Source organism: Panthera tigris, chromosome D2, assembly GCF_018350195.1.
Source record: "Panthera tigris isolate Pti1 chromosome D2, P.tigris_Pti1_mat1.1, whole genome shotgun sequence".
In the NCBI taxonomy this organism is placed as follows: domain Eukaryota; kingdom Metazoa; phylum Chordata; class Mammalia; order Carnivora; family Felidae; genus Panthera; species Panthera tigris.
This window is the reverse complement of record NC_056670.1, coordinates 37,538,187-37,610,275: the sequence shown is the minus strand read 5'-3', so window position 1 is coordinate 37,610,275 and position 72,089 is coordinate 37,538,187. Positions and strand designations below refer to the sequence as shown.

The 72,089-nt window shown below is 47.0% G+C and overlaps 1 long non-coding RNA gene across 1 annotated transcript; it reads left to right on the top strand.

The window, feature by feature from the left end:
- The first annotated feature begins 12,828 nt into the window (after positions 1-12,828).
- Positions 12,829-23,957, top strand: LOC122231834. Its single transcript, XR_006209087.1, has 4 exons — positions 12,829-12,999; positions 20,439-20,595; positions 22,259-22,410; positions 23,621-23,957. It is a non-coding gene; the product is annotated as an uncharacterized LOC122231834 (long non-coding RNA).
- Positions 23,958-72,089: the final 48,132 nt, after the last annotated feature.

Below are 72,089 nucleotides of genomic sequence, written 5' to 3'. Positions count from 1 at the left end.
CACAGCGACTCCTGAAGTCAAAAAGCCCAGAGCTGCTACCTGATCTGGAGAGAGTGACAAAATATATATCTGGGACTAAAACACGACACAGTCTCAGAAAATCTGAGAAACCTGGTTCTGGCGAGGGACTCCCTCTAGGGCATGTGGGCGCTGGGAAAGCACGGGCATCTAAGTCCACTCTGCAGGCTGGCCTCACCATCCCCCCACAGGTGGTTTGGGCAGAGTCTGCCCTGAGCTTGAACTTCCCCCCAAAACACCACCGAGGGGCGGACAGCATGTGGGCATGCTTTGTGCCATAAGCCCTGGTGTCACAGCTCAAGGGGCGTCCCACTCAGGGGGGACATGAGTCATGGTCATTTTATAATAGATGCCAATGTTTGTAGGCGATTCACCTCCTTCATAAATACCACTCGCTCCCATTCTGACACGTTCTCCTGCGAGTGAGCAAAAGGGTTCGCGGCATTTTACAGCCACTCGTACAAAAATTCCACAGGACCCAGGGACAAAGTCAAGAGTCTCCAGGGCCCAGGTACATTCTAAATGTGTCCATGGACTGGAGGGCACACATCTATCATAGGAGACGACCACCACTCTGCTCTAGGCCCCAGGCCATTTGCCAGAGGGACTTCCCATTTTGCCAGAGAAGGCAAAAATACAGCGTTTTTTTAACATGCAACTGCCTTTTAAATTGTTGGCTGGCTCAGAGTATTTTTTAATGCTGTGAGACAGACAAAATCTAGTTGGGGTCGGGTTTGCCCCCTGAGTTGTTTTGATGGCCTCTGTCAGGACCGAGGGAGCACCTGGTCCCCGTGAAGCCCCAGCCCCTGCAGGGAGCTGGGCTGCTGGTTTGGTGCTGTGAATGCGGGCACTGGTGCATGGGGAAGAATGGAAGGCTTAGGAGAGTGGGGCGTAGGGTTCTTTAAGATGCTAGGTAAATGTCACCTCCTCCTAGAAGCCTCCCTGCAGTCCCCACACCCACATCGTCTTTAACCAGGGGTCGTTGAGCACGCCTAGGACAGTATGAATGAACAAATGACAATGAGTGAATGAAGAAACTCGAAGCGGAGCATCTGCTGAAGGCGAGAGCTCCGCTCACCCTCTGCACGCCGGATCCTGGTTGCGGTGGGCACTGCGCACGCCGGTGCGGTGAGGCAGGTGGGACCAGGCCTGGTGGCGGCCGAGCCACTTCCCACCCCTTTGTACAGAACGACCTCCCTGGGAGGTGAAGGTAAAGAGCACAGTTCTACCCACTTGACAAGCCCCCATCCCACGTGGGCCCTGGCAGGGCCCAGGGGCCGGCATGACAAAGCCGTGCAGCAGCCTCTTCTCGCCGTCCTGGAGCAGCGACGCAGGGATGGCACATGGCCCGCCATCCAACCGAATGCTAATGTCCCCTCACCTCCACTCAGCCTCGCGGACAAATGTCACCCCCCGGTGTCAAGTGTCCTACAAGCTCTGTGCCTCAGCTCTCTCGTCTGCCGACTGGGGATGATAGAGACAGATCAACTGAGGCCAGGAGTGCCCAGCACATCATCTGATTCTGCTGACCTGGTGTTTGCAGCCTCCCAGTGCTACCGGGCCACTCTCTTCCACCCCTCCTCACATTCCGGGGCACCCCGTCTCAGGTGGCCTCTGTGTGCTCCCTGTGGGTCAGTCGGTCTTGCCCCCACCCGCAATTCCGTGGCTGTTCCCACAGTCGCCCCTCACCCTACTCGCATCTCCATGTTGTTCACCATCGCAGGCCACCACAGGACGCAGCAGCACCCCACAAAGATTCACTATTGGGCCAGACTCCCCGGATTCCACACTTAGGACAAGATTTCTCGCTTTCTGATTGAGTAGGCCTGAGTAGAGCTGAGGAGTGTGCATCCCCAACAGGCTCCCCGGTGATCCCGATGTGGCTGGCCTAAGTTAGGGCTCGTGGGACAGACGGGCCCAAAAACTGTGCAGTAATCAGACAAGGATGCAAACTCAGGATGGATGACAATGAAGGAAACCAAATGGCTGAGACAGAGAGTGACAGGGAGAGCACTTACTGCCCACAGGCCAATCAGCAAGGGTGACGGAAGAAGAATGAGCCATGCCACGGGGCGACGAAGCATTTCAGGAGGAGGGAACAGCATATACAAAGGCCTGGGGTAGGAAGAGCGGGGGCCTTCAATGGCAGGGGAGATCGGGGACTGGAACACAGTAAGTGAGGAGGAGACTGGGGTCAGCACAGGAAGGTAGCTGGGCACAAGGCTGTCTGGCTGGACGTCACTTCCCAGCTTCCCTTGTACATGAGTAGGTTCTGGAATGTGGGTGAAAGAGACGTGTGCCACGTTCAGTCTGGCACTGACTGTCTGGGCCTCAGCTACTTCATTATCAGGAGAGTCAGACAGGGGGGATCTGGAGCGCCGCGTGCCTCTAGCACTCCTCCTGTAGTCCTTGCAGAAGCTCCACACCCACCTTGGACCACAGCAGGGGAGCATGAGCTGCGGAGGAAGAAACAAAAGCTGAGGGAGCCTGGGCTGCTGACTCCAGCCCTGGGCTGCCCCACAGCAGACTCCTCGGTGTGAAAGAAAACCAAGCTTCTATCTTGGCGGGGACGCTTTGTGCATCTGAGTTGTATCCCTCCAGCCACAGTATCACTCCAGCCCTCGGCCCCCCGCCCACTTCATCTTGCTGTTTTTGCCTTCACCTTCCATCTAGTAAATGTTTGAGATTACTGTGACTTTGAGAGTTCTCTCAATGACTGGTATTGCACATGGCAGAAAACCTAGGTGACCGATATGTTGGCAAACTTTTGGTACTTCAGGAGGGCTTTACGCCCAGGGGGCTGAGAGCAATGATGTGGGGCCACGAGGCTACACCACGGGCAGAGTCATCTTTCCCCATTTCATCAGTGCAGGGCTTCTCAATCTCAGCCTTTGTCATCTGGGGTGATTAGTCCCTGCTGTGGGGGCCACCCTGAGCATCGTAGAATGCTTAGCAGGCTCCCTGGCCGTTACCCACTAACTGCCAGTAGTACCTCCCTGTTTGTAACAATCAAATATGTCTCCAGACATTGCCACATGTCCCGTGGGGGGCCAAAATGCCCCAGGGTTGAGGCCTGCTGCTCTGGAGTAGCAGTTCTCTCCCTTGGTTGCACAATGAAATCACTTGGGGAGCTTTAAAAACTATACACTCATGCCTGGGACTCCCCCCTCCCCCTGCCCCCGAGACACTGACTTAATTGGTCAAGGGTGGAGCCTGGGCATGGGGATTTGTAACCCCTCCCCAGGGTGTTCCAATCGACAGCCAGGGCAGAGAACCACACTCTGGCTCTCACTGGGATGCCAGCAGTCAGGGTGATGGGAGAGAAGGCAGAAATGGGGCAGTGGGGGTGGGGGGGGGGGCGGGACTGTGATGTGCTGCACTGGAAAAGAGAGTCAGTTCTGCAAACTAGGGATGCAATGTGCCTGTGAGAGCCGGGACAGGGACAGGCGATAACCCACACCCAGGACGTTAGCCTACGTTAGGACACAAAGTGTTCTAAGATTGTGTACAACGACTGGTCTCTGCCTTGCTTCAGTTAACCCATGTCGCAGATGAACCAGAGTCAAGCCAACAGGACAGGGGTTCTGGTTAAAGTAACCAGCCTGGCCCTGCTGAGACCATTTCTCCACCTTTGAAACAAGGGGCGAAGCAAGATTGAGGTGACATCCTAGGTCTTCCTGGGCTTGTCCTTCTGAAGCTCTTAGTAAGTGAAGGCACTTTGACTAGTCCCTTGACTAGTCCCCGAAACGAGTCCAGCGTGGCCCACTCTTGAGCTGCCAGAAGCCCTCCCCCATTTGGTCTCTAGTCTCTACAAGACTTATGAGCAGGTGACACAGTAATCAAGATGGGAATGGTATGGAAGACAGTGTTCCCAGCCAGAGTTGACCAGGAGTCCATGGTTTGGCCGGTATCTGCCCAGCGCACGGACCACAGATCCTAGAACCCACAGGCTAAGTGTGGCCCGGAGGCAAGTAAAGAAATTGGGTTGTGCCCCTGTTCTCATGGAATCACAGCGTCCTAGAGCCAGACAGATGACCCGATCCTATAAATGCAGGAGCACGGAGCATCCGATGCTGAGCCGCCTGCATCCAGATCACCTGGGAGCTTATTAAAGAGAGTCCCTGGCCTCACCCCCAGAAATTTTGAACCTATAGGCCTGGAGTGATGCCCAGGAATCTGATTTTCAAACTCTCCGGGTGCTTCTGATACAAGGTTTAGGAAGAACCAAACCCTAATACACCTTTCCCAAAGAAAACAAATTGGGGCCTCAACACACCCAGGGTGTTGGCAGCCTGTGCTCGGGCCCCTCTTGGCCTGCACAGACCTCCGTACAGCACAGCATCTTCTTTTCCCTGCATATAACAGCCCCTCTCTGTTGGTAAGGACTATGTCATCATCACTTGGCTCTGAGAGCACAAGCGACTTGCCCAGCAAAGTAGATGCAGAGTCGGGACCAGAAGCCGGTCCTCCTTTCTCCCAGGTCAGCCCATCGCAGTGCAACCAGCGGCGTTAGAGCACCTGCTCGGCGCCCAGGCCCGAGGCCGCCCGGCCGGCTCCCAAGCGCGGGAGGCTGTTTATGCAGGCTGACAGCTCTGATCCGCCAAAGGCGCCTGCTTCCAGCTCAGCCTCTAATAATAGCTCTTCCTCGGAATCCCTCCCGTCTTGGTGGGAGCGGAATATTTAGACATATCAAAGATTCTTTCCCCTTCTTTCATCGAGCCAACAGTGATATGAAAGGAGTACAATGAAAAGACGGGTCTCTATGACAAGCTTCAGAGAGCAGCCAATTCCCTGACATCCCTCAAGACTCCAATTGACTCCGCGCTTCTCAGATGGGAGTCAGTGCGGTTACATAATAATAACACCTTCCATCTCTATGGCGCTATTGTGGGCCTTTTGCCAAAGTGCTTTCACAGGCATTGGCTTTTGAGCCCACAAAGTATCCGGGAGGTGGGCAGGGCAGGGATCCTTCTCCGATTACAAATAAGAAAATTGCTGTGTGGAGGGGTTAAATGACTTGCCTAAGGTCATACAGCAAGTTAGTCGCTAAGCATGGAGTCCCTGGGGGTCTGGAGAGCACAGAATTCTAAATGGCCTTCCCTGAAAGGCAACAGAAGGGCCTTCGCTGGCGGGTGGGCCCCGCCTGCCCCCACCTCTTCTGTCGCCCACATTCCCTCCCTACCTGCACTCTAGTTCCACGAGATTCCTCTCAGTGCCTCCAAACCCACCATTCTTTTAACACTTCTGTGTCTGTGCACATTCTGCCCCCTCCACCCCTTCCCACTTCCTCTCCCCCATCCTTAGAACCAGCTCCTTCTTGTCCTCCTGCGTCTACCTCCAGCACCCCTGCCTCCTCCAGGGAGCCTCCTCTGATGCCCACCTGGCAGAGCCGGGTGACTCTTCCCTGTGCATACACCCTCTGTCCCGTGTTGTGCTGCATTATAATTAGCAACCTTAGCATCTCTGGCACCAAACTGTGAGCCCCCGTATTAGTCCACTCGGGCTGACTTCACAAAGTACCACAACCAGAGTGGCTTCACTAAGAGGAATTTATTTTCTCACAGTTCTGAAGGCTAGAAGTCCAAGATCAAGGTTCAGTCAGGGCTGGTTTCTGGTGAGAGCTTTCTTCCCAGCTTGCAGGTGTCCACATTCCTGCTTCTCACGTGGCCTCTCCTCTGTGTGCTCTCAGGGAGGGAGAGGTCTCTGGTGTCTGTGCCTCTTTTTATAAAGACACCAGTCCTAACGTCCTATAGGATTAGGGCCCCGGGTTTATAGCCTCATTTAACCTTAATTACCATCTTAAAGGCCCCATCCAAATACAGTCACTTTGGGGGTTAGGGCTTCCACATATGAATTTGGGGAGACACAATTCAGCCCATTACACCCCTCAAGGACAGCAAGCAGGTCTGGCTCTCTTTCAAGGAGACAGTATGTAGCCAGGCCTGTCCCACAGCAGGGTTGGACAAATGTCCCATGCAAGAATCCCTTTTACAAGTCCCAGGCACTTCACCCTCCACCTGCTCATCCGCCAAGGACAGGAAGCTCACCATTCATTCTTAGATAAGGAGATACCAAGTTCAGAGTCCTAACACCTATCTACAAAGCCCAGAGGTTCCTGCTGAAGTTATCAAAAGAATCCATCCCTCATTCCCATTATTTGAAAATAATATCATGCTTCCCCTCAGTCTTGGCTTTCTAGGCTCCTCACCCCTAGCCACCCAGCTGCTTAGAAAGTATTTACCCCAGTCATCCTCCCTTCCCTCTCCCAGATCAGTGTGCAGGGCTCAGAAAGAACCAGACAGATTCACCACCACACTGGAGCCCCTTCCTCCTCACTGCCGAGAATAGACGGCAGCCCCTCTTTGACTCTCAAAGGTTAAGGCGAGGCCTTGGAGATGACCTGTTCCCTTGTTCAGTGACTGCCTGGTGCACAGAGGCCGCCTCCTCCAGGAAGTGCTCCTGATTCCCTCTTCAATGCTCCCAGGACACCAGCACTCCCTTCTCGTGTGTATAGCACATGCCCTACTCTAGTGTACGTTTTTCCGATCACCTCCTCCGCCACAGAAGGGTAGAATGTATGTCACTTTCATCTCTCTGCCTCCAGCACCCGACCCAGGTGAGAGGTGTCTGTGACCATGCCCCGGGAACCACACGGCTGCACACAGGACCTCACCACTTACCCGCTGCTGAATTTTAACAAACACTCCAAGAGATAATGGTTAATTTCACAGAGCCGTGAGTGGAGGCTGTTAAAATGTTAATATTATTTAAATTGTTTTACATTTTCGACAGTTTGAGCTGCAAATATAAATGTTTTCCGTGCTTTCCACAGAGCTGAGCTCACAAAAATGATTGATGAGGCGCCCAATGTGGAATTTCCCACTTGAAATTAAGAAGTGCAACATGAAGACGATGAGAAAAATACTCCCCACCATGTGCGGTACCCCGGTGGATCTGCCGACCAAACTCCCTGGCTTACGGCCTGGACCAGGTCATTTGTCCCTCTGGTCCACAGTGGCCACGTGGCCCTAGGCTCTGGCTTCACCTCTCTGGACCTAATGTTCTCATCTGGAGATGGGGATATCTACCAACAAGCCTTTCTAAACGTTCCACGGTAAACTTGCATTTAGGGGCTCTGGGTATTTCCTGTGCCACGTGTCGCCTAGGCTCACTGCAGTGGTTGAGAAGGTACCATTTTATACCCATTTCACACAACATATGCACCATCACATACCCAGAATTGGGGCGCCTGGCTGACATTAAAGTAAGATTTTTCTTTACTTTACTTTACTTTACTTTACTTTACTTTACTTTACTTTACTTTACTTTACTTCACTTTACTTTACTTGCTGACATATTAAGTAAGATTCAAAGTGCCTGCCTCGCAGTAGTGATAACTACTAAAGGGTCGTTTGCTCCCCTCCCCACGCCCCACCTCCCTTCTACTGCACTCCAGTATTCCAAACCCTCTGGGTGAGACAGCTCCCTCCCCAGGCCTCTGCTTCACCACCCTGGTAAATCTCAGTGTCTGCTAACTGGTGAGAGCCCAGCCTCAGCCGGCCAGCCTTGCGGCAGGGTGGCGAAAGGCACGCTTTGTGTCTCCCTCTTTTCCTCTCCCGTGGATCCAGGCCTCAGGCCTCCTGACTGCAGGGCCCAGGCCCGTCAGCCCCAACTCCCAGTGTCAGAGAGGCTTCCAGCCTGGCCCCGGCCTTGTGCCCAGGGGGGGATACCTAAGCTCCCTGCTCAGTCCCTAACTATCCTCTTTGGGGCCCACCACGGGGCCAGTGCTGCACAAGCATTATCCCCAGGGCCTGTCTCCACAAGTTCTCAGCAAAGCAGGTACTATTACCCCTGTGTTGCATGTGAACAGAATGAGGCTTGGAGAGGCCAAGCCCAAGGACACACAGCTTGTGAGCAGTAGGATCAGGTTTTAAATCTAGGTGTTCAAACTTCAAAAACCACACTGCTTCCTCCTGTAAGGATGCTGCCTGGATCTGAGCCCCTGATCCATGCCATACCTTCCGGGCCTCGTCTTAGCCTTAATAGGCATCATTCGATCATTCATCACATCATTCATTCCTGTATGCAGGGCCTGTTCCAGAACAGGCCCCGTGCTAAACCCTGGAAGAACAGGGGTCAAGTGGACACACTCACTGCCTCCCTGGAGCTGACGGCCAGTAGAGGGTGACAAGCAGGGAAGCAATTGGGGACAGTGTGGTTTGTGCCATAATGGAGGGAAGCACATCAAAGGGTCCCCTAAGCCCAGCCTGGCATACGAGGGAAGGCTCCCTGGAAGAACTCACATCTAAGTTGGGGTCTGAGTGATCAGCTGGAGTTAGCCAGGTGAGGTATGAGATGGTGTCCCTGCTGAGAGCAAAGCGGGAGCAGACGCACCAGCTCGAGCAAGGAGGCACCAGGCAGGGGTGAGGGGCAAGAGGGGCCTGGAGAGGGGAGGATCCCTGGAAGGCAGGCCAGATGAGGGCATGTGGGCCTTACCCCAAGTTAAGCAGAGGAGTGAGCAAGCAGATGCGGGCTCCTGAACAGTCCCTTTGGCTACAGTGGGGACAGGAAACAGGACACCGGCAAGACATTCAGGAGCTAGAGCAGTCCCCTGTGAGCAGGCTGTGACAGGAAAGGGGGATGGATTAGGGATTGCAGAACAGTTCGCAGGGAGAGCTAAGAGACTGGACACTGAGGGGGTGGGACATGCCAGAAGGAGCCAGGTTCTGGCTGGAGTAACTGGTTAGAGGGAGCGACTGACTGGAGTAACTGGTTAGAGGGAGTGGACACCTGTCCTGTGACCCCTTCTGTCCTGGAGCCCCCAGACCTGCCCTGGCCAGGGCCATCCTCCCCTGGGAACTGTGACCACCAAGTGCACTGGGACCCTCAGGCTCCACCTCCACCTCCCTGCTGAGCACCTCTCCTCCCCCCGCCCATCCCAGAATGGAGAAGGGATGAGGAGACTCCTGGTCTCACACACCTGAGCTCAGTGTGGCTCTAGCACCTTCAGGGTGACTGTCGGCCAGTGACCAAACTTTCCTTGAACGCCAGGTTCTGCATCTATCAAATGGCAATGATAACTACCTGTCGTAGTTACAGGGTTCAATGAGATAAGACACGTAAGGTGTTTAGGTCTGCCAGGAACACACCAGGCATTCAATAAGTGGTAGTCTTGTGATTATTAGGACTCAGCCAACCCTGCAGCTCTTTCTCAGACCCTTGTTCAGGGGAAGGAGGCAGCCCCTGGGCACAGGGCATGGCCAATGCTGTCCCCTCTCCTGCCCTCTGCTTCCCGAGTGCCGGCGAACAGGGGCCGAGGCCCCCTCTCTGGGAGTAGGTCAGGAAGGCAGGCGGAGGGGGGTGGCCGTGATGGATGGCTTTCGGCAGTTCTACGATGCGTCAAATGTTTAATGGAAGTCAGCGGAGTGAGCCAGCCCTTCCCGCACCATGGGGCGCGGGTTTGGGGGCCCTCTTCTCCCGCCTTGCTGATGTTCCCTGACGTTCTGGGAGTGTGGAAGGCACTTAGGTGCTTTGGCGAGAAGGAAGAGAATACCAAATGAAGCTGAGACCTCCTTTCCTCATCTCTGACAAGGACACGTTCTTTCAGGGAAGGAGAGGGAAGTGAGCCAAGCACCTTCAAAGGCAAGAAGGCAGAAAGGAGTTCCAGCTCCCAACGCCCCCCCACCCCCCCGGGCTCACCTCTTCCTGGCTGTGTGACCTGGGCAAGATGCAAAACCACTCTAGGCCTCAGCTTCTTGGTCTCTAAAATAGGAGAAATACAAATAATCCCTATTTTGTAGGGCTGTTGTAAGATTTCATAGGGAAATACACACATGCAAAGAGTTAGAACAGTGCCTGGCACACAGTAGGTGCTCAATCAGAGCTGGCTGTAAGAACAGGGGAAAGAAACAGGTATGAGGCCCTCTGGGCTGCTGTCCTGCCCTACTGCTGACTTGCTGTGGGACCCAGAGGAAGTCCCCTGCCCTGTCTGGGCTCGGGTCTCCTCACTCTGGACCTAGGGCATTGGTCTCCATGATGCCCCCGGCGCCCTTCCAGGGTTTTGAGGCTCCTCTTTGCACACAGTCAGGGTCTTGCCCATGACCAAGACAGACTCACACACCTGAGCTCGATGTGGCTTTCCCAGAGAGCCCTCTCAATTCTGGTCTCCTCAAAGCCAAATTCATCCTGAGATGAGCAATGATGACAAGAGGGGCTGGCTTCCATCACCTCCCCCTCTTCTCTCCTCCTTTTCCCCAGCCTGGCAGCTCCCCATAGCCTGGCTTCCTCGACCCTCCCTTTCTGCTCATCCTTACCTCCAAGACTTTTCTTTGCTCCCCTTGCTCCTCTGCTCCCCAAATCCTTCCCACCCCTCAAGCCCAGTTCAATCCACACCTCCTCCAGCCAGCCCTCCAGCTCCACCTTCCTGGTCTGGGTGACCAGGACAGGCCATCAGCATTACATATTTTAGAAAGAGCGTGATACAGTAGAATCGATTGGGCAGAACAGGACGAGGCAAAATGGGTGGAGCTGTGGGCCAGAGATGCCATGTGAGAACCAGAGTTGTGTGTCATAGCCGACAAGCCGTGACTGGAGGCGGGGAACTCCATTACCACAGTATGATGATATAGCCATCCCGTATGGGGTGCAGTACAGCTGCCAGGCGCCACCTTAGTCCTTATGACCCATTTTGCAGATGAGGAAAAATGAGGCTCTGCGTGAGTCACAGGTGGATGAGAAAGTCAGTGAGTGGCAGTACCAGGATTCCCATGAGTACTGGCCATCAAGTGCAGGGACCACACCATTAACCCAGTCACAGGCTTCTCGGGCTCCCTCTCCAGACAGGTCTGTGGCCAGAACCCACAAAGGGGTAAGGCTGGCGCTCAGAAACACAGCTGGTCCCAGAAGTGGAACCCTGAGCTCTTGCAGGGGAGGCTTAGTCAAGTCACCCCCAGCCTGGGTCCTCGAGAGCCCGGTTTTATTAGGGAAGTACCCTCCGCTGGGCCTTAACAACAGCGGGATGTGACAAATTACGCTGCAGTGATGAACTTAGTAGGCGCTCAAAAAGAGGTTTCCAAATGGGTGACAGGCAAGGCTTGGGCTGCCGGGAAACCCCTCTGGGCACACCCCAGGCCACGACAAGTCCACAGAGCATCGCCCTGGCTGGAAGGTGGTTTGCTGAGAACCTGCAGACCATCCCACCTCCTCTGTGAAGAACATCAGTGCGCCGGGTGTGGGTTCGCCCCCCTGAGCTGCTGACAGCCTGGATTTCTAACAGCCAACTTCAATTCTCTTTCCTCCTTCTCCAGCTCCTCTCTCCACCCGCGCCCCCCCCCCCCCACTCCCAGTAAATAGCCCCGAGCTGGCTGTCCTGATAAACTGGGGCTTTGGGGACTTTCTTCAAGTGCCTTGTAAATGGAAGCGTCTCAGACCGACAGCTCTCAGTGTTCAATGAGATTATATTTCTTATTTAAATAGCTGATTGGAGGATTGGTTTCAAAGTAAGGCGCCGTATGCCCATGGCCTCCTCTGGGCTCCTGGGGAGAAGCAATATAGTGTGGCATTGTGCAACGCAGGAAGCTCTCCTTCCAGCTCCCGCTCGCATTCAGATGCCTCCAGGATGGGGGGGAGCCAGCTGGGGTGGGGGACACGAGCCGCCCCCCCACCTGGTTTGGGGAGCCGGAGATTATGCCTTTCATTCAAGAGCGCCTTCTCCAGGGCTCCCCACCACGCTCTGCGCCAGTTGTCTCCCCTCTCAAAGCGGCGAGGAGATAAAAGGCAATGTGTTCGCTTCATCCCACCTCCGGGGAGAGCTCAAATCAGTCTTTTGTCAGTGGAGGATAAGCGCCACCATTTTAGGAAGGGTCGTTGTTCAGCGTGCTCTGTTGGAAGGTTTTGTGCCTCTTCCCCCATTTGTGCCATGGTTTCCCTGGCCCCGTGCTGGGCCCTGGGCAGTCTGATGCAGGCTTTCCAATTCGGAAAGCCCAGCCCTGAGAGTAGTGGCATCGTTGTGGGTAGCAGGGGACCCCGGCCCTTTGGGCAGGATGAAGTTTGCCTAGGACCAAATTCTGCCTCAATTGTGCCATGTAGATCCTGCGAGGGCCCGAGCTCTTTGCCTAGAGCAAAATTGCAATTAATTGTGTGTCAAAATAACATATTAGTAACAGCAGCACTGGACCATGTGCAATTCCTCTCCTTTTAAGCTTTTGTCTGCCCGGGACTGGAGGGGCTTGTCAGGGCATCTTTGAGACAGGCTGGTGGCCCCCATCAAAAGCAGCCCCAGAAACTCGGTGACTGTCCCAGAGCCCCGGACAAGATAAAAGGCCAGTGGTAGCCTTGCAGGATGCCTGGCTCTGTTCACAGGGCCAGGCGGGGCCAGCGATCTCCAGTACCGGCAGCTGCGGCACAGGGGCAGGTGGTTTGGTATGCCAGGCACATCCAGCGCCTCGTGCATCCAGGGACCGCAATCAGGTAGCTGATGGGGATGCAAGTCACATCGCCTGGACCACTGCCGCAGTGAACTGATTCATGCTGCTACTTTGAGGCAGGGAGAAGGGACAGCAGAGCCCGGAGACGAACCAGCCTGGCTTTATTATACAGCTGCTGTTTTCAAGCTGGAATATTCCAGCCTCTCCTGCTCCCTCTCTTTCTGCAGAGCCGGCATTGGCTGCCTACCTGCAAAGACAGTGCTCATTCTGGCCCCTGGCTCTGACTGAACAATGGCATTATGCAATGCATAAAGAGTACCCGGGCAACGGAGACAGGCATGGCTTAATTCGCTCAGTGCCCAGTGGCTTTTGAACGCCCCTGCATTCAGCCTTTATCCTGAGCAGCCCTGGGCCTCCCCAACCCTTTATTCCCCATCCCTCCCCATCCCAATCTTCCCTACACAGGTCTGCAATGGAGCTGATGGCCATGAAATGAGGGACACAAAGGCAAGGGGAGACAAGAGCATTCTGTAACTGGGAAAGACTCTGGCGATGGGTAAGGAGACCTGGCCATCAACTCACAGGGTGGCCTTAGCAAGTCCCTTCCCAGCTCTGAGTTCCAGGTCTTGTCTGCAAATGAGAGATGAGAGCATAGTTCCAGAAGGTTTTTTTCCAGCTCTGAAATTCTATAATCTGTATACACACAGCTCAGTGACTTTGTTCTGGCCTCACTTATTGAGAGTGTAGGTCCTCCAGTGTCTCAATGATATTTGCCTTGACTGTGACCTAAGGCCAGGCCACAGGTCAGGAGAGTAAATATTGAAGCAAGCCAGGTGACACCCATGGCCACTGCTGTCTGCCTGCCCTGTCTAGATCAGCCGCCACAGTTGCCCTATAGGACTAGTTTTGTGCGATCCTTTAAAAAAAAAAAAAAAATACATCGAGGGGCCCCTGCGTTGCTCAATCAGCTGAGTGTCCGACTTCAGCTCAGGTCATGATCTCACAGTTCACGAGTTCAAGCCCCACGTTGAGCTCTCTGCTGTCAGTACAGAGCCTGCTTGGGATCCTCTGTCGTCCTCTCCCCTCTGCCCTTCCCCCACTTGCACACAAGCTCTCTCTCTCAAAAATAAACATTTTTTAAAAACACACCATAACCCCAGAAGTGTGAAATTTTATGCCAAGTCTCACAATTTTAAAACGTTTGCTCAATTTCTTGAAAACACTGACAAGTCAAACAAAACCCATCAGAGGCCTTATCTGCTTAACAGGCTTTTAGCTGATAAAGTCAGGACCTGACAGGGAAACTGGGTATCTCGACTCCAGGGGCACCATCATGTAGAACCCTGGAGTTGGATAATGGGTGCTCCTGGCACTGGGCAAATTCTACGGGGCAACGTTGCCCCATTATGCTTTGAGAAGAGAAGAGGAGATCAGGGGAGGGGAGAGCAGGGGAAGGAGAAACCAAAACTAGGTCAAAATCTGGGCTCACTGGATGGCCCCCTTTCCAGGAGTGAGGGAAATACCATATGAAGCCTGCTGGATCTCTCTTCCTCACTGCTCCTGCCACCCAACCAAGTAGGGCCAGACGACACACCTAGACCCCTAGCACCCCAACCCTGTGTGGCCGAGAAAGTGATTCTACCGCCTAAGTTACCACCTGCCCACCCAGACCCTGGCTCCCTGCACTCTGGGCCTCAGTCTCCAAATCCTGCCTTCCTGATGCAAGGCGTCCCAGCAGAGGGCATTTCCAGGCACTGTCACATGAAGATCCCAGGACAAGCAGGAAGACTTCAAGCACACCTCTGCCCACAGAATCTGAAACCAGCTGCCATGTCCCACCAACCCAGTTTATAAAAATACACCCTAAAGAAGAGATGCCACATCTTAATAACATGCCTGTGAGTCTCTGAACCCACAAGTTCATGTTATTCCAACAGGTACTGAACAACTAATATCTGCCAGCAGGGAGGGAACATATTAGGTACAAGGAGTTCCTTGAGGGCCGGGAGAAAGGACATACTCATACACATGTTCAGTTAGATAAAAAAATAAAAAAATAAAAAAAATAAAAAAACCAGGAAGTAGGCAGTCTGTGGCGAAAAGCAACCATCTTTTGTCCTGATGGAGGGATCGCTATGTTGTGGCACCAGACTTGCTGTCAAAAACATCTTCACAGACACAGCATTAATATAGGAGGCAGGAGGGCAACTCTCTACTCATCACTGTAATACAAAATCAAAATCCTCTGTAGGATGTAGACCAGATCACCATGGCAGGTGAGAGGAGAAAGAGGTGATATTTGATCCGTCCTCTAAACATGCATGCGGGGGGTGCAGGAAGGGTGTCCTCCTCCCAAAATAAGGAGGAGGGGCATCAGTGAGAGCAAAGATGAGGGAGTGTGTAGAATGTGGAAGGGATAACCCATTGAATGAGTGGACAGTCAGTTGGGCAAGTGGCCCCCAACTCCAGGAAAGTTCAGGCTGGCTGCAGCAGTGGGGACCTGGAAGGAGACAGTTGGAAAAGAGGTAAGAGAGGTTGATTAGCGGCCAATCATGATGAGCCGTAGGCAGATGGGAAGAGTTTGGGCTTTATTGTGTAAGCAATAGGGAGCCATTGGGTGTTCGCTGAGAGAGGGATTCCCTTAAAACGAGTTCCAGAATGAGCCTCTGCTGGCTACACAGAGAGCAGACTGGAGGTTAGGAGAGCGGCCAGGAGACAGAAACAATAGAATTGGCGGGAGGGAGATGGATGGTGCCCTGAAGCAGGGCAGGGGCGATCGAGTGGCAGAGAGGAGATGGACACCGTAATCAGTGCAGAGAAAGAGTCCAAACAGCTTGGCAGGTGGTTGGACACCAGAGGTCATAATGGGAGCTGCCTGCAGTGTAGGTGGATTGTGGTGCCACCCTCAGAAGGAGGAGGAACAGGTTTGGGAGAGAAGAAGATGGTCTCGGACCCACGCTCTGAACGCATGACCAGCCAAAGGCCTACAAGTGACCTCCAGGCTTGGCTGTGTGGGTTAAAGGGCCCTGGCACGGGTGAGGGGGTCTGGAGCTGGGGGATACTGGGCAGCCAAATCCCCAAGGGGACGCTGCAGAGGAGCCACCAGCCCACCAACACTCCTTAAGCCCCCGTCTGCTAGGCCACGAGCCGGGCTGTGAGCTCCAGCCTCTGAGTGCCTTATGGGGGCCGTAAACATTTGCCTGGTTAAGAGCCCCAACCAGACACTCGGCAACAGCTTCTCCACTGTGGTAATCGGCACATCTTTCATGGAGGACTCACATCTCAAGGGATGGCACTTCACACTCGGTACTTGACATTTCCGAGGCACTCCACAGCATTAGCTAATTAATCCTTGAGTCTGTTTAGCCCCCAAAAGAACTCCCAGAGGCTGCACTTGTACCCCATGTGCAGGAGTTTCACACCCTCCTGAGACTCAGGATAGCAAGCGGAGGGGTGACGGTCTTGGGGACGGCCACTCGCCCACTCCCTCCCCAGGCAGTTCAACAGGCCATAGGCAACCAGCAAGGGAGCCCGAGAGAAGAGGCCTTCGCTGTGCGGGGTGTTTCTTGGGAGAGAGATGGGAAGGAGCGGGGCAGGGACAGAGACGGACACCCACCCGGCCAAACCAGGGGCTGCCCCACTGAGCACTTTACTTTTCGCTGAGCATTTTTAGGGACTACTCATTTACCTCTCAAAACAGAACCATCCTGGGATAGAGATACTGGTCTTAGGTTTGGATTCCCCCAGGGGAAGTCCCTGAGACAAGGATTCAAGGTCAAGCAGTGTACTTGGGATGCATCCCAGGAAACACCAGTGGGGGCTGGGGGGACGGGGGACGAGAGACAAAGAAGGGACAGAAGCCCACACGGGATGTGTCGCGGAGCACGCCGCGACTGCGGACAGGCACGCTGCACCCGGCTGGGGCACTAGAGATTTGCAGAGCATGCCTCGGGGAGCTCCACCAGCCATAGGCTGAAGGTTGCAAGTGGAACGTTAACTCCCCACTCCACCTGCTGGCGCCACGTGTGCACTCGGATCAACCAGAAAGCCCTTCAATGGATGTCCCCAGGTGCTGGCCTCCGACGCCACCAGGGTGGAGAGCACGGGAACTGTCAGTGCCCAGAAATACAGACAGAGCACCAGCAGCATCTGGCACAATACCACTATTCCTATTTTCAGAGAGGAGGCCCCGAGGTGGGACCTATGTGGCCAAGCTCACACAACTAGGAAGTGGCAAGGCCTAACTGACCCAAGGCCATTTGCCTCCAAAGCCTGGGTTCTTTCCACTGTGTCCCACTGTCTTCCAGGCCCAGCTTCTCCTCTCGGCCCCCTCCTTTCTCCTCGTCCTAAACCCCACATAACAAGGGACAGGCTAACGGCATCGTCTCCCCCTGAATCTGTCTCAGACACCGGACTCTTGAGTAGGTTTCTCTGAGATGAAGGCTTAACGGTAGATCTGTCTGTTAAGAAGGTCTGGAACCAAGCGGGCACCCATTCCTCGGCAGCCTCTATTCATCTGCTAGCCAGTCCCATCCTTTACCTGGCCCTTTAATTCATTTGATAACTTTGTGCAGTGCAGATCTGCAGAGTTTCAAAGAGCTGGAAATTCTCCATTCCGATGCCACAGCTCCTGCTGCTCGGTTTGTGCTTTGTTTGTGCTTGCACAAGCCAGTGGTAAGCACTTAGTGCTGGTTGGAGGATTGACTTTGGCAGGAGAGATTTCTGTGCATTTTGGGGATTAATTTGCCAAGCACCCTCCCCAGCAGAAATTCTAAGGACGGCAGCCAAGTGTAGAGGGGCACAGGCAGTCTGGCAATCATGGGCCAAACCCTCTTCTGTAGGTGGTTCTCTCCAACCTTGAAAAGAATGCTACATTTCTCCGCTTTCACACCCCAGAAGGCACTGTCCCCTCCACCACCAATTAGCACTGTCCCATCAGAGTCCAGCTCAGGAGGGAAGCGGAAGGTGAAGGAGGTAGTGGAGTGGCCAGGTGGAAAGAGGAAAGGTCCTGGAGCCAGGCATGTCCCTGACTGTGGGGCACATACTTAGCCCCGCTACCAGCACTAGAAGATTCACAGGTAAGCAGGTGTGGCAGTAAGTAAGGATGGCCAGCCGCGAGCATCATTAGGACCAGCTATGGGTAATAAGCAAGAGAGTGACCAGAAGTCTCAGAAAGGAAAATAGGCAGAGATCTAGCAGGTGGACTGGGGGAATACTAGTCATTCTCTCTCAAAAGTGTATTGGAAATGGCTTATACAGCCCTCAAACGGCAATTATTAAATTTTTAGAAAGTCCACAAGTAGCTGTTAAACACAGCCATTATTAAAAATTATATAAACTCACAGTTAAACAAATTAAGAACAGAGGTTAAAAAAAAGGACTAAAACTTATTACTTCCTAATTCTTTTACTAATTCTTACTGTTATCTATACTGTTGAGCTTATTTACCCTTCTTGTATCTGTATGACGGAAATTCTTTATCCCAGCAGCTGCTGCACATCTCCTACAGGTAACCGCGTTGGTAGTATTTACACTACGGAAATTGGCAAACACTAAAAATTTGGGCTCCCTTTCTCCTCCTCCAGAAAGCCAGTGCTTACTAGCATTTACCAGCTACTGGTAAATTGCTACCCTAAATCAAACACTTCCTCCCTACCTGGCTTGCCAGTTGTTAAACTACTGATTTACTTTCATTTTGGTTGGCAAAGAGCTGCTGCTGTCCCAAACCCCTGTGAGAAGGACATTCTTTCTCTAGCCACCCAGCCCTTCCCCCAGTGTCACTAAAGGTTAGTGTTTGAGCCTACTCCAGTGCTGGCTGATGGCCAGTGTTCATGCAATACACATTGTCAATATCTCTACCATAACCTGTTTACAACTATCTTACAAGTTAGGTATTATCATCCGCATTTTAAAAATTATTTTTTTTAATGTTTATGTTTGAGAAAGAGAGAGAGAGCATGAGCAGGGTAGGGGCAGAGAGTGGGGGGGAAGAGGGGGCACAGAATCCGAAATAGGCTGTCAGCACAGAGCCTGATGCAGGGCTCGGACTCAGGAACAGTGAGATCATGACCTGAGCTGAAGTCAGACACTCAACCGACTGAGCCACCCAGGTGCCCCCATCCCTATTTTAAAGGAAACTGAGGCGCTGAGAAAAAAAAGAATACTCACCAGAGTCACACAGCCAGCAAAAAAAAAAAAAAAAGAGTTGGAATGACCCTTAAGTTGGCCTGAGCCCAGCCAGTGTTCCCAACCATGGAGCCACACCATTTCTCATTGGTCTGGAGGTCTGAGGGCTAGTGGCAGGGGCCGGGCTTCAAGCCCTAGGAGATGAACTGAGTGAAGTAAGGTATCTCCTCAGATTAGTTGAGTAGGGCCCTGGGCACAGGGAGTCAATAGAGGGACCCACTTAGTAAAACAGATGGGCTTGTCTCATGAACAAGGCAAGCCCTGGTTCCTAGAACCAGACAGCACACCAGAGAGGGCCCAACAGCAAGGCTACCCTGGAGGTAGAACCCTGAGATCCAGCCTAGAACTCCTGAGATCTCAAAACAAGACTGGCCCATGAGGCTCAGGTGGTTCAAGACCCCTCACAGCTGAGACACTAGACGTTATGAGGGCCCTCCCTTCTCCTCCTCTTCCTTTCTGTGCTCAGTCTGAGTCCTTAAACAGTGAAGTATAAAACGCTATGTCTGTCCTCAGGAAGCTTACAATCTGAGCTAAGGAGAAGCTGTGTGTACATATGAACAACATAAATACTAAATATTTGGTTAACATAACACATGTGAGGTCACAAAGTAGGTATCATGGCTAAGAGAAAGCTTCCAAAACCAAGAGAGATGCCCTCATGTGTAAGACATGCCATCTATTGGACAACACAAAGATTTTCCTATTGCTACAATTGCCAGACATAGTGTGTACCATTGTAAGACTGAGTCACAAAGTTAGCAGTTTTCTGGAGGAAAAATAGTGCTGCATAAAAATATGTAAAATTATAAGAGCTGTCCTGATTTCAGAAATGTGCACTGTAAGACAGAAAAATATATCCTCATGTTCCAAGGTCACGAGAACAAGGAATACAGCAAAAAGCCAGTCCCTAAAAGCTTCCCTTGAGATTCAGTCGATCATTTGGTCATTCAACAAATAGGCATTGAGAAACCAGTGCTGGGAACACAGCACAGAGCAGTAAATGCAGACTTGCTCCCTGTTTTCCTAGAGCTACCAGCTAAGTGGAAGAGATGGCCATTACCTTAGGAAAACAAATATGTATGCACATTCAAATAGGAGCATCTGCTAAAACAGTGCAGGATGCTGCAAGGCAGTTAGAGATGAGGGACTCACTTTAAACAGTCGGTCAGGGAGGTCCTCTCTGAAGAAGCCCCTCTACAAAGGGAGGGTGCTCCAGTGAGTGCAGAGAGTACAAAGGGAGCGTAGGACAGAACCAGGCCAGAGAGGTCAGCAAAAGTCAGACCAGGCACAGCCATATAGGCCATGACAATGGGTTTGGCTCTAATATGAGCACAACCAGAACTTGGATAAAAATTTTATGCAGGGAAGTGACATGGGCTGATGTAGATCTTAGAAGGATCTCTCTGGATGTTGGGTTGAGAACAGACCAGCTGGAGGTGGTGGGAAGAGTAGACATAGGGAAACCAGCGACAAGGATATTGCAGCGATCCAGACACGCAATGGTGTCAGCTGGAGTAAGGTCACAGCCGTGGAGGAGACAGTAGACTGATTCAGGATTTGGACAGAGCCAAGAGTATGTTGTGACTGATTGGGGGAGGGGAGGAGGGGTGTCTTCATGGGCATTGCACTTGGATAGGTGGACGTGCTGTTAACAAAAGAAACACTAGTATGTGCACACCACCATCTAACCCAAGAGGTAGAAAAGGTACCATGACAAGAGTCATCATTTATAGAAGCCTCAAGAGAGCCTGAGAGAGCAAGTACTGATACTGGACTGAACCCTTCCTAACTTATTTGTCCCCTAATCAGCACAGAGTCAACGATCTGAGTAGCAACATACAAAATAAATGCTGCACAAATATGTGAGATGAAGAAAACATAAGGCAGGTGTGGTCCTGGAAGGCTTCGTGGAGGAAGCAATTTCTTGTATAGATAAAGAATGACAAATAGGTGAAGTGACAAACAGGTGAGAAAAATTGGGAAGCCATGCTCTGGAAGAGGAGGCAGTGGGGGCAAAGGTGGACAAATACAAATATCGGGAGACATTAGAGCCAGTAGCCTATTCCATCCCTCCCCTCCCCTGCAGGCAGCAGCTTTCTTGGGGTGCTTTATCTGGTCCAAGGGTTGCTGGTAGAGCCATACCCTCCTTTTCTTTTTAAAACAGCATTTTTAAAATATAATTGACATATAATAAACTGCACATAATTTAAGTGTACACTTTAGTAAGTTTTGACATATACAGACACCCATGAAACCATCGTTGCAAGTAAGATAATGAGCATATCCATCACCTCCAGAAATTTCTTCCTGCCCTTTTTTGAAAACCCCCCTGCCCTCATGCCCCAACAATCACTTATCTGCTTTCTGCCACTATCCATTAGTTTGCATTTTCCAGACTTTCATGTAAATGCAATCATATAGTGTTACTCTTTTTTTTTTTTTTCTGGCTTCTTTCATTCAACATAATTATTTTGAGATTCATCCATGTTAGAGCATGTATCAATAATTTCTACTACTGAGTAATATTCCACTGTATGGATATACTACAGTTTGTTTATCCATTCATCTGCTGAAAAACATTGAGGTTGTTTCCAGCTTGGGGCTATTACAAATAAAGCTGCTATAAACATTTGGGTACACGTCTTAGTATGGACATATGTTTTCTTTCCTCTTGAGGAAAGAGCTGGCTGTGGGCTGTCTGGATCATATGGTAGGTATGTGATTAATTTTCTAAGAAACCATCCAACTGTTTTCCACAGTGTTGTAGCAATTTACTTCCCACCCACAGAGAGTTCCGGGTCCTCCATACCCTCACCAACACATGGTGTGGTCAGTCTTTTTAATTTTGGCTACTCTGAGAGGATGTGTAACAGGATCTCATTGTAGTTTTAATTTGTATTTCCCTAATGATTAATATGTTGAGCACCTTTTCCTGTGTTTATTAGATATTTGTATCTCTTCTTTAGTGAAATGTCTAAGTCTTTTGTCCACTTTTAATCGGTTTGTCTTATTATTATTGCAAGCTCCTGTTATATCTGGATACAAGTTCTTTATCAGATGTACGGTATGCACTTATTTCCTCCATCTGGGACTTGCCTTTATAATTCCCTTGACAGCATCTTTCAAAGAGCGGAATTTTTACATTTTTGTGAAGTCCAATTTATATTTTTTCTTCTTTTGTGGATTATGCTTTTGGTGCCATATTTAAGAATTCTGCCTAAACAAAGGTCACAAAGAACAAAGATTTTCTTCTGTTTTATTCTAGAACTTTTATAGTTTTAGGTTTTACATGTAGGCTCATCATCCACTTTGAGCTAATTTTTGTACACCCAAGTTTTGGATCCAGGTTCATTTTTTTTGGCATATGACTATCCCATTGTTCCATGACACTTGTTTCAAAAAGACTATCCTTTTTTCACTGAATTGTCTCTGCACCTTTGTCAAAAATCAGTTGCCCATATATGCATGCGTCTACTTCTGCACCCCCAATTCCATTCCATTGGTCTCTCTGTCTGTCTTGACACCACGGCTATGCTGTCTTGATTACGGTAACTTAACATAAGACTTAAAATCAGGCAGTGTCAGTCCTCCAACTTTGTTCGTTCTCAAAATTGTTTTGGTTATTCTAGGTCCCTTTCATTTCCATATGAATTGTAGAATCAGCTTGCCAATTTCTACAATTTCCATGCTGCTGCACACCCCCTCTTTCTACTTGGAGCATTTGACAAGAAAACAAATAGGGAAAATCTGAGCTGGGGTTGGTACTGCAACTCTGAACAAAGTAAGTACTCAGGAAGACTGAATTGAATTGAAGGAATTCATCTCCATCTCCAAGATGAAACAAGGGTTTTTTTGTGCTCCCAACAAAGCACCCCAGGGTCAAAGGTGATGGATACATAAGCCCTCAGCAAGCCTGTGCCCTAACTCCAGGCATGGAGCATTGCCTCTTATTCCTCCATTAGAACACACTCTCTTCTGCTCTGCTCTTTCTTGGCCATCGGGTGTAGTTCCTGCCTGTAATGAGCTCCCCTACTGTATTTGTATCTTCTATATCTGGGTAACCACAGAGTCCAGAACAGAAAAAAAAATCAGCCCTCAGTAGATACCAGGGGGGAAGAGATAGAAGGAAAACGAAATAGGCATGCACACTGGGAAATCCAATGGAATAACAATTGTGGGGCATTGCTTTCGTAGCTTTAAAGGCTGTTTGGTGGGTTTTCTAGAAAGAATAATAGTTGCCATATAGAATATGCTAGGCTCTGTGCTAAGCTTTGCTCTGCACGAATGTTCTCATTCAGTCCTCAAAAGCATCCAGTGAGGGAGGAGTACAATTCTACCCATTTTCCAGATCAATTGAGGCTTACAGAGGTTGAATGACCTGTCCAGGTCATTGCCAGCAAGTGGCAGAACCAGAACAAGGACTCAGATTTGTCAGATTCCAAAGCCCACATGCTAGACTGAACCCCAGGATGATTCTGCCTTTAGGAATGGAAAGTGGAAAAGCTCCATAAGTGTGTGTGGTCAGATTATCAACACAACTTAATGAGCTGCTGCTACGAGCCAGGATTGTGCCCAGGACCATCTGATATAACCATATGTGATATAACACTCAGGGAAGATGCCTGACTCTCCTCTAGCCAACTTGGGAAGGCACACCTTGACAAGAGAGGGGAGTTCTTTGATGATGGATTTGAAAACAGAAGGGAAAGACCTAGGGGTGCCAGTTTCTTTGGGAAGGGGGTCACCTGGCAGAATCTGGACTCCTAGACATTCTTGAACTGGCTTAAGCACAAAAGAGAATTTATGGGCTCTGGTACCAAGCCACCAGAGATGGTGTAGCTTTGGGCCGATGGGAGACATTCTCAGCAGGTTCTTTCCAGGGGGCATCTTTGTGGCCACCCGCATCTCCAAAGTTACATTTTCTTCTTCTTAAAACTTCTAAAAAAGAGAGTTACAACAAAAATCCTAAGCCAGGCTCTTATTGTCTCAAGTAGGCCATTCCAGAACCCATCCATGAGACTGCTGGACCAGACCTGAGTTCCACGTCACTCCTGGAGTAGGAGGATGGAAGCCAGCCCAATGAAACTCCCCTGCCAGAGAGCAGGAGGGCGGTAGATCCCCAGAAGAAAACAGAGAGCTCAGCAGGCAGAACAACAGATAAACTCTGAATTCTCTCTGACTCGGATATGCAGGGCAGGTGCCCCCAGTCCACCAAGCATTAACTGATAATGCTGTGTTAGCTTTGTTGAGCTCTGTGTTAGCATCCTGTAGCTGGTGTATGAAATTAAGAATCTGCAGATTATGGGGATGCCTGGGTGGTTCAGTTGGTTGAGCATCCAACTTCAGGCTCAGGTCATGATCTCATGCTTCGTGAGTTCAAGCCCCGCATTGGGCTCTCCGCTGACAGTGCGGAGCCTGCTTGGGATTCTCGCTCCCTCTCTCTGCCCTTCCCCCACTCTCTCTCTCAAAATAAAAAAATAAACTTTTAAAAAATAATAACAATAATTTTAAAAATTAAAAATACATAAATAAAAGGTGCCCTAAGGAAAGCAAAGCGGAGGAACTTGGGGCAAGAATCCTCAGCTCCGGTCCTTACCTAAATGTCCAGACTTGGGGTGTGAGCAGGGTCGTCATACTGCCCAAATGCCTAGGAAGCAACTCAAAATAGCTGTTTTCACATCACAGGCTCTTCTGGTTCGATCCTCACAAACTCAGAGATGTGTGTCTGCTTCTAGCAGCCAGCTCCTCCTTCTTTGACCTCTTCTAGCCAACGAATCTCAAATCCTGGTACCTACAGCCTATAGAAGGCATGGGCTTCTTTCTGCTTTACTAGCATCCTATTTCAGATTTATACACTCCTGTGTGTTCTTCCCAGGAGCTAGGCCTGTAATTTGATATGCACCACAAGGGACAATGAGAAGGACATGTGGAAGTAGAAACGTCCCCAAGCACCTGGGCTAGACACGGTCAATATACCCATAGTCCCCTAACAAGCAGCATGTGGATGAGGCCAGGAAACAGTGCTTGGGCTGGAAACCCTGTACCCTCTCCCTGGGTGCCCTTGAAGAATGACACCTTGTCCCAGAGCCCCAGTAGGACAGAGGGGCTACTCCAAAAGCTATTGTTGGCTCCAATTAACTGGATAATTTAACATGGGACAGATGAGATCAAGCTGACCACCAGAACATCCACGGTAAGAGACTAGACCCCAAGCTCCTGGGTCTCTTCTGGCTCACTGCTGTCCAGCCCCTGGACAAAGGAACCCCAAACAGGGTAAGGCGGACCCCTCTTTCCTAGGGAGAAACAAGGGTGTGAGATGTTTCGCATGCAGCAGCAGCAGCCACTGCAGCAAAAAAGGCAAGTTCAAAGGTAATTGGACGAGGAATTTTAAGCACCGCTGTTCCCGTAGCAAACTGCTTCATGAATACCCATCGGGATCTGTCCATATGGACAGCAGAAGGGCTCCTGCTGTTCTTTTGCTAATAAAAACTGTTGTGATTACATTTCCAATCCTCTCGGAACGGGGTCTCCGTGGGGCCACAGCACAGCACGCTGAAAATGCGTCTTCCAGGCTGATAGGCAGTACCCCTCCCTGCCACAGTGGGATGTGAAGACCAGCACCCACTGGATGTGGAGGGAGGGCCCTTAGGGGAGTTGGGGCTGAACAGGTGTGTGTGAGTGTATCTGTGACTGCGCAGTCTCACACACACCATGCACACTCACAGGAAAATCTTAATTAATGGAACAATCTTCCATAAGTGGTTCCAGTTACTAGCATTTTCCGGTTAATTAGAGGTTAACCTGCAATCGCTTTTTTATTTCAACCTCCTTGTTGAAGTACATTAGTCTAATTTCACCCCTACCCTCATGCCTGAGCCCAGCCATTGTCTTGGTAAGGAATGGCCTACCCACTCCACCCCCCATTCTCTGTCCATCAAATTCCTTCCCTTCCTTTCTGCCCCATGACTCTTCAAATTCTGCCTCCTCCATGAGGCTCTCTCTGATTCCCAGCATTAAATGGAGAAAATTTTCCTTCTGAATTTTCCTAGCCCTCTGGGGCCTCCTCTTACAAAGCACTTATACTTTCTGTCTTGGCCTCTCTCCCTGAGGAGGCTCCAACCTCCAGGAGGTCACTGTCAAGGGACTTGCCTCTGAAGCCCCAGCGCCAATAGCATAGGGGTCTGGGGTGCAGCAAGTGCATGATAATTGTTCATTAAATAAAAGAATTAATGTAACCTAAAGGTTTAGGAGACTGGGACCAATCAAAATTCAAGACCTCTAGAATATTGAAAATTTTATCGTGTTTTTTTTTTTAAGTTTATTTATTTATTTTGAGAGACACAGAGACAGCACACACAGGGGAGGGCTATAGAGAGAGGGGAAATCATAAGCAGGCTCCGCACTGTCAGCACAGAGCTCAATGCAGGGCTTGAACCCTCGCAACTGTGAGATCATGACCTGAGCCAAAATCAAGAGTTGGATGCTCGGGGCGCCTGGGTGGCTCAGTCGGTTAAGCGGCCGACTTCGGCTCAGGTCACGATCTCGCAGTCCCGTGAGTTCGAGCCCCGCGTCGGGCTCTGTGCTGACAGCTCAGAGCCTGGAGCCCGCTTCAGATTCTGTGTCTCCCTCTCTCTCTGCCCCTCCCCTGTTCATGCTCTGTCTCTCTCTGTCTCAAAAATAAATAAACATTAAAAAAAAATTTAATAAAAAAAAAAAAAGAGTTGGATGCTCAACTGGCTGAGCCACCCAGGCACCCCGAAAATATTATAGTTTTGAAAAACAAATTCCTGCTTTTTCACATTTTCTTCGTCTCATAAAAGGAACAAAAATTATTAAAAATCTCAATTAACTGGGTGCAGGTTGATCAAGAAGGTTTCTTCTACAAATCCAGTCTCTTGCCTCAGCACACACATATCCACAAGGTACACCAGAATGCACATATGCACATAAGTATACATGGACACACGAATATACATGGCATCACTATTTTTTTTATTTCCAACATACAAAAGTTCTAGCTCCCAAAACACGTTAAAGAGAAAGCCAATATTCGCCTTCTTACTTCACTTAAGGGGGCATCCCAGCGTCCCTTTCAGAGTAGACTATCCCACCACATCTGAATGTTAAGTTTGTTGGCATCGATTGCTTGACTACAAGTGTAGAGAAGCTTCCATTGTCTGTGGTTCCTCAAACTTCACCTAAGGATAGTCAAAATGATGATAAAGCAGCTCTGACAGAATTGAGTAAAGCCAATGGGCAAATGGAATTTTCGTTGTGGGAAAAAAAAAAAATTCACGTACACACAACTTATTAAAACAAAGACTGTAAAGTACAGCATTGCTCCTAAACCAGTCACCTAACTTAAGCTTGTTGCTCAACTTCTCTGGTCCTCAATTTCCCATCTATTGAGTGGTTTTAAAAGGGCTGGCAAGGGAGCTGAGGTCTAATACAGGAATGTATCCCTAGAACACAATATAAATGGAACGTGCGCAAAAATATTTGACTGAGTCTATGAAATATCAATATCCTCTCCCATCACTGCTACCAACTTCCGGGCATCTCAGATGTTCACTGGGCTATGGACACAACCTCAAACTTTCTATGGCTCAACATAACAAAGGTTTACTGCTTGCTCACAGAGCCGACTTGAGTCTGAGGAGGGCGCTGCTCCACAGCATCACACAGGTACCCTGGCTGACAGTTTCTTCCATCTTAAATCTGCACCACCTAAAACTCCTGGTGTCCCCCATCACTGCAACAGGGAGACAGACCGCTATAGGGTGCACACCAAGTTTTCTCTGCTGCATCCCAGAAATGACCCTCTCACTCCTATTCTCAGCCATTGGCCAGAGTGGTCACATGGTCCTGAGGGAGCAGGTGATAGGACCGCCCCTGTCTCTACCACATCCTAGGACATGCCCCACTCCCACCCTCCCATCTTCTTAGGGTAAATCCAGACTCTTCTCCATAAAATTGTCCTCCATAAGAAAGTCAACAGAACATCAGTGTCCCCACCCACAGGGCCAGTGTTGCCAGCCCTTGCCATTGGCCAAAGAAGCCCTCCCGTTGTGGCAAAAAGACCCTGGCTTGTGCCAATTCAAAACTAAGCCAACCCAGCTATCCCCAGGCTCCAGAGAGGCTCCAACCTCCACTGCCATGGGAGTGACATGGTTAGGCCCAGCTGCACACCCACCTGAGCATTCTCTACTTCTGGGCAAACCAACTCACTGTATTACAAAGAGCTACCCCAGTCAGACCACTCCTCCAGCCCCTGCTATCCCTGCCATCCACCAGCCTCTGCCCACTGTGGGGCTCTGTGCCTCCTAGCTCACAATGGCCATCCCCCTGCCTCAGATGGCAGCCTCCTAGGGAAGATCCTCCTCACAGGCCACCAAGGCCCTCCCTCTTGTGTAGTCCTCAGTCCTCACCCCACAGTGCTGGTGGGGCAGCGAACGGCTGGAGAGAGGGGCACATTCAGAGCCCATCAGTCCTTTGGGAGAGTTGTTGAAATATGTTCTCATTCTTTTTACTTTGTTGGCCCATCTGGAGGCCACATTCATCAAGTTCACAATAGAGACTGAAGGGAAATGACTGACTTCATCGATAAAGTAGAGAAGTACCCCTTCCATGGCCAGAGGACAGCTTTGATCATGAGACAGGGAAGACGTAAGGAAGCTCCCGCCCTTTTCTGATGAAGCCCTTAGGTGAGTCATGTCAACTCTGAATGGAGAAGAGAACAAGTGAATGAATGAAAGAATGCCACGTGACACGTGCCTAATTGAATATCTGTTCATTTACTCTTTACAGCATTAGCTGATGTCACCTATCAGCAGATCCTAGGTCTTTCTAAGAGAACTGGGCAAGATTGCTAGTAAAGAACAAGAGTTTCCTATAATTTGTTTTAGCATTCATTATGCACCACAGTGTATATACACATGGTCTTTATTTTCATTAGCTCTTCTGACCATGACGACAACCTTATGAAATACATTACTCCTACGTTATGATTACTCTTATGATTATCATTCCTATGATACATTATTCCTATGATATATTATTCCTATGATTATTCCTAAGTTACATATTGAGCAAACTGAGGCCTAGAGTTGGTTATGAGAACAGCCTAGGTCATCCAGCTTGCAAAGGGCAGAGCCAGGCCATGAGCTCAAAGGTCTGTTTGATGTCAAACGCTGCTCAGACTCTCAGAAATGTACAGTTATAGAATACGGTTGGAATTCAATTCAGTCAGAACTTCTCAGGCACCTACTATGAGCTCCTGCAGTCTACATTATGTGGTGTGGGGAATATGGAAATGATGAGCCATGCTTCCTATCCTAAAGGAGCTGTGACCTGGCAGAGGAGGTAAGATGTGGACCTCCAGAGCTGTGCCAAAGCACATCCACCCCCATCGCATTCTGCATAGCATCGTGACATGTCCACGGGTTCACATTCACCTGGAAGAATAAAAGAGGGCTTCCCAGAGAAGGAGGCATTTGAGATAAGCCCTGGGCCTCAAAGGAGGAATAGGATTTGTGCAGGCAGATAAGGGAGCAGGATAGAGAAAGAGCAGGGGCCACAAGATTGCAAAATCAGGATAACTACAATGACTTAACAAAGAGCCCCGATCTTGGAAGCCCACAGCCTGGTTTCATATCCCCAGTCACACAGTAACTAAATTTAAGCAATCCCTGTGTTCTTAGAGCCTCAGTTTCCTTATCTAGTATATAGGGATACTGGCAATGATGCCACACTCCAAACCCATCTGGGGGACACCATAGGTGACAGCTGTAAAAACACTGGGTAGACAGGAATCACTAAACAGAAATGGGGAATGTGGTTGCTATGGCTACACACAGGGCACCCAGGGAAGCCACACTCCCAGCCCTGAACATCACAGTGAGGCAGAAACCACTGTTTGCTCCAAGGAGGCAGACTGCCCACTCCTGCCACCCTCCTCTCAGAGAGCTCAAGACAAAGCTTGAGTAAGGAAGGTCTGCTGCTCCTGGGGGACCCACAGACAATAGACACAGTTCAGGCAAAAGTAGTGTGTTCTCTCCCAACACCATGATGACTAAAACCCAGTGACATGGGACACAGCTGTGTTTCCTAAATATAGCCTGACTTCAGCTCCTCATGGAGCCAGGAGCCTGAGCCATCTTCCAGTGGCGGCTCTAAAAATAAAGCTGCAAACAGACTTGGTGCTCCCCGTGTCTGCTGTGGGCCCACAGGTTGGGGGTCTGCACCTGAGGCACTGGTAGAGTGTGGAAATGAGGCAGTGGGCCATGGGCTGGCTTCACAGTCCCTGGGACCCTTCTGGAACCCACACTTGGAACATGCGGTCCTCTCTAAAGAGCACTATTGGTGTATCAATCAATGTCACTGCCTTCAGGAAGTTTACTGAACGTGGAGATTTGGCAAGGGCTGGCAAGACATTACATTCTATCCAAAGTATTTATTATTCCCACTTTACAGATGAAGAAACCAAGGCTGCTCAGAGAGGAAACATGACTGGGCCATAGTCACACTAAGAGTAAACAGTAGAATCAGGACATCATTGCAGCTTTCTACATCAGACCCACTAATTTTTCTACCCCACAGCCTGGCTTCACCCTGTGCCCCCTCTCTCTCCACTGCCTCCATCAATTGCACTTACCCCCTCCTTCACCTCCTCACCCCACCCCCAAAAGAGCCCCATGTTCCACCCCAGTCTTCCCAAAACAGGCAGAGAAGAGTGTGGAGAGTATGGTCCATGAGGGATGGGATCAAATCTATTTTACGCTTTCCTATTCCTTCAGCTTCTAGAATAATACAGGATAGAGAAGGCAGTCAATTAACATTTGCCGAATAAAGATCTCCTTTTCTTTCTCTCATAGCCCAGACCCAATCCATTAAAATTCCATATGCGCCACATTTCCAAAGCATATCCAGAACATTTATTTGAATAGCTAAAATTAACAAGACTGACCACACCAAGTAGTTGATGAAGACATGGGGAATTAAAACTCTCACACACTACTAGTGAGAAGGTAAAATGGAAAATAGTGTGGCCGCTTCTTACAAAACTAAACATACACCTACCGGAGGATCCAGCCAGTCCACAGCCAGCCATTGCCCAAGAGAAAAGAAGGGATGTGTACACATATGTTCACAGCAGCTTTATTTGTGACGGCAAAGAACCGGAAGCAATGCAAATGTCCCTCAGCAGGTGAATGGACAAACTGTGGCATAGTGGAATACTACTCAGCAACGAGAAGGAACGAACACACAACAGTAATGAATCTCAAAGTAATTATGGGGAGTGAAAAAAGTAAAGAAATAAAAAAGAATACATACTTTTCATATGATTTCATCTATAAAAATTTCTAGAAGATGCAAATTAATCTGTAGTGGCAGAAAGATCTGTGGTCATCTAGGATGTGGGGGCAGTGGGCAAAGGGAGGTGAGAATGAGCAGGAGGGAGGGTTTTCAAAGGGCATAATGAAACTTTAAGGCATTAGGAATATGTTCATTATCTTGATTATTAGATAATTTCGTGGATACATACATCTGTTAAGACATTAAATTAAACACTATATGTGCAGTTTACTGCTATATGTCAATTATATCTCAGCAAAGCTATTTGTTTTTCTAAAAAGAAAGGTAACCAGGAGCACCTGGGTGGCTTGGTCTGTTGAACATCTGACTTTGGCTCAGGTCGTGATCTCACTGCTTATGAGTTTGAGCCCCATGTCAGGCTCTGTGCTGACGGCTCAGGGCCCGGATCGTGCTTCGGATTCAGTGTCTCCCCCTCACTCTGCCCCTCTCCTGCTCGAGCTCTGTCTGTCTGTCTCTCTCTGTCTCTCTCTCTCAAAAATAAATAAACATTAAAAAAATTTTAATTGAAATAAAATAAAAATAAAATAAAATAAAATAAAAAGAAATGTATCCAAAATCCAACCATTTCTCACCACCCCCATTGCTAACCACCTTGGTCCAAGGGCTACCACCACCTGAATGCCTCACTCTGTATAATCCAGCCCTGCTGAAATTTCTCTGGTACCAGAATAGTCCTTCCTCTGCCGTAGATGCTACAGTTCTTGCTCACCAGGTCCACCCACCCCAGCTGCTCTGCCAGTCGGCCAATAGCAATTCACAGATGCCTCTCCTCCAGAGCATTGCTCTTGGCTGACAGAAGTCACTTTGCTAGGGAGGTTACACCCCCATCTCAGGGACAAGAACAGCCAGTAGCTGACTGGTAAGCAGTACAAAAGTCTAGTCCCCTTAGGGGTGCCTGGGTGGCTCAGTCGGTTGAGCATCCGACTTTGGCTCAGGTCATGATCTCACAGTCTGTGAGTTTGAGCCCCATGTCGGGCTCTGTGCTGACAGCTCAGAGCCTGGAGCCTGCTTCAGATTCTGTGTGTGTGTGTGTGTGTGTGTGTGTGTGTGTGTGTCTCTGCCCCTCCCCCACTCATGCTCTGTCTCTCTCTCTCTCTCTCTGTCAAAACTAAATAAACATTTAAAAAATTAAAAAAAAAAAAGTCTAGTCCCCTTGCTTCAAAAACAGATGGCTTTGCAGTGTGGTTGATGCTCCAAAGCCCCACCATCATGGGTCAGGCTAAATCTAGACTTTATCTGCAACCACATCCTTGGTCAGCTCCTTCCTTTCCCTATGGCAATTTATTCCCTTCCCCTACAGGTTTTTCCTAAAGGGCACTCCCTCAATAAATCATGGAAACCTCAATCCTTTCTCAGGCTCTGAGAACACAACCAAAGACAGTTAGTGCTGGGGCGGACCTGGGAAGCAGATGTAAGGACAGGATTCTGGAGTGGATCGCCCACAGGCCTGATGGCAGTCCTGAACAAGTGGTGGCAGTGCTTTCCCTTGTGGTGACTGGGGTGGGATATGGGCGGGGAGTCACATACTCATGCTGTGTCTCTGGAGTTTGAGAGATACAGGGGGAAAAGTATAAGGACTGGAAAATACTTGGTGCTTTGAAGAGAGAAAATGACAAGCTTGGGACAATCAGGCATTAACTTAGAGCAACTGTGAGAGGCCGAGAACTTCTTCGATAGCATTTAAAGAGACCCTCACCTCCTGCAGTTAGTGGACAGAGTGGAGAGAGAGTAAAGCCAGGATGGAACTGTAAGAGAAGCAGAACCGCAGAGAAAGATGACTTCTCAGCCCCAGAAATCCTGATATGCCAAGTCAGGTACCTCAGGGGAGGAAGTAGGGCTCCACAGTTTGGGACAGAGATATCTAAGTAGATACATTTGAATCCCCAGTTCCCCTGAACTCTTGGGCCTGCTGAAAAGGCCCAACTCCCACCTGTTGCTTTAAATCTGAACAGAAGCCTCAGCTGAGGCAGGTGCCTTAGAGGACAATGCTGGCCCTATTCATAATGCACCCCACCTACTTTTGTGGCCACCAGAACCATAACCAGAACCAAACTGCAGAGTGGTCACTGACAAGTGCTCAGCCTGCTAAGGGAGAGAAAGACCGTGCACTAAAGGAGCTGCTAAGATCTGGCTCATAGAAACCAGGAGAGCATAGATGAAAGTGGATGCTGAAGGAGGGAAGCATAATATAAAACTAGATAAAGAAAAGTTTATCAATATGGAGGCACCTCCCATATTGGAGGATTCAACATCCTGGAAAAGAGCCCTAGAGAGTGGTTCTATACGTTGCTGGTATGGTTTTGGAAGCTGCTGTCAAAGACTATGAGGAAAGGAGTTCAAAGACTCAAATGGAAAACTTCTATTCAACTAATGTTGAAGGACCATATGGCCCTTAAAACCTAAAATATTTACTGGCAGCCCTTTACAGAAAAACTCTCCTGACCTCTGATGGATGGACATGGCTAGTAATAACATAATGTCCTCAGGGGTGCCTGCCTGGCTGTCTCAGTTGGAAGAGCATGTGTCTCTTGCTTTTAAGGTTGTGAGTTCGAGCCCCACACTGGGTACAGAGATTACTAAAAAAAATAACATCTTCAAGAGCCAACAAGGGTATTTATAACAGATGTATAGAATCAAACAAGATGAAGCATAAGCAGAAGGCTGAGATTAGATATCCCAATGGAGAATCAGTCCTTTGCCCCATTTCTAGACCTGAGACAATTCTCAGACCCAGAACTCCAGCTGAAAAAGAGGACCAGTCCCTGTGAGATAGTACCTTGCAACAGTAGAGTAAATATGGACAGTAGTCATTCCCCAACTGGAACTCTTTTCATTTACTCAAGGGAAAAGGAAATTGCAATGAGGAAATGGAATGTCTAGAGCTTTTAAGGAATGTTAGAGGATATAAGCCAGTGTGGATATTCCAGGACCCAAAGTTCCATCATGGCTCCTTCATTATAGTAGAGGCATATGGGGGTCAGATAAAAAATGGAGTCATGACTCAGGATCAGTTGTCATTTCTCAGTTCCCAAATACATAACTGGAATATATCCACTTAGCAATGGGCAGAAAGAACTGCACAATGATTCCTTGACCAGTAGAATGAGCTCTTCTAGTACAAAAGGCCAAGTGAAGCTGAAGCTGCCCCATCCAAGACAGACATTGGTACATACATGTTTTGTGACACTGAGTATTTGCCATCTGTTTGTTCAGTTACTTTTGCTCTCTGGACCTGTTTGAACCTGATCCTGGACATGCCATTTCTCTCTTCTGATGGATTGCAGACTTTCTACTGAGAAGACGGACCAAGATGGTAAACCAAAAATCTTATCATAACCTGGGCAATGGCAGAAATTAGTGTCATCCTCAAAGACTTAAAAAATGCAGGGGAGTTGGTCCCTCTGTCCTCTCTCCCATTTAATAGCACATTCTGGCCTGCATCATGGCAGATAACAATGAACTGTGACAAACTTAACCAAGTAGCAGTCCCATTTGCAGCTTCTGAGCTGGATGTGGTATCTTAACTAGAACGGATTAACGTAGTTGCAAGTAGGTGATATGTGGCTATTGATCTGGCGAATGCTTTCTTTTCTATAACCAGCAGAGAGGAGAACCCAAAGCAGTTCACATTCACATCAGACAAACAGCAGTATTCATTCACAGCCCTCTGTTTTACCTATCACAGGGCCCTGTTCATTCTCCTTCACTCTGTCATAATATATACAAAGGGGACTGGACCATCTAGATATTCCACAGAACACATTTGCCCATTCTCTTGATGACATCATGTAGATTTTTTCAATGTTTTTATTTTTTGTTTATTTTTGAGACAGAGAAAGACAGAGCATGAGCAGGGGAAGGGGAGAGAGAGAGAGGGAGACACAGAATCTGAAACAGGCTCCAGGCTCTGATCCGACAGCACAGAGCCCGACACGGGGCTCGAACCCACAGACCATTAGATCATCACCCGAGCTGAAGTCAGATGCCCAACAGACTGAGCCACCCAGGCGCCCCGATGACATCATGTAAATCAGACCTTTATGAATAAACAGTAGCAAGTATGATAACAAGTAAGATACAAGTGCACAAGAGGGTAGGAAATAAACCCTACAAAGAATCAGAAGACTGCCATTGTTTTTAGAGATTTTATGGTCTTGGGGATGCTGGCCATCCCATCCAAAATAAATAGCAAGTTATTAGATCCTGCACCTTCTACCACTAACAAAGAAGCAAAATGCTTTGGAGGCAGCATATTTCATTGTTGGAAATAATTCTCCAACCCATTTGTCAGGTGTTACAGGAGGCTGCCAGTTTTGAGTAAGAAAAGTACACTGCAGCAGATTCAGACTATGACACAAGCAGCACTTCCACTTGGGCCACGTGATACAGCAGAAGTAATGGTACCAGAAGTATGTGTGGTGGAAAGGCCACCCATGAAATCCCTAGCAATTACTAGAGTCATAGCAGACCCATGGGGTTCTGGAGCAAAATCATGCCATCTGCTGCACAGAACCATACATTGTTCCAAAAACAGCTCTGGCATACTACTAGGCCATGGTAAAGATAAGAGTGTTTGTCTTTGGGACATCAAATGGCCATGAGACAAGAACTACCCATCAAGATCTGGATACAGTCAACCCTTCTCAGTAGAAAGTCTGCAATCCATCAGAAGAGAGAAATGGCATGTCCAGGATCAGGTTCAAACAGGTCCAGAGAGCAGAAGTAACTGAACAAACAGATGGCAAATACTCAGTGTCATAAAACATGTATGTACCAATGTCTCTACCCCAGCTCACACCTATGAGAGGCCTCCCATGGCCAAGTGATGGAGAAAAGCCCAAATTTGGCTCATAGGCATTGATACAAACAGAAAAATGGGTATCATTTCACTACAACCCCACTCAGGGGACCCTAAAAAAACAGAAGTGAGAAGAAATCCTCCCAGTGGGCCAAGCTTCAAGGAGAGCATCTGGTCATCCACTTTGTGTGGAAAGAGAACTGGCCCGAAGTAAGGATATACACAGACTGATGGCAACCCCTTAAGCCCCCAACAACATGGAAAACAGCATGGCTTGTTAGTGAGGAGTCTGAAAGGATCAAGGCTGAAGTTCAGGGACAAGGAAGTCTGGGGTAGAGGCATGTGAACAGGCTTATGGGAGTGGACACAAAATGTGAAGATTTTTTGTGTCACATGTTAACACATGCCAGCAAGCATCCACTGTGAAGGACCAGACGGTGTCACTTAGCCAGGCAATGTTAGCTAGGCTGGGTCCCTGGGCACCACTGCCAAGATTAGCGGGCACAGGAAGGATATCTATACATACTGTCAGGGGTCAGTGGCCCTGCTCACCATAAGGAAGTGTGGCTTGCTTTCCTATAATGGAAGCATGGAGAAATGTGTTTGGCATTCACGAGACCCACTGGAGTGTCTCTTGGTATCCCCAATGCCTACTGTTACCTATTAATAGCAAGTACACCAACCACAAGAGGAAGGCATGGCAATCAAGTGCTCAGAATCCTTAGAGGTGAGTGACTGGGCCACCCCACCAGGCAAGCCATCCAGACCAACAAAAGTGCTAGTAGCCAAGGATAAAAAAGGATAAGAAAAATCTGAAGCAGGTAATAGAGGAAAAAAAATAAATAAAGCAGGTACTAGAGGAGAAAGATAACGATGATCGATTTTGGCCTTGAGACCAAGTACTACAATAGGAACTGTAGTTCGTCCCACTAGCCCTCCTCTTTCATCAGGTACCCCAGAAACTGTGACTGCAGAAATCTAGACAAGGAGGGACCAGACAGAGTGAACTAAATGTGAGAATCAAGAGGATGTGGCTGGTGCAAGTGGGCTGTGGTAGGCACCATCCGTGCCCACATAGATCCCCTTTACCTGGCCAGCATGCCCACCTCCCAACCGCTGTGTCCTCACTCTGGTGGAAACTGCTTTGCCCAGAGTTTACACAACCCCAAAGGGCAGTCCACAGCTGATGCCTGATTGATAGGAGAGTATCGAAGGCAGCTCCTCTCCCCTGAAAGAGGAAAACTTTGCAATGTGATTTACGCTTCATGGCCCATCATCACCACCTTGGGGATCAGATCTAGGCAAAAGTTGACCTCAATTCTTTCTCCTCCTCTCTCCTGCTTCACTCCCTCTATGAAAGGTATTTCCTAAGAGGACACCATTGATAAATCATATACATCTGAACCTGTCTTGGGCTCTGCTTCCAGAAAATGAGACACAGACTTTCTTTTGGTTATGTCTTATGTATTACTGAAGCCTCATCACCTAGTACCACGATGCCTATCACAATAGTAAATGCACGAATGAACAAATGGAACTGAGGCAGCCCAGAAGTCAAAGCCTTGGCCAAGATCATCTACACCATAAGCAGCCAAGACTTGAACTTGCATATTTTGAGGCCAAACCCTGGCACAGTGGTGTCTGAATAAATGAATAAATAGAAGAAGGAATTCATGCTTAAACAAAGGTTGTTCTCTAAAAAAGACACATTCCTAGGGGCACCTGGGTGCCTCAGTCAGTTGGGTGTCCAACTTTGACTCAGGTCATGATCTCTGCAGTTCGTGGGTTCCAGCCCCACATCAGGCTCTGTGCTGACAGCTTGGAGCCTAGAGCTGCTTTGGATTCTGTGTGTCCCTCTCTGTCTATCCCTCCCCTGCTCGTTCTCTCTCTCTCTCTTTCTCTCAAATAAAAAATAAACATTAAAAACTTTTAATAAAAAAAAAAATAAGAAGACCCATTCCAGGTTCTTATGACTGATCAGCTAACACAAATGAGTCTAAATCTTGAAAGCTTTAAAAGGGAAATAGGAACCAATACTTTTGAACCCCTGCCATGTGCTAGACACTATATGCATTATGTTATTTCATCTTAATAATTGCTTGGATAGATTTTGTGAACATCCCCATTGTACAGATGTTCAAGAAGTTGCCAGTAAAGCAGGGATCTCCAACTCAAGTGCCTACGAGGACCAGAAGTTATAAAATGAGCAAAGGGGCCCCAGTTATAGGCAGCTGGGAGAAGTAGGGACTGTGACAAACTAGAGGGTGTGTGTCCCATCAAAATGAAGCAGCCCCTGCTCAGCAAGCAACAGAGGATGTGAAAATTTGTCCAACTGATTGTTCAGAAGGAGCTGGAAATCACAAATTTGGGGGGAAGTCTCCTACTTGGTAACTGCTAATAACTAATTCAACAAATTACAAAACCCTGTGAGGGTCAAACAAAAAGCATGTCAAGCCCATATATGACCCATGGGCCATCAGTTTTCAATCTCAGCAGTCAAGGATTCAAGCATTGGGACATCTTAGAATAAAACCCCTAAGGATCCTTCACACCCAATATTCTGCCATCCTGAGGCTCCAAAGGCCCTTCATTGCTTTGATCACCAGCTCCATAGGAAAAGGCTTTCTCCTCCCCTGTCCCACGCAGGACCTCCTCCAACCCCAAAATTTGTGTGTCCAGACACCTGGAGACGCCCTCAAGGCTTTGGGGTAGGAGGGTGATCTCAGAGTTTCAAACAATCTAGTTTCGCTTTCTCCAGGGAAGGTGGTGGCAGAGCATTACAGCCGGAAGAAGGAAAGATTCCTAACCTTTAACATGGTCATTGTTCCTGATGTCTTCCAAACTTCCACATGCTCTGATCTCTTTTGTTCCTCCCTTTGGCAAGGTGGGTGTCACTGCCTATCCGACAGGTACAGAAGATGAGGCTCAGGAAAATTCAACGGTTTGCCTCAGGAAACACAACACTGTCGCTGGGGCCAGGCTTGAGTTTCCTGAGATTTCTTCTAGGGCTCTTTTCACATAGCCACACCATCCAAGACAACGGATGCCCCGGTACAGAGATAGAGCAGCCACACGCAGCCTTCCAGCCCAGGAACATCCAGCCAGCATCATATGCCACGTGTGCCTAAGAGCCACAGAGGGTTCTGCTGCTCCCCCTGTCCTCACCTTGGGTCCTCTGGGAAGCTCCCCACCCACAGGAACATAGCACCTGATGTGCTGGCTTCCACTGTGGTCCTGCTATCTGTCTCCCATCCCTAGCCTGTGCTGAGAGGTTCATTTGCCTAATGAAACCCTGGGCATTAAAAGGGCCAAGGAGGATTTGGTAACCACTGACTGCTGCTGTTGCTAAGAAACAGGTCCTTTAGATTCAATTTACAAAAAAGATAGAGCAAGCAGGCAAGTGAGAGAAAGAAAGAGATACTCGAACATCTGGTTATCTTCCCTGGCTGTCTCCGGTGGCTATGAAAATCAGAGAAGTACCTTCCGAGATGGATGCCGACCCTCTTCAAGCTGCTTGCTAACTTTCCTCTGAGCTAATATTTTACATCAGCAATGCGGGTAAGCGAGGTGGGGGAGGGGGGAGGGAGATTTGCTGGAAACTTGGTGGGTTTAAGACAATTCCAATCACTTTTCCCTTCCAGTCATGACTCGGAGCCCCCAAGACAGTGAGCTCCCAGGTTTCTGAATCCAATGCCCCTCACCCCTACTTCCACTGACAGGAACCCTTCTGCAGATTTGCCTAACGCTCTTCGGTTTAGGATTCCCACACATGTTACATTAGCCCTTATGCAGTAAATATAATTTCCCACAGGTCACAGATGAGGAGGGGAGGAGTACAGTGGTTAGAAATGCACTGAACCGGGAGTGGAGGGGGCGTGAGTCTCATCTGCCGACAGTGGGCTGAGCCACTCACTTCCTTCAGGCATCAGACAACTCAGCCACCAGCTGCAAGGTAGGGTTGGACCATGACTTCCCACACAGTGTGGACCACGGAATGGTGTTTCATGGGAGGTTACTAGGTGCTTGGTAAAAAAGAATTCTCTAGGGGCGGCTGGGTGGCTCTGTCGGTTGAGCGTCCGACTTTGGCTCAGGTCATGATCTCGCAGTCCGTGAGTTTGAGCCCCACGTCGGGCCCTGTGCTGACAGCTCAGAGCCTGGAGCCTGCTTCGGATTCTATGTCTGCCTCTCTCGCTGCCCCTCCCCCACTCATGTTCTGTCTCTCACTCTCAAAAATGAATAAATGTTAAAAAAAAAAAAAAAAAGAATTCTCTGGTCAAACAAGTTTGGAAAACACTGGGTTAAAGTTAAATAGGCCTCCCCACTATAGGGTATCTCCGAGCTTTTCATGTTTTAATGCGCTATAAGAATCTACCAGAGCAGGCATCCTGGCTTGGATCCCACCAGAAGCAGGCTACGATACAAGGATTTGAGTACAAGTCGTTAATTTGGAAGGTGATCCCGGGGAACCTTGGGAGGGAAATGAAGAAGAAAAGCAGGGAAAGAAAGGCAGCCATGACTTAATGAGTTATTAAGCCAGTCACCTCTGTGGGCAACGGGAGCTCCATTCCAGAGGGGCTCTCTGGGAGTTGGCATGGGATACATGCCTCAGAGTTCTCTTGCCTGGAGGCAAGGGAGCTGAGGTAGCCATACGCCAACTGTGGCCGGTCATCAGTTGAGGGCTGCTCTTGCAGGATGGAGAAGGGTGTCAGTGATCGTCATCTACTGCCTAGCACTTCCTGTTGTTTTCCAGGCATGAGCAGAAAGACCTCAGTCAGAGCTGCAGATACTGGCAGTTGGAAGTCCAGCCCAGTACAGTGGCACAGCAGGGCCTGGGAGGGACAGGCGAGCCCCTGACTGACAGCTTCTGCTATGGGGGAGAGCGCTGCTGCTTCCAAGTCTTATTGACCACAAGACTCTTTAGAGAACAGCTCCCAGGACTCTTGTTCCTTGGAAGAGTCCATAGAAACATCAAGCTAGGAGCTCTGCAAGGGCTCGGTGGCTCAGCGAGTCTGAGGCAATAACCCTGTAATGGCCACAGAATCACATTTGCTCACCACCTCCCAGAAGCTAGACAAATGAATTCTCACAGACATGAGACAAGTTTACCCCTGATCTGCCCCCGGTTCATCTTACAGAACATTCTGCCCTATTTCTGAGACCCTACCCCCTGACCTAGGTTCTGGTCTGACCATCCCAGCTTGACCTCATACTCATTCAGTAAACTCTCATTACAGCAGGTTTATCATATTCTTACCCCCCAGGGTCACTGCCTCCTTCTGGGTTCCTTAGGTTAGCCCAAAACAGGGAAACCACCCTAGAGCGCCTCCTCCACTCACCCCTCTCCTCCCACTGATCAGCTGGATCTACAGCCTTGCTTTTGAAAATAAATAACAATACTAATCCCAAAAGAAGTGGTAGCAGGGTGGTTAAGAGTTTGAGTGCGTGAAATCAAGTTATACCTCCACTACTCACCACCTACATGGCCTTGGGCAAGTTACCTAACCTCTCAGTGCCTCAGGTTTCTGTAAATAATAATACTATTATTACAATAATAACAATACTTCCATCATAGTGTCCATCCACTGGTCCATCCATTGTGACATGTTAATTACTATGAGAATACAATGCACATGCCTGAGGACAGTAAGTACTCAGGAATGACATCATCAGAAACAACAGTATGATAGCAGCTAAGGTTTATTGAGCACTATCACATGCCAGATACTATGCTAAGCACTCTGTATGCATTGAATCATTGAATCCCAACTACCTACCTACCTACCTATGTTATTATTCTTCTATCAATGTAGAAATGAGGCTCATAGCAGTCATGGCCCTAGCTCAAAGTCACTATGTGGGTAAGCAACCAGGAATGATTGACTGTCTGATGGTAGAATCTCAGGCAATGTGAAACAGGGTTTGGCACTGCTCAAAGGCTCCTGGGGTTGTCTTCTAGATGATATGACCATGATCTTTCTCTTCCCTCATTCCAGAAATCTATAGAATATGAATGACTCTCCTTGAGCCCCAAGATAAATACCTGCTCTTTGGAAATAGAAGCTTTCCACCTATGTCCTCTCTGCCTATCAAATTCTATCCCATGCCAGGAGATCCCTTTCTCCCAGGAAGCCTTCCATGATCCTTCCCACACCCAACCAAAAGGATGTTTCCTTCTCCCCTAGTAGAATACTACATGCACATGACATCCTTTCGGCATGCTGACATCCTAACATCTTCATGTCAGGCGTCTCTGTACATTTGATCTTATGAACAGGTATGGCTGCCCCACAGAGGCAGAGGCATTGCCTTAAACCCCAGGCTACAATCCCAAGTCCAAGTGTGTCTCATTCTTCAATAAAGAGTCAAGCGTCCTAGCACTTACAGAGACCTGAGAAATTATCAAACACTCCTATCTCTCTGCATTTTACAGAGAGGGCCAACAACCTGCTCTAGTCACCCAGACAGGCAATGGAAGGACCAGACTCAAACCCAGGAGCTCACCCTCAGGATGCAGAGGACTGTTTCCAGCATGATTTATGTTCTTGAATTAATCAGTAATATTTCTAGCAAGGAACTCCCACCCCCACCCCCGCTGCCTCCCTACCACCATCACCCATCAGAGAGGGGATGCTGAGTACCTCTCTCATCTCCCTGGCCTGCTTGCTCCTCCTCTCCTTGTGACTTCTCTGCAATTATAGCCCAGTATCTGGAGGTTTATGTCCCATCCCTGAGACACTGAAATGTCAGCCATTAGTCTCCATTCTCTGCACCCTCAAATGAAAGAACCAAGATTAATGAAGCATCTTCTCTCAATCAAGAAGCCATTTCAGGCTGTGCTTTTAAGCCCACTGAGTTGTGCAGATGAATTAACACCATTTGACCTTTTTATTTTCCATGGGAAGATTTGTGGTTCTCCCCTCTACCCCCGCCCCATCTGAAGAGCAAGCGTGCTCCCAGCCACTTGCATTCAGCAGCGTCAAGTGTGGGCCCAGAGGGAGAGTATCGTGTCCCAGCACTGCAGTCAGATTACTCCACGGAGTGACTGGGTGAGGGGGGAATAGGTGGACATAATTTCTGGGGGCTCCTCCAATTCAACACACCTGCACCTAACTAAATACAAGAGACCCTCTTCTTTCAACAAGCAGACAGAGCCTTGAGAGCTGTTGCCAAGCCAAGTCCTTGACATGCAGTAGGGGAGCAAGAACTGAGTCCAAAGCTAAGCTGGAGCAGTACTGAAAACAGCCAGCAACACAGTATGGTGTGCACACTAGCCTATCGGGGCAGACTCCTGCCATTACCACCATAACGCTACTGAGGCACATCCCAGGGGCTATCAGCTGCAAACAGCATTTGCTCTTCCCAAGAAATGGGAAGGGTTGATCCAGAAAGACAGCAAGCAAGCAAAGAGAGAGGAAGACCAAATAACATGGTGGAAGGTTAGAACCCAAGTCATAGACACGGATTAGGGGCATTAAAAAATAAAAATGTCTAATATTAAATTTTAAGTTGCTTGTGTTTTGCAATATAAATCACTCCTTCACAACCTTTCAGTGAATGTTTCTACATACACAAGTGCCTGAGAGAATGGGATTGTGTGTTTGTGTGTGTGTGTGTGTGTGTGTGTGTGAGAGAGAGAGAGAGAGAGAGAGAGAGAGAGAGAGAGAGAGAGATGTAGCAGGGATGGGAGTAATGGGGAAAGGGCTGAATTCTACAGCTGATCCCCCACATTTCTGGATAAGAACAGCACATAAGGGATCCCTAAGTCATCACTAGACTAGACTACGTTAGCAGAGGCAGAAGCTCAAAGCCAGAGATGACCATGAGCCACCCAGGCATTTTTAAAATTCTTGAGATCACATTTGCTTCTAATAAATCCATTCAAGGCTCAAGGAACATTGGGTCCAAGGAAATCTTATTCATATCTGAATAAGCAGAGAAATCAAAGGTGATATCTGAGTTACACATGCAAGACTGAAGTCAGCCTCTACCACCAGCTTCCACCCACACTCCCATACATGGCTGAATGCCACCCAGGCCAGGAAGACTAAACCCTGGAGCCATCCTTAACCTGTATCTTCACTGCCCGTGGCCAATGCTGTTAGATGCCTTCATTAAATCCATTCCTCACCTCTTCCCAGCTAACAGAGCCATAATTTGGTTTAGGGGACAATGTGCTCAGTCCCAGAAAATGGATTGCAATTGGTCTGAGCCAATTGTGACCATCCCACGCCTCATATTCCCGGACTCACTTGCTGCTAAGGGTGGCCATGTGAGCCAGGTCCAACCAATTTGACCCAAGCAGAAGTCTGCTGAAGATTATTCTGAGCATTTAGTTGGCCCTTCTGATACAGGGAACTGATGGGGCACTGGCTTCCTCTTCTTCCTGCCTGGGATGTAGATGAGATATCTGGAGCTCTAGCAGCCATCTCATAACCACAATGAGAAAACCAAAAGAGTATCACAAATGTAGGCTCTGACAGTTCTCAACAGCTGAACCCCTGCCTACAACCACCAAGACTCAGATGTATTCTGACATGACAAAATGAACTCTATTTATGTAAGCTAAAATTAGTCAACTGTTATGCATCTTGCACCTGAACAATTCCTAAGTGATCCACTCCCCTTCTCACATATCCAAATGGTGACCAAGTTCTGTTCCCTTGACTTCCTGAGCACGTCTACCTCCAAGCACCTGCTCTCCACCTCTGCTCAGCCCCAGTCCTCAATGGGGACACCAAAGGTGTCTTTCTAAAACACAGAGTAATGTAAAACCCAGCTCTCACTGCTTTAGGAGAAGATTAAATTCAAGGTTCTTTATGACATGAGCCCACCTGCTTTCAAGCCTCATCTCCCAGTATACCGATGCTCCAGCCACATTAACCCACAATAACCCAGACACATCAGGCTTCCTCAGGTCTCCATGCCCTGGCATGTGCTAGTCACTCTGTCCAAAGTCCGTCCCCCACTTCTGCTCTTGGGGAATCAAATGTCCCTTACAAAAAAATAAGGGTCATTTGAACTGGACTTTAAAGGATGAGTAGGAGTTTTCTTGTGTGAAGGTCTCCCTTCCCTGTGTTTCAATAGCAAGTCTGTTCCTACTTCCATTGAATCATTAGCAAAACTTTGTCAGTGTCTATCTATGCACGTCTCTCCCTTTAGAGTAGATGGTCCTTCCTAGAGGGACCTTGTTTCTTTCATCACTGAATCTTCGGCAACCAGCATAGGCTGGGCCCAGAATCACTGGCCTGTCTTTACCACTAGAGAAAATGTATTCATGTATTCAACCACAGTAGCAGAAAAGGGCTAATAATAAAACAAGATGGGGGAGAGGCCACATGCAAGACGGTATGGATGAGGGTGATGTTCAAGATGTATAAGGCTACCATCTTCTGGTTCATGACCTCTTATTTCCTGAGTGAAACTTGTACATACTCTGTTTACATGTACACCCCATGCCCAATGTCAGCGTCATCACGTGCAGTTACACACGCCTGTAAACACACCCTCACACATACTTCCTGACAATACTGATGATAACAATGATGATGACAGGGTAGGTAAGCGCTCGTCTCCAAGCTAATAATCATACTATTGTGCCCAGTGGGACAAGTTCCAAAAGGAAGCCAGCACGTGAGTTTTCGTGAATTCATGCAGCAAACCGAGCTGTGTGCCTGGAGCTGTGCTCCGTACAAACATTAAACACAGTCCCTCTGACCTCATTGAAAGGAAGTAGTCATTTCAGCCAGGAGTCTCATGAGATGTTGTTAGTCTATGACATGTCATAGGAGCATAAAGAAGGAAAGGAGGCAGTGGCATTTTAGCTGAGCACAGGAGAGATGGGATTTGGGCAAGGAAAGGAGCAAGAAGGGCATCCTGGGGAGAGCACTGGCAGAGTGATAGCCCATGCAACTTTCTGCCGCATTTAGTACTGCTTTTATGACTTATTAATAAATAGTTTTCTCCTTAAAAGAAACGGCACTTAGAGCCTGCAGCAAGTTAGAAAAGTGATAGGGATACACGAACCACAAAAAGGAAAGTACTTTTGGCTACAGCCAAAGGTTAAGGAATTTGGTTAAGGAATTTGGATTCTTGTCAACATGAAGCCATTGAGGTTTTCCAAACCTGGTGACGAAGGAATGGAGACCAGAGGCAGAGAAGGCTGTGAAGATGGCCACCTGTTTTCCAAGACAGCTCCGTGCTCCACTCATTGTTCCCAGGGCTCCCAACGAGCACCCCCCCCCTCCTGTACAGACATCAGCATTTGGGCTGTGTGAGGGCCAGGAAACACTTTACTCATATAAAATCATCCTTCTCCTCATTGTTTCCCTTTTCTAATAAGGAAAAAAAATGCCTGTGGTCTCTGCCCACAGTTGTACCACTCACCACATCCATCCTGGTGAGACGAAGGCACACTGAGGTAGTCTCCACGGAGAGGCTATGTTGGTCAGGAGTGGAGGACAGAACCATCTGGATATCTGTCTGAGCCTGCACCTGGGCAAACTTGGCATTTCCCAACAGCACACAGCAGAACACATCCTTGGGACTGGATCAGCTCAGAAGAATTCCCTGTACTGAAAACAAAGTTCAGAAAACCAATCAGCAAGAGGTGAAACCCATTCCTTAAATAAACAGAACCCCAGCCACTAACTGTGTCCCTACAGCTCCCTCACGACCGGAACACCAATCTAAATATCTGTCTTATTTAGTGCCTCTTTTGCAGCTTGTCAATAAATCTTTTCAGTTTAAAAAAAAAATGTTTTTGGGGCACCTGGGTGGTTCAGTCAGTTAAGCATCTGACTTCGGCTTAGGTCATGATCTCGTGGTTTGTGGGTTCGAACCCCGTGTCGGGCTCTGTACTGACAGCTCAGAGCCTGGAGCCTGCTTCAGATTCTGTGTCTCCCCCTCCCTCTGCCCCTCCCATGCTCATGCTCTGTCTCTCTCTGTCTCTCAATAATAAATAAATGTTAAAAAATTAAATAAATAAATAAATAAATAAATAAATAAAAATAAATGTTTTTATTTCCTTGCAGAAAACGTACTCTCCTTGTATCAAAAAAATCTAAGCCTTTATGATCAAATTTTTTAGCGAACTGATGGAAATCCAAAGGGGAAATACATCCTGAAATATGCAAAACAAGCCTCTCCACTCTCCATTTTAAAAAAAACAAAAAAACAAAAAACAGCAGCACACATGCAACTCCCCAGCTCATTCTCCAGATCCCCGGAAACCTCCTTGCCCTTGGCAGCCAGGCCGTAGAGAGCCTCCCCAAATCCCCACCATCTGGCATTTTTGTCTGCAAAGCACAGGCCCTTCTACCCTGGGCTGCCTGCCCACTCTGCGGATGGAGGCCAGGCATTGGCGGGGACTGCCTGGGCTTTGCCTCCCTGCTGGGTACACACACACATATACACATACACACACACACAGACACACACACACACACACACACACTCTAACACTAACACTCTCAGCCCTGCCTGCTTCCCGGCCCTGCCACAGTGCACTCAGGCCAGGCCTGCCCCCTCTGTCCTGACCCCACCTTCCCCATACACAAGCCAACGGGGTACAAATGTCAGAGAAGGAATGAGGTGGAAGGAAGCAGCTATGGGAGCTACAGCAAGACTTGGGGGAGAAGGCAAGGCCCGGTGGGGGGGGGGGGGAGATGAGTGGGCAGAGTGGGGTGAGTGGGCAGGTGGCAGAGAGGGCCTCATTTGCCGAACCATCTGTCAGAAGCAAAGGAAAGGCACCTAGCTCCACAGCCCAGAACCCCCCCTGCACACACACTCATACACACTCACATATGCACATGCCCACACACACACATATACAACCACATCCACACACGTATAGTCATTCACACATGCACACATATCCACAGAATCACACACACATAAAGATACACTCAAGGGGAGCCTGGGTGGCTCAGTTGGTTGAGCATCCAACTTCGGCTCAGGTGATCATCTCACTGCTCATGAGTTCAAGCTCCGTATCGGGCTCTGTGGGCTGACAGCTCAGAGCCTGGAGCCTGCTTAGGATCTGTGTCTCCGCCTCTCTCTGCCCCTCCCCTACTCGCACTCTATCTCTCTCTCTCAAAAATAAACATTAAAAAAATTTTTTTAATAAATAAAAAAAATTTTTTAAAGATACACTCAAACACACACACTCTTCTACATGTGCACACATAAATGTATACAAATGGGCACCCTCACACACATACACAAGCACACGCACAAATATGCATACCCAGCCGTAGAGTCATACACAAACTCACACTCACGCATACACCCATGAACAGAGATATACACAACCATATGTACACATATTAGTCATATGTACACATATGTAGTCAAACACACACGAGCGTACTTACACACGTAATCATATACTCCACACTCATACATTGTCTCTCACACGCACCCATGCAGAAATACATAAACGAGTGTGTACATATACATGTCTGCAGGTACATAGTACACGTGCACACACATATACTCCTGCCCATATATTCTCACACTCCCACACAATACAGATTTGCCTATATCCACACATACTCCCTCACATGCGTACCCCTGTACACATTTATACACGTAGGCACATGCTTGCATACACACGTACACACATACACAACTCCGTTGTCCTAGTCAGCTCAGGCTGCCTTAATAAAATACCATAGACTGGGCGACCTAAACAATAAGCACATGTTTCTCACAGTTCTGGACGCTGGGAAGTCCAAGATCGAGGTGTCGGCCAACCGGGTGTCTGGTGAGGACTGTCTTCCTGGCGTGCGAACAGCCACCTCTAGCTGTATCTCCACACGGCAGAGAGGGAGTACACTGGTGGCTCTTGCTTTTTTATCAGGGCGTTCACGCCATCATGAGCGCCCCACTCTCATGACCTCATCTAACCCTATTTACTCTCAAAGACCCGACCTCCAGACACTATCACATTGGGGACTAGGGTTATAACATATGAATTGGGGAGGCTGGGGAATACATTCAGTCCATAGCATATGTGCACATACAGATATACATGCATATACCTATATACAGTCACACAGAGGCACACACCCCTATATACGTATGTAAATAATCATATACGCACATGTTTATACTAACACAAGCACTCATGTATGTAGTCAAAACACACGCACCTTCACACAGTCACACACCCACACATACACTCCCACACTGACGTACATACATACAAATACACATGTATACGTACATGTGCCCACAAATACATATACACAGACATATACACTTATGCAAATATACTCATACAATCCCACATACAGAGATACACTGATACACACACATACTTCCTCACATGCACATATATGTCCACGCACACACGTATGCAATTACATAAGTGCACACACATGAGCATACAAATACTCAATCACATACACACACACTTTCTCTCTCTCTCTCTCTCTCTCTCTCTCTCTCTCTCTCTCTGTCTCTCTGTCTCTTTCGTACACAGACACAGACACAGACAGCCTGCTGGCCATCTTTTCTCCCCATTAAGAAAAATCACTTTTGCTGCCAATAGGCAGGAGCCTCCAGTGGGGTCACAGCACCACGTCTGCAGGAGCGAGAACAGCCGCCACCATTCCCCACTATCCCCAACATGAACTCACATTTACCCTCCCCTGCCTCTCCCACCTCAGCACCATCTGCTGCCCCCAGGAATACACCTGGGCCGCTGTTCTCGAGCCTAGCCACACATCAGAATCACTAGGGCACTGCCCACCAATAGTGACCCCAGGACCCTGATTTAATTCATCTGAAGTGGGACATGGATATTGAGTTGGGAGTTTTAAGTTCTAGACCCTCTCTGGTGTAAATCCCCATCCCAGCTCCATAACTTCGGGGAACTTAAGCTACTTAAAACCCTCAGAAATTACTTTCTCCATCTGGAAAATGGGAGCGATAATAATGCCTATTTCACAGGTTGTTCAATGGAGTAAATCAGATACTCCATCCAAACCAGACAACACCTAGACCATAGTAAGAGTACATAAATGTCAGCTATTGTTACTATTTCTGGTTTTACACTACCACAGTATGTCCTCCAAAAATGTTGAGTCCAAAATGTTTAAAACTAAAAGTAACCCCTGAAATCTGTATGATCCCGAAACCATCTGAAGCCCATTTGGTTGACCTCTTTCTGATCCTTTTCCCCTGCGGTACTGACAGTGCCTTGGTGCCTGCAGCATCCAGAAGTCACCTTGAGGGATGGAGCATCACCCTCTTCCTGCTCATTGTCTTCTTCCCCTCTTATTTTTTTAGTACAATAATGACAATAACATCATCCTACACACGCCCGAAGCTGCACAATCTAGAGCAAGCTCCCGCCCTCGAGGTCGATCACACTCTGACCCGTAAGTCGTATCCAGTCCCCACTTTTGTGATGAGAAAGCAGAGTCACAGAGAGCTTGGCAATTTCACCAAGTCACATAGTTATCAAGCAGCAGATGCATCTGGTTCCACGTCCAGTTTTTTCTCCCCTGTCATCCTGCCAAGCTTTGAATCCTCCACCCCCCTTCTCTGCGCCCCCTTCATTCTCCGTACCCCTCTACTCTACTCAGAGGTCCTTCACAGCCAGGCTAGCCCACCACTCTCGTCAGGAGAACAAGGGGTGTAACAGACTTGATGGGCAAGAGTTGAATGATGGGCAAGAGATGATGACAATCTTGTTCTGGAAATTCTTGAAACGGAGGGAGATGAAAGGGCAACCGGTACCGACCAATGGCTCTCTGATTTCACTACTTTACTAAAAGCAGGACCTAGACAAAAGGGAAGAAAGGGACAAGACCAGTATTTCTGACTACCTCCGAAGCCCGAGGCACTGTGATGACACAACTTGATATTGTAGAGAAGATAGAAGGTATGCAGGTTCAGAGCACTGAGTTGGTTTGAGTTCCAGCCGCACCGCGTCCTAGCTGTGTGATCTTACTCTTTTAGCTTCTTTGAAGAGCACGCTGAGGTCTGATGAGGTCATATCTGGAATATGATCACCTAGTGCCTGGAACACCCTAAGAACTCAATAAACGTTGGCTATTTTAATCCTGTTAACTATTATCCATATTTCCAAGTTTTATGAAAGAACCAAGATTCAAGTAAGGACTCAAGATTTTTTAAAAATATATTTTATTTTGAATGATCTAACATGGTATCCACTCGCCGGACTCTGTGGTTGTTTCTGAGCTTCCACTGCTATCTAATTATGCTCCCACACGGAGCCACGGAGGCAGCACAGCCCCTGTTCCCAAGGAGTTTAGATTCTCCTAGGGAAGAAAGGAAAGTTAGAAAGAAACATAAGGAAGTAAATGAAAAATGAATAAAATGATCCACACCCACATGCAAATAAGAAAAATGAGACCTAGAGAAGCAAAATAATTTGTCCAAGGACACACGGCTGATAAGGCAGGGCCTGGAACTCAGGCATGTTCTGATGCCGAATCTACTGCTCTGTACACCAAACGTAAGAGCTCAGGGGACTCAATTTTTAGAGCAAATAGAAACTCTGGCAGACTGGGTGGTGGGCCCCTAGAAACATGGTCTGAACCCCTGAGAGACTCAGACCCAACAAAAACAAGAAGTCTTAGAGAATGACTAACAAAGCTCAAATGGGAACTTTTAAAACCTCCATCCATAAACACAACGAAATACATAAACAGTCGAAGAGTGACCCTCACAGTAATAACACAGCATTTTCAGAGGGACCTGCACAAACTGAAGAAATAATGCGACTTCTACATTTGAAGAGGGACTATCGAGAAAATGTTCACTTTTGCAACATAGCTCATGACTTTAACCAATTCTAATCAAAATCCTGAGAGAATTTTCTTTAGAACTTGTAAAATTAATTCTAAGTTTCATCTGGAAGAATGAATAGATAGAGTTGGGCAAGAAAATATTGAGAAAAAGAAACACAGTGGCAGAACCAGATATACTGGATATGAAAACTTATTCATACATGTATAAAGTTCAACACCGGTAGGGGGGGCAACAACACACAGGTCAATACAACAGAGTATGCAGCCAGAAACAGATGCTAGTAAATACAAGAACTTAATATCAAATCAAGGTGGCTTCACAAACCAGTGAGAACTGGAAGGATGATTCAATAAGCACAGGTGGAAAAAAAAAAAAAGGATACCTGGGGGAAAAAATCCTGTTAGAGCCACACCTCATGGCATTATATCTTAAAAAAAACAAAACAAACAAATAAACAAACAAAACTAGGAGGAAAATGTAGCTGAATATCTATCTGGCATCTCTCTAAACACAAACATCAACATTGGGAGGAAGTACAATGGAAAAGATGAAGATTGAACTAGGCACAAATTTAAAACTTTGAAGGGAGAGGGGTTGCATTATGCCATCTGCTCTGCTTTTATGTGTGTTTAAAAATATCCACGATGGGGAACCTGGGTGGCTCAGTCACTTGAGCATCCAACTTTTAATTTCAGCTCAGGTCATGATCCCAGGTTGTGGGATCAAGCCTCATATCAGACTCTATGAGGAGAATTCTGCTTAGGATTCTGTCTCTCTCTCTCTCTCTCTCTCCCTCTGCCCCTCTCCCCTGCTCGCTCTCTCTCTCTCTCTCAAATTAAAAATTTTAAAAATAGGGACACCTGGGTGGCTCAGTTAGTTGAGCGTCTGACTTCGGCTCAGGTCATGATCTCACAGATTGTGGGTTTGAGCCCCATGTCATGCTCTGTGCTGATAGCTCAGGGCTTGGAGCCTGCTTCAGATTCTGTGTCTCCCTCTCTCTCTGCCCCTCCCCCTCTCGCACCCTGTCTCTGTCTTTCAAATGTTAAAAAAAATGTTTAAAAAATTAAAATATCCATGGTTATAAAGAAGATATATATATATATAATATATGTGATATATAATATATAGGAATAATATATTATATCTAATGGAATATTATGCAGCCATTAAAAAAGAATGGATCTTGTATTTGCAACAACATGGATGGACCTAGAGGGTATTATGCTAAGTGAAATAAGTCACACAGAGAAAGACAAATGTGACCTGATTTCACTTATATGTTCACTCCAAAACAAAACAAATAAACACAAAAAAGCAGAAACAGACCCACAAATACAGAGAACAAACAGATGACTGACAGAGAGGAGGTGTGTAGGGGGATGGGCAAAAAATGGATGAAAGGGAGTGAGAGGTACAGTCTTCTAGTTATGGAATGAATAAGTCACAGGGATGAAAGGTACAGCATGAGGTATATAGTCAACGGTATTGTAATAGCAATGTATGGTGACAAATGTAGCTGCACTTGTGGTGAGCATAGCATAATGTTTAGAGTTGTTAAATCACTATGTTGTGCCCCAGAAACTAATGTAATGTGTGTCAGCTATATTTCAATTTTAAAAAGTCTTTAAAAAAAGTATTTAAAATTTTTAAAAATTAACATAAATTTGAAAGGCAAACAACCAAAGGGAAAAATACCTTTCCCACCAATATGGCATATGAACCATTACCATGTACTTCTTTGAGGTACAAAGAGCTCCTCCAAATGACTAACATTCATTAAAGAATCAGTAGATAAGAAGTGACCATTTGTGGATTATTCCCTCATATCCAATCCCCCCTTCTACTTCCTCATGGCCTTTGATTCCCACTGAAAGACCCACAGGTTCTGGGGAAACTGACTCCGTCCTCCACTCCAAGGGGATCATGTGACTTGGCTACCCCAATCAGTTCATCCCATTCCCCAACCATTGTGATTGGCTGAGGAAGAGGCATGTGACCAAGCCAGTCCCCCACCCCCTCCACCTGCTGAGCAGACTCATTCCCAGAGCTTCTGAGGAGATCAGGGACAAAGAAGCTCTTTCTTTCCCGATGGACCTTAGTAGAACCCCAGGAGCTTCTGGGAGAATGCTGGGGCCCACAAGAACAGCTGCAGCATGACCACCTTCACCCCCAGGGTAAAGCCAGCACTAGGAAGCAGAGCCAAGAAGTCAGTAGAGACAGAAAGAGGACTTTGTAACAGTTTTTTTGAATTCAGGACCAAGTTTCACTAAAGCTAAACCCACCCACCCCTGTTTAAAAGTATTGAACAAAAATCCCATTTTTTTCTGTTGTTTTTTTTTTAATTTACATACATATACATGCATACAGTGCAAAATGATTTTAGGGGTAAAATCCAGTGATTCATCCCCTATGTATAACATCCAGTGCTCATCCCAACAAGTGTCCTCCTCAATGCCCTTTGCCCATTTAGCCCACCCCCCACCCACAACCCCTCCAGTGCCCTCAGATTGTTCTCAGTATTTAAGAGTCCCTTGGAGCACCTGGGTGGCTCAGTCGGTTAAGTGCCCGACTTCGGCTCAAGTCATGATCTCATGGTTCATGGGTTCAGGCCCTGTGTCGGGCTCTGTGCTGAGAGCTCAGAGCCCGGAGCCTGCTTTGGATTCTGTGTCTTCCTGTCTCTCTGCCCCTCCCCTGCTGGTGCTCTGTCTCTCTCTCAAGAATAAATAAACATTTTAAAAAATATGAGTCCCTTATGTTTTGCCCCCCTCCCTTTTTTTATATTATTTTTGCTTCCCTTCCCTTATGTTCATCTGTTTTGTTTCTTAAATTCCACATATGAGTGCAGTCATGATATTTGTCTTTCTCTGACTGACTAGTTTCACTTAGCATAACACACTCTAGTTCCATCCATGTTGTCGCATATGGCAAGATTTCATTCTTTTTGACCGCCAAGTAATACTCCAGAGTGTGTGTATGTGTGTGTGTGTGTGTGTGTGTGTGTGTGTGTGTGTGTATACATACCATATTTTCTTTATCCATTCATCTGTCAGTGGACATTTGGGCTCTTTCCATACTTTGGCTATTGTTGATAGTGCCGCTATAAACATTGGGGTGCTTGTGCCCCTTCAAAACAGCACACCTGTATCCCTTGGATAAATACCTGGTAGTGCAATTGCAGGGTCATAGGGTACTTCTATTTTTAATTTTTTGATGAACTTCCATACTGTTTTGAGGAACCTCCATACTGCACCAGTTTGTATTCCCACCAGCAGTGCAAAAGGGTTCCCTTTCTCCACATCCTTGCCAACATCTGTTGTTGCCTGAGTTTTCTGGGTTTCTATTGCTTGCAAACAAAAGCCATCAAACTAAAATGAGCCAAGTATGTCTGACTGTGTAGAGATCTCAAGCATGCTCCCAAGCAAGGAGCAGAGGTCAGATTTTTCATGTGAGCCTAGGTGGCCAGGGAAGTTCAGGGAGGGCTGGTGCAAGCAGCCTTTCCCTCCCTCAGAGGTTGAGTAGAGTCTCACTTTTGCTCTGGCTTCTACTCTGACTCATCTCCAGTCTCCCCACAGCCCCCTTCTCTCTCCCTCCCTCTGAGAAAATAGACTCAACACCACTTGGGCCCCTGGTATCCCCATAGCAAGGCAGGCTTCCCTCAGTACCATGACTTCCTCTGTCCAAGAAGGTGGTGAGACACCTGGGGGCAGGTGCTTTTGAATTGTTTTAGTAGAGACCCAGAATCTCCAGCCTGAATGTCCTTTCTCCTGCCCTAAGATTGGAAAGCAGATCAAGGAATCTTCCAGCAGGATGCAGCCTCATTGGGGGTGGTCAAGAGTGGAGACCACTGACTTTCTGGGTATGGCCTCTTCAACTTTACCAGGCCAAAATGGAACTTTCTCCATGCACCCAGAGAGAACCAAATTCTCAATGACAGACAGTTAAATCAGAACACCTGGTGAATAAGCCTAACAGTGAAAGCATTCATCCACAGTGGTAGTCTTCTCTTTGTAGACCTGAACTGTTCATGCCCATATTCAGGGTCCCTCCAGGTCTCTCAGTCTCTGAAGTGGCCTAATGAGCATGATATTGGGGCCAGTGGGGACTCAGATCCTCTCCAGGCCCAGAGGTGCCTGGTGATCTGAGCTGTCCCCTGCACAGGGCCTGTGCCTTCTCTTCCGGGACCTGGAGCTCAGCCCCAAAATGTATTTTGCTGAATTTGCCACTAAGAAGCCTGCTTCTCTAAGACAACTCTTTTCCATAAACACTTTTGTCAAGTTTCAAATTCTTTCCTTTCCTAGTCATTATTTTTGCATTCTAATTATATTTTGAGCATAGTTGACACAGAACAAAAAGGATAAATGCACCAAATATAAGTTAAAATCTATATTAAAATGACCACCCCTCAGCTCACATTCCAACTTAAAAGCTAGAACACTACCAGTAACTTGTATCCACCGACCCCATCCACATCGCTCCCCTGCAAAACAGCCACATCTTGAATTTTGTGTTTACCACTCCTTTATGTTTTTTGCAGTTTGCACATATAAATGGATTCCATAATTGGAGTTATACTCCGTATAGTCTTCTACAGACTTGCATATTCTGCTTAGTATCATGTTTCTAAGGTGGATTCATGTTGTTCCAAATAGCTGGGGTCTGTCCATTTGAATTGCTGCACATTATTCCTCTGTGTTACAAGGTGACCTGATTTATATGTCCATTCACCTGTCTACAGACCTGGAAGTTGTCTGAGTTGTTGAGGGCCTTGTGCTGTACTAAACACGCTGCTATAAACACTTCTGCACACATGTGATGCCCATATGCAAGAAGCTATCTGGGGTCCACACCTGGGAGTGGTGTTGTCGGCTCAGTGGAAATTCAAATGTTCAGTTTCACAAGACAATGTCTAATTGTGCCCCCACACTCTGTCTTTAAGTATGTGGTTGCCAGTATTACTCTTCCCCGTTATTCGCTCCCAGCCTATAAGAGGATTGATAATAAATCTCAACTCCTGCCAGTGGCATGCAGTGTCTTGTTGTGGATGGCGTCTGCCTCCCTGCCATGTGACTTGCACTGACCAATGGAACGTGACAAGAAATGACAAGTACGTTCTCTAAGCAGAAACTTTAAGGGCCACCACAAGGTTCTGCCGTCGTTCTTAGATGGCAGCTGCTGCACCACTCCGGACCCCAGGAGGAAGACACGTGGAGCAGAGTTGCCACCATCACAAGTGACAAAATTTATGAGGGAGAAATAAACCATGGTTAGAAGCCACTGAATTTGGGGGCTGTGTTACCGCATTGTAATACGGCAAAACTGCCTGATTCAAGACAAGTATTTACTGAGCACCTCCCACATGCCAGGCCTGGTGCTGGGTTCTGCAAAAGCAGTGACGGCCCAGACAAACAAGGTCATGACCTCCTGGGGTTCACACTCTACACAAGTATCCAGTCCCAAAAGTCCTTGGGATTTTCACATTTAACTCCCAGGAACAAACCCATCAGTTAAGACTCCTTCTGTCAGAAGGGATGCACTTGAGAAAGAAACATGGAAATTTGTGGATTCTCATAAACAGAAAGTCCAGGAATTAAGCTTGAAGCAGGGCTATCCAGGAGCAAACAAGACTATTGGGGCCCATTCTCATTCTCTCTCTATCCTCTCTTTCTCTCTCTGTCTGTCTCTCTCCATCTCTGCCGTTTTCCTCTGTGTTTGCCCCCATGCTCATGTAGTCAATCCGGGCTACACCTCCCTGTAGCTCTAAGAGCACTAATTCAAAGTCCTGGGCCTGACTCCCACAGACAGATTGGCCCACAGCCCATCCCTCAGCCAATCAATGTCCAGTGAGAAGGGATACACTGACTGGTCCAGGCCTGGGTCATGTGCCACCCCTGGAGCTGGTGAGGGGGTCACCCTCCCCAAACCACATGGGCCAAGAAGAAGGTAGGGGGTAGATACCCTCAGGAAAAATCAGGGCACTCTTACAGAAGGCACAACAGATGCTAGATGGCAGACCAGCAATCACCCTTCCCGATGGTACACAGAAGCTGGCTCCCCCTGGCCCATGAGAGACGAACACACTCCACATTCAGTGACGTCACATTGGTAGTGGGAAGTCAGCCGCTGTAGGGTGTTTATACCAAAGGAATAGGCAGGCGCTGCACAACAGGGCTCTAACTTCCCCAGAGAACCAGTTGCTCTGCGTTTGCCAGCACACTCCTGCCCCCAACTCCGTTTCCTACTGGTTGTATTCTAGCTCTGCCTACCCCATATCACAGCGTCACTTGGACATGGCCACGGACCTCTCTGGGACTTGACTTCTCACGACTGTAAAGCGGGAAGTTGGGCTCACTCCTTTTGAAGGGACCTGCCATCTCTGACAGTTGTGAGTCTGTGAGACCCTGGAAGGTGTGTGTGTGTGTGTGTGTGTGTGTGTGTGTGTGTGTGTGTGTCCGCGCGCGCGTGCACAAGCTTAAATTTGCTTTCTCTGCATCAGAAATCACAAATGCAGGCATTGGCTATAAACTCCAATATAATTTGGTGAGCTGTACCTCTTCTCTCGGGCTATTAAATCATTTCTCCTCCAAAGGTACACATGTTGCGGCATAAGGAGCAAACTGTTGACAGATGGTGGAGAAACTTCACAGGCCCATAATTGAGACTTATTTTCATACATTTGTGCCAGTTTGAAATCTAATTGCCAATAAAACAATACTGTGATACTGCCACATCTAATACCTCTGCCACTCTCCAAAGTTACACTTGAATCCACTAGTAAATTCTAATCTCCCAGAGAAAAATATTTCCCCCTCTCCGTCGGCAAAGCAGAGCTATAAATCCATGTACAGTGGTTCATTTTCAAATGCGAACCTCCTTTCCCTGGTCCCCAAAGAGCCCTCACTCGGCTAATGTTAGTGCCTGCCTGAGAGCAGTAGATATTCTTTGTTTACTTGACAGAGCACAGATGTGGCCTAGTGAATCTGGGATGAGGCCTTTTGCAGAGAAATGCTCTGATGGGCTCGGTCACCCTCCCTCTTCAGAGTGACCCAGGACCGTGGTCAGAGAGATTTTGCCCCCATAGTAGAAAAGTGACCAGAGACCCATCACTGCCCACTGAGCAAGGGAAGGTGGAAGAACCGAGAATCCCCCTCCCTGCTTTTCTATTTTCACCCTCCTGATGAAAAGGTTTGAGGATAGATCGATCCAGATCAATTGAGCCTGTAAATAAAAAACGGGCTTTCGGCAGGAGGAAGGAGGGCAGGGGCTGGGTTCATTTGTGTCTACTGAAAAATGCAACCTGTCACCTCAAACCACAAGACTGCACGTAGCAGTAATAGCCATTGTTCACGAGTCAGAGCTTTGCCCAGTTTACAAAGAAATCACCATTGCGGGCTGAGTGCGTGCCCTGTCTGTGCCAAGCCCAGAGATGGTGTGGTGAATACAGCCAATATGGCCCTTGCCTCTGCGGTCTTATGTGAGCCCTGGTAGGTGGGTTAGTATTTCCCTACCATATAGACAGAAAGCTGAGGCTCCGAGTGGCCAAATAACTCTTCCTGCAGGACACACAGTGGTTGGCAGAGGGGTGGCCTGCACTTGGATCATCTGACTCAACTCCAGGTCCAGTGCTGCCGTTACCAGGGTTCAGTGAGACAGTTAACTCTGGAAGCTTTAAACAGGTCAGGTGCCTTCTTCCCCCCACCCCCAGCCCCGCCTCCCCCGTCGTCCTCTCTTCCACTTGGGACTACATCTCCCTCACCCACACACACAGACCTTTAAACACGTGAAGATTGTTATGTAGCTTTCTGGAGGCTTCCCTTCTGCATGCAAAATGCACTCAGTTGCTTCAGACATTCCCCAATCCTGGCCCGACATCTGACCGCCGCTTCTCAAACTGCGGTGTGCACAAAAATCAGAGAACTTGCGGAAATGCAAACTTCGGCTGGAGAGGTCTGGATGGGGCTTGAGACTGCATCTGTAACCAGTTCCCAGGGAGTACAGGTACTGCTGGGACACAGACCACAACTGGAGCGGTGACCTCAGGGCACAGAGCTGCACTGCCCTGTATCAGTAACCACTGGCCACATGTGGCTGCTGAGCATTTGGAGTGTGTCTGGTGCAAGTGAGGAACTCAGTTTTTATTCATTTAATTGTAATTATTTAGAATGTAAATTTTAAAAAACTAAAGCATTAAAATTAAATTTAATTAAACTTAATTAAAATTAAAAAATATTTTTCCATTAAACACAATTTATTGTTTTGCTAGAACTCTATTTTTTTATTTTAACCACTGAAAATTTAGCATGTGAACTAAGATGGGCTGCAAGTGTGAGATACACTGAATTTCAAAGACTTTGTACTTGGGAAAATATTGCAATACCTGACTATACTGATTAATACTGAAATGAACATGTTTTGAATATACTGGCTATTATTGGCTACTAGAAAATTTTTAATTTTAGATAGATGATAGATAGATAGATAGAGTGAGTGAGCTTACATTATAATTCTACTGAACAGCCATTGTCTAGATCATTCTCTAGCCTTTTGTTTGTCTAACTTCCAGCTTATCAACATTCCATTAACCCATGGTCTGGACACTACACTCAGACGGACACATCCTGAGATTATTGGGCTGTTTTGCATGAGTTAGAGGGGCAATGACATCACATCAACCCCTTTGTCTTTTTGTCACCTGATATTCATCAGCTCTCCCCTAACCTCCACATGTGTGGTCTAGACTTGTGAGCTGTTACCATTGTTCAGATGGTACCATTTGCCTTATTCAGTTTCTCTTGCTTGTTTCAGCCCATTCTTCCTGCCAGTCAGGGTCCCCCTGCACCTGGATTCTGTCATTCAACATCTGTGTCTCAACTTCAAAGCTCCTTCCTGTTTGATAAGCTTGCCCTCATATCTGCCACTAGGGCAGCAATTCAATCGTTGAAGGGGATAGGCCACATCTACAGACTCATTGCTGGCCCCCAGAGCCCTGCTTCCAGGGTGACAACAGCCCATTTACCAGCACCCTTTGGGTACTGTACAAAGAGGTGGCACTCTGCCTGTCTGTGCTATCACCCAAAATCTGCAGGAAGGTGTAAGAGTTTGTCTACCACTCAGCTAAAATTCCACTGCCAGAAAAAAACCTCCCTGGGGAATAAGCGTGGAACAACCACAAGGAAGTTCAAAACAGAGCCATTTAGTATAGAAAATAGCAAGGAGCACCTTACATGCTGTCGATAATCAGGAATTGTTTAAAACAGAGTATGATAAGTCCTGCTGGAACAACCTGCAAATGTTTTTTTTTTTTCAAATGGTGTTCCAGAAAAACATTTAATGACATGGAAAATTGTCCTTAATATATTTAAGTGCTAAAAGCATGTACCATAACAGTATGTAAAGAATACTATTTTCAAGTATGGATTTGTATTAAGTGGAAAAAAGACTGGTACAAAAATATATCAAAATGGTAAACATGGTCATCTCTCGATGATGGACTTTTATTTTCCTTGTGGAGTGTTCTGCTTACATTGTCTTGGTTAATACTTGCTTGTTTAATACTGGGGGATCACTGGCATTTTACAAGAGACTGAAACCAAGTTTCAGGGAGGTTACCCAGTCTGTCCTGGGCCTCTCTGCAGGAGGCACAGGGCCTCTAGGAATCTAGTGTTTTGCTGGCAAAGCTTCAGGCTCTTCCCCAAGACCCACTGCTGCCCTCCTAGGGAATGGGCCCAGAGGGTCCTGTAAGTATAGGATATCCAGATTTCAGCAAAATGTCTAATTACAGCCTATCTTCCTAGTTGTGCTTTAAATCCACTCCCCTCTTGCCTAGTGGAGGACATGGCTTCAGCTCTCTTTCCTCTCTCCCACAGCACCATGCTCCTCCTCTCTACAGGATCACCCCTTTCAGCAAACGAACAAGCTCTTTAAAGGAAAAAAAAAAGGCTTCCCTAACCCCATGTTTCCCTCCAGTTACCACCCCATTTCTCTCTTTACTTTTGCAACAGAAATTCCTGGAAAAAACGACCACACAGGATTATTGAACAAATGGTACCAATTGTTAGGTACCCCATCAGACATGGCAAGGAGATGATGGGGTGACCAGCTTTGCAAGACACTTTGTGACAACTGTCTCATTTGGCTACTCAGAGCCCATGTATCAATGCACAGAATGTTCTGCCATTTCACACCTGACCCCTATGGCAAGTAAGAGCTAGAGTGGCAGGAGCAGTTCCAAGCCCAGGGCTCCTGGTTCCCAGAGGAAATCTACACAAAGAATATGATGAGACCCTCAGGAACCAAGCCCCAGAACATACCCCATCTCTTTAAGAACAACAGCAACGGAACTAGTCAGAAAACAGAAAAGTAGGGGCGCCTGGGTGGCTCAGTCGGTTAAGCGTCCGACTTCAGCTCAGGTCACAATCTCACGGTCCGTGAGTTCGAGCCCTGCATCGGGCTCTGAGCCTGGAGCCTGCTTCCGATTCTGTGTCTCCCTCTCTCTCTGCCCCTCCCCCGTTCATGCTCTGTCTCTCTCTGTCTCAAAAATAAATAAAAACGTTAAAAAAAATTTTTTTTAAAAAGAAAACAGAAAAGTAGGCAAAGATATAAGAAAAGACAATATTCTAAAATAAAGAGCTGAGGGGTGCCTGGGTGGCTCGGTTGGTTGAGCATCCGACTTCGGCTCAGGTCATGATCCCATGGTTCATGAGTTCAAGCCCCACATCAGGCTTGCTGTTCTCAGCACAGAGCCCACTTCAGATTCTCTGCCCCCACCCCCCCCACCCCCGCTTGAGCTCTCTCAAAAATAAATAAAACATTAAAAAAATAAAGATTATTTAAAAAGCAGGGAGCACCTGGATGGCTCAGTCGGCCTAGCTTCTGACTTCAGCTCAGGTCATGATCTCACAACTCCTGAGTTCAAGCCCCATGTCAGGCTGTAAGCTGACAGCTCAAAGCCTGGAGCCTGTTTCAGATTCTGTGTCTCCATCTCTCTGCTCCTCTCCTACTTGCACACGTGCGCTCTCTCTCTCTCTCTCTAAAAAATAAACATTAAAAAATAAAATAAAGAGCTGAGGAGCACCTGGGTGGCTCAGTCGGTTAAGTGTCCAACTCTTGATTTTGGCTCAGGTCTTAATCTCACTCCCTGCATTGGGCTCTGTGCTTACAGCTTGGAGATTCTCTCCCTCCCTCTCTCTCTGCCCCTTCCCTGCTTGCTCACACATGTTCTCTCTCTAAATAAATAAACTTAAAAATTTTTTTAATAAAATAAAGAGCTGAAATTGCAGATCAAAGGGTAATTTGTCCTCTCAGATTAATTCACTCAAGAGGTAAAGACTCCAGTGGGCGGAGAAATTGAGTCAGCTACACAGGACACAGTCAGGCTGCCTCCATGCCCCTCTCTGGAGCAGTCAATGTCAAAAGATGGAAAAACAACTCTTGGATGACAGAGAGAGGTGCGTGGGAGATGGGCTAGATGGGTGATGGGGATTAAGGAGGCACTTGTGATGAGCACCGGGTGTTGTATGTAAGTGATGAATCACTGAATTCTACTCCTGAAACCAATATTGCAGTGTATGTTAACTAACTGTAATTTAAATAAAACCACAGGGGAAAAAAAGAAAAGAAAAACAACTCTTACAGAATTTAAGGGTTGGGGGTGGGAAGAATGGGACCCAAGACTTTTATTAACCCAGATAAAGTGTCACTATATATAAAGACAACAGAGAAGTTCTCAGAAAGATAGCACTCATCAAACCCTTCCTAGTGATAAAAATCTAGCCAACCAATAAATGAATCCAAAAGGGGTAAAAACAGGAACTTGTGAATGGAAGGGCTGTACTGTACAAGACAGTAAAAAATGAATTCAGTTAACTACAGAGAAAAATCTAGGGAAATGTGAGAACTGAGGTTACACTGAGAGCTTCAAACAGTATAGACCTTGACAATGTCAAAATCATAATATAATGAACAACAATCGGAAGGCACAGGCAGAGGAGGAAAAGGTGGAGGAAGTTTCTGCACCCAAAATTCCGGGTGCGCCAATGTAAGGAGTCAGTCCTTTCTAAGGCTGAGTTCTGCAATTTCCCAAGCATTATGCCATCAAGTCATCAGGCTCTTGGCCCTGAAGTCCTCCAGATTCAGCTTTACCCATGGTCAGTTAAATGACTCACCCGCACTTTTCTTGGGAAGCTAATTTTCCCAAATCCAGCTCAGTGACAATGCTCTGATTAAAATGCTAGGCCTAAACAACTGGCTAAAAGAGCTCCCAGCTTCCTAAGAGACAGGGGTCTCCCCCCAACTCCAGTCTTGTCCCACCTGAGATCTTTTCCTCCCCCCAACTCTGGGGCCCCCTCCACACAAGGCCCCTCCACTCTGCTCAATATATGCCTTTGCCAGCTCCTGCACTCAACACCCCCACCCTCCCCACTTTCTCCTACACCTCTGACCCCACGCTTGGGGAGAAGGGGTCCATTCCTCAGTGTCCACAGCCCCCTGCGGATCACTGACCCCCTGAAAATATCCCAGAAAGTCTCTTCTGCCACCCCCAAACCTCATCACCATCCTCTTCTACGATGTTTCTCAAAATGTGGTCCACAGATACTAATCTCACAAAATGCTCCATTGAATAAGGATGTCATAGTCCCATATGTCTGGGAATCATAGCTCTCATACCTTTATCCTGAGTGCCACCAGGTACAGAGGTATGTTAAAAGCAAGAAAAACCATGGGGCGCCTGGGTGGCTCAGTCGGTTAAGCGTCCGACTTCAGCTCAGGTCACGATCTCGCGGTCCGTGAGTTCGAGCCCCGCGTCGGGCTCTGGGCTGACGGCTCGGAGCCCGGAGGCTGCTTCCGATTCTGTGTCTCCCTCTCTCTCTGCCCCTCCCCCATTCATGCTTTGTCTCTGTCTCAAAAATAAATAAACGTTAAAAAAAATATTTAAAAAATAAATAAAATAAATAAAAAAAATAAAAGCAAGAAAAATCTCACAGTAAAGATTTCCCAGACTTCCCCCTTCATGGAAACCTTGTCACAAAAATGCCTATTAACATTTGCTTGAATTGGCAGTCAGTGGAACACATTTGGGGAAACTGTTCTACCAAACTCCATGACACTCTCTCGCTCACCTAGTAGCTTTATCACATAGCACACATTCCCCTTCTGCTTGCCTGCCTTCCTCCACAGTCCTTCTCCACTTTGCCCCTTCTGCAGGTATAGTGGAAATGACTTTCTGCCTGCCCAGTATCCTTCACCCTTCTGATAAAAGCATTTGCTTTGGGAACCATCCTACCCTCAGACAATGTGACTCAGCTCTAAAGGTTAAGTGTGACTCAGACCTGGCCAATGACAGAATTGAATTCCCCTGGCCACAGTAATCGGATCACCGATGGGCTGGGAGCAAGAGCCAGGTCAGTAAGACCCAGCTCCAAGCCTTTGCTGAAGCGTCCAGGGAAAAGGCGCTCTGTCTTCTGCTGGCAGTGCCCAGCTAGTAGGATGTAAGCACAGAGCAGCTGGTGGGTATCTTCCAGTCTGCCTGAGACATAAATCGACACAGAAGAAAGTGAGGTCATAAGATATTCCAAAGAATTAAATGGATCCAGCAATGCCTGCTTTCTTGTACTTTTCAGTTATAAGGATCAATAAATCCTTCCTCTTCCCTAATCTAGTTGTGTTGAGTTCCTGTTACCTGCAACCGACTCAATCATAATAATAGCAAATATTTATTTAATCGGTGTTATGTTTCATGCACTGTGGTAAATGCTTAACATAGGTTTCCTCATTTAATCCTAACAAATACGAAGAAATAGATTTTAATATCACTGTGTATACCACGGGTGAAGAAATCAGGACACAGGGAAGTTAAGCAATTTGCCAAAGTCTGCACAACTAGTATATGGCAGATCCAGGCAGTTGCCCTTGAGCCCACCTTCTTAACCACAAAGCCATCCGCCTCCATCATTACGAATTCTAACCAGCGTAGCAGACTCAGCCCAAATGCTGTGCCCAATCCCATCCTTAATCAGGAGGGAGTTCAGTGGCTGATTAATTCAGGAAAAGTTGGCCTCAAGTAATCCCAGGCTCAGCTGAATTCCCTCACTGCTCCTCAGAAAACCCTTTCAACCCACTTCGTGTCAACTCCCAACCAAATTCCCCACCTCAGCTGTTCTAAATTTTCTCTGTTACTTTACAGAAGCTCTCTGACATGATTCTCTTCAACAGCAACCTTCTCAAACTCAAAATTTGTCTTCAGTTATCCTTCATTTGTCCTCCAACACAACTCCTCAAGTGAGGCCAGGCCTCATTCGCTCACTTCCTGGGCTAACCATGGATGGGGATCCTTGTCCCTCTACTGTCCCCTCCCCTGGGATCTCAACCCCTCAGTTTAATTATCCCAAGTGGAAAAATGACTTGGTATACAATGACATACAATAAGATCAATACAATGAGATACTCCAACTAATTATATGATGCTAGCAACACCAGGAAATAATATGCAATGTAAAAAGCAGACCACAAAGTTGTGCGTGAAGTAGACTCTGATATGTAAAGATAAGCAGGTAGAGAATAAAGACACAGAAAACCCACAAAAGCACTCAAAATGGGTGTCCTTTCTTTTTAAAAAAAATTTTTTTAATGTTTATTTATTTTTGAGAGAGACAGAGACACAGAATCCAAAGCAGGCTCCAGGCTCTGAGATCCAGCACAGAGCCCGTTGTGGGGCTCAAACTCGCAAACCATGAGATCATGACCTGAGCTGAAGTCAGAAGCTCAACTGACTGAGCCACCCAGGCGCCCCCAGGTGTTCTTTCTCAGTGGAACAATGGGCGATGGTTTGTTCTTGTCTTTCTACTCTTTTTATTTTTCCAATTTTCAACTTGTATTACTTTCAAGTGAAAAAATATTTCAAATATACACACACTATAAACAATTTACTTAAAACTCCCTTCAATTACGATACTTTATTCCCTAATCCCCCCCACCACCACCACCACCAAAATTTTTGAGAAAAGGCATCTACGTACAGCTGGGTGGCTCAGTCAGTTGAGCGTCTGACTTTGGCTCAGGTCGTGATCTCATAGACCGTGAGTTTGAGCCCTGCATCGGGCTCACTGCTGTCAGCACGGAGCCTGCTTCAGATCCTCTGCCCCCCTCTCTCTCTGCACCTCCGCTGCTCACACTCTCAAACAAAAACATTTAAAAAAGAAAGAAAAGACGTCTATACTTACTGTCTCTGCCTTCCTCACTCCTAACACCTCCCCCCCCACTTCTCCCCTTTGATTTCTGGCTTTTCTCCACAATATTCTCCTAAATAGCCTCTCTGGAACATTGCCAAGTTCACTGGCACATTTCTCAACCTCTGCATCAGATAATACTGCTGATCACCATTCACTGTTTCAATGAAATTTTTTTTTGAGTAGTGACACTAGTATAATGAACCCCCTGAACCCAATGCCACCCCCCAGCATTCACCATTATCGACTTATACAAACCTAGCTCAAGCCATCTTATCTGGTTCATGGGATAAGGAAATCCAAACGGAGCACCATAGCTTCAGAGGCATAACTCTTTCTAGGAATTCAAACAGTGCCACCTGGACCACAAAGAGGGTAGGAGGTTGGAGGTTATAGACAAGAACTCTAGCTGCATAATCCACTACAAAAAGCCAGAAGAAAAATGATGTCCCATATTCCCCTTACTCAAAATAATCACACCTGACGTTTTGGCATGTTAGTTTCATCTCTTAGCCGTGCACATTTTACCCTGCTCACATGGAAATTTTCAACCACGCCAAAGTATTGCATCCTATACGGTGGCAATAAAGACACAGATATATTTTCACCAGCTCCATCACAAGAAGTAACCACTGCACCAATACATTACTTACAGTCCTCACAGGGAGATGTCTAGGACGGTGTGTGATGCCTGCCCAGTCTCTCTACGGCAGCCGTTCTACAGTGGCAGTGCTGTCCAACCGAACTTTCTGCAATGACCTGTGCTGTACAATATGGGAGCCATTAGCCACATGTGGCTAGGAGTCCTTATAATGTGGTTAGTATGACTGAGTAACTGAACTGTTGATTTTATTTAGCTTTAAGTAACTTGAAATGTTTAACAGCTTTATTGACCTGCCATAACATTCCACCTTTTAAAGTGTACAATCAGTGGCTTTTAGTATATTTCACATAGTTCTATAATTATCACCACTAATTTTATTTTTTAGTATAACTTCATTTATTTTTTTTTGTTTTTTTGTTTGTTCGTTTTTTTCGCTTATTTTTTTAAGTAAGCTCTATGCCCAACGTGGGGCTTGAACTCATGACCCTGAGATAAAGAATCGCATGCTCTACCAACTCAGCCAGGCAGTCACACCACCACTAATTTTTTAAAACATTTTCATCATTTCCCAAAAAGAAACCCTGTACCTATTATCAGTTATTCCCCATTCTCCCCTCCCCTTAGCCCTTGACAACTACTAATCTACTTTCTGTCTCTGTGGATTTGTCTATCTGGACATTTAATATAAATGACATCATATAATTTGTGGTCTTTGGTAACTGACTTTTTTCATTTAGCATAATGTTCTCAAGATGCATCCACGCGGTAGCATGTATCCATACTTCATTCCTTCTAACTGCTGAATATCATGCCATTGTATGGATATACCACTTTTTGGTCATCCACCATCAGCTGATGGGCATATGTGATGTTTCCACCTTTTAGCTATTATGAATAATTCTGCCACTCTGAACAGTTTTGAGAGGATGTAAGCTTTCATTTCTCTTGGCTATATGCCCAGGAGTGGAATTTCTTGGTCATATGGTAATTCTGTGTATAACATTTTTGAGGAACTGTACAACTGTTTTCCAAAGCGGCTGTGCTATTTTGCAATCCCACCAGCAGCGTACAAAGGTTCCAATTTCTCCACATCCTTGCAGACACTTGTCGTTGTTTGTCTTTTTTATTATAGTCATCCCAGCAGGTGTGAAGTGGTGTCTCATGGCTTGAATTTGCATTTCCTTAAGGATGAATGATGCTGAGCATCTTTTCATGTGCTTACTGGACATTTGTGTATCTTCTTCGGAGAAATGTCTCTGCACACCTTTTGCCCACTTTTTAACTTAGTTATTTATCTTTTTGTTATTGAGTTATAATAGTTCTTTCTATATTCTGGACACAAGTCCTTTATCAGATCTAAGATCTGTAAATGTTTCTTCTCATTCTGTGGGTTCCTCTCATTTTCTTATCGATGCCGTTGGAAACACAAAATTGTTTTGTTTTTTATAATGACCAGTATATCTGTTGCTTGTTTTAGTATCCTATTCAAGTAACTATTGCCCCTAACCTCACATCACAAATACTTAATTCTATGTTTTCTTCTAAGAGTTGCATAGTGTTAACTCTTAACTTTTGTAAATGTTATCAAGTAGAGGTCTAACTTCATTCTTCTAGATGTGGTTATCCAGTTTTCCCAGAACCATTTGTTGAAAAGAATATTCTTCCCCCAGTCGAGTTATTCTGGCACCTTTGTCAAAAAGCAATTGACTGTAAATGTGAGAGTTTATTTCTGGACTCTCAATTCTATTCCGTTGATCTAAATGTCTATTCTTATGCTAGTACCACACAGTCTTGATTGCTGTCTCTAGTACATTTTAAAACCAGGAATTGTGAGCCCTCTAAGTTTGTTCTTCTTTTTCAAGAACTTTACTGTCTACGCTAGGTTCCTAGAACTTGCACATGAGTTTTAAAATCAGTTTGTCAATCAGTGGAAAGGGGAGGCCAGCTGGGATTTTGACAGGGATTATGTTGAAATTGTAGGTCAACTGGGGACATATTGTCATTTTAACAATTTTAAGACTTCTAAACCTTGAACATGGGAAGTCTGTCCATTTAATTGTGTCTCATTTAATTTCTTCCTACAGTGTCTTGTAGTTTTAGTTATACAAGACATACAAGATTTCTTTTGTTAAATTTATTCCTAAGTATTTTATTCATTTTGATTCTATCATAAATGGAATTTCTTTCTTAATTTCATTTTCAGATTGTCCACTGCTAGTGTAAAGAAATTCAATTGATTCTTTATTTTTATCTTATATCCTGCAGTCATGCTAAAGGCAAGAGATCCTTTCTTGCCTCTTCCCACTTTTGATGACCACGGGCACTCCTTAGCTTGTGGCTAAGCCACTCCAATTTCTGCCTCCATCTTCACATGGCATTCTTCCCTGTGGCTCTGTGGCTTGTCTGTCTCTTACGAGGACATTGGATTTGGAGTCCACTTGTGTAATTCAGGATGATCTCACCTCTAGGTCTTTATCCTAATTACATCTGCAAAGGAACTTTTTCCATATAAGATAACATCCACAAGTTCTGGAATATAGACATATGTGGAGGGAGCACCACTGAACTCACTACATCCTCTATTCCTAGTTTATTGAGTGATTTTAATTTACAAAAGTGTGTTGGATTTTGTCAAGTGCTCTTTCTGTGCCTACTGAGTTGATCATGTGGTTTTTGTCTTTCATTCTATGGACAAAATACATTGTTGATTTTCAGATATTTAACCAACCTTGCATTCCTGGGATAAATCCCACTTGATAATGTACATGATCTTTTTATGTGTGGCTGGATTTAATTTACTAACAATTTATTGAAGATTTTTGCGTATATATTTGTGAAGGATACTGGTCTATAGTTTTATTTTCATGTGATGTCTTTGTCTGGTTTTCATATCTAGATAATGTGGTTTCTGGCTTATAAAAGGTGTGGGGAGTATTCCTTCTTCTCCTGCTGTTTGAAAGAGATTGTGATAGGTATTGATTTTTCTTTAAACATTTGGGAGAATTTGCTAGTGATGCCATCTGGGCCTGCTATTTTCTTTGTGGGAAGTTTAATTACTAAGCCAATCTTTTTATTTGTTACAGATTTATTCAGATTTTCTATTTTCATGAGTCAGTTTTCATAGTTTGTGTATTTATAGGAATTTTCCCACTTCACATAGGTCATCTAACTTGATGATGTACAGCTGTTCATAATGCAGTTATAATCTGGTTTATTTCTGAGATATCAGTCATGATCTTATTCTCCTATAATCTGTTTATTTCTGTAACATCAGCAGTGACATTGCTTTTTCATTTTTGACACTTTTCATTTAGACACTTGATTCTTCCTTTTTTTGCTCGGTCAGTCTAGCTAAACGGTTGTCCATTTTGTTGATATTTTCAAAGAAATAACTTTTCACTTCATTGACTTACTCTATTTTTCTATTGTCTCTACTAAGCTTACTGAGATTTGTTTCCTGGTCTAGCAAATATTCTAAACCGGAGAATGTTTCATGTACACTTAAGAAGAACACATTATTTTGCTTTTGTTGGATGAAGTGTTTTGCAGATAGTTGCTTGTTGATCTCAGCCTCGTTCTATCCATTATTGAAGGTGGGGTATGGAAGTCTCCAACTATTACTGTTAAATTGTCTATTTCTCCCTTCATTTCTGTCACCTTTTTGCTTGATGAATTTGAGGTTCTGTTGTTAGGTGCATATGTTTTTATAATTGTTATGCCTTCCTGATGGACTGATCCTTTTATCGTTATAACATGCTCTTCTTTGTCCCCAGTAACAAGTTCCATCTTAAAGTCTCTTTTGTCTGATAATAGTATAGCTAATCCAGCTGTCTTTCTGTTACTGTTTGCATGGTATGCCTTTTTCTATCATTTACTTTCAACTTATTTGCATTTCTGAACCTAAAGTATGTCCCTTTGAAGACAGCCCACCAGTTCATTTTAAAGCAGATACCAAACAGGAGATCATTTCACAATACCATTATCATACCTTAAAACATTCATGAAACCTCCTAATACCATCAAATTCCCAATAGGTAATCGGTGTTCATTTTTCAAATCTCTACCTCATGAGTTCCTAGACACAGTGCCCTCCTGGTGTCCTACACCAGGGGGCTGCAATTCTCGCCTGAACCTTCAAAAGATGTCTCTCTTCCCCAGAGACTCTGTCCTCAGTTCTCTGATCTGTCCTCGCATTCTCTCAGGCATCTCATCCTCTCCTACGGTACCAACTATCAGTTCAACACAAGAGACAGCTCAGATTTGTTCTCAGGCAGGAACTTCCCACTTCCAACTGCCTGATGGAATATCTGTTCGGGAGCCCTCACCCTTCAAACTTCACGCTTTCCCGAAATTAATGCCTCATCTGGCCCCCAAATTTGTTCTTCTCCCAGCTACTCCATCTTGATCATCCACCGTCATCCTCCCAATGAGCTACACTCAAACCTCCTATCACCTTGGTCCCCTGCCTACCACCTCCCATATGTGCCTATACACTACCCTGCCAGTTTCCCCAGCCCACCACCCCATGCAACTGCCAGCACCTCTCTGGTGGATCTGTAGGGTTTGGGCTCTCATAACCCATCCTACCTGCAGGAAATTCCTGTCATCACACTTCTCCTCAGCTTGCCTCATCAACATGCCCTCAGTGAAAACTTACTTTCATGGTGCCTTACAGAGTT